This window comes from Pollicipes pollicipes, unplaced genomic scaffold (assembly GCF_011947565.3).
Source record: "Pollicipes pollicipes isolate AB1234 unplaced genomic scaffold, Ppol_2.1 Scaffold_5724;HRSCAF=6776_pilon_pilon_pilon, whole genome shotgun sequence".
Taxonomy (NCBI): Eukaryota; Metazoa; Arthropoda; class Thecostraca; order Pollicipedomorpha; family Pollicipedidae; genus Pollicipes; species Pollicipes pollicipes.
Window position 1 is genome coordinate 33,526,288 of NW_023596746.1, and position 69,155 is coordinate 33,595,442.

General features: G+C 52.7%; 6 protein-coding genes across 8 annotated transcripts in view; 5 read left to right on the forward strand and 1 right to left on the reverse strand.

Annotated features, from left to right (window-relative positions):
* Nucleotides 1-3,091: 3,091 nt before the first annotated feature.
* Nucleotides 3,092-12,063, forward strand: LOC119103586 (uncharacterized). The gene is made up of 5 exons (XM_037227173.1): nt 3,092-3,466; nt 6,765-6,928; nt 9,867-10,080; nt 10,468-10,575; nt 11,070-12,063. The coding sequence occupies exons 1-5, from the start codon at nt 3,372-3,374 to the stop codon at nt 11,206-11,208; spliced, it is 720 nt and encodes a 239-aa protein (XP_037083068.1). The 5' UTR covers nt 3,092-3,371; the 3' UTR covers nt 11,209-12,063.
* Nucleotides 12,064-17,119: 5,056 nt separating this feature from the next.
* Nucleotides 17,120-30,051, forward strand: LOC119102962 (outer dense fiber protein 2). The gene is made up of 17 exons (XM_037226412.1): nt 17,120-17,199; nt 18,736-18,943; nt 19,246-19,416; nt 19,791-19,844; nt 20,276-20,467; nt 21,853-21,886; nt 21,995-22,200; nt 22,986-23,138; nt 23,673-23,906; nt 24,428-24,520; nt 25,974-26,103; nt 26,629-26,753; nt 27,133-27,273; nt 27,937-28,016; nt 28,335-28,404; nt 29,323-29,403; nt 29,860-30,051. Exons 2-17 carry the CDS (start codon nt 18,836-18,838, stop codon nt 30,049-30,051), a joined length of 2,064 nt encoding a protein of 687 aa, XP_037082307.1. The 5' UTR covers nt 17,120-17,199; nt 18,736-18,835.
* A 2,960-nt stretch (nt 30,052-33,011) lies between these two features.
* Nucleotides 33,012-37,003, forward strand: eIF6 (eukaryotic translation initiation factor 6). The gene is made up of 2 exons (XM_037227027.1): nt 33,012-33,286; nt 35,789-37,003. The coding sequence occupies exon 2, from the start codon at nt 35,790-35,792 to the stop codon at nt 36,525-36,527; it is 738 nt and encodes a 245-aa protein (XP_037082922.1). The 5' UTR covers nt 33,012-33,286; nt 35,789; the 3' UTR covers nt 36,528-37,003.
* A 738-nt stretch (nt 37,004-37,741) lies between these two features.
* Nucleotides 37,742-40,222, forward strand: LOC119102963 (suppressor protein SRP40). The gene is made up of 3 exons (XM_037226413.1): nt 37,742-37,820; nt 38,357-39,979; nt 40,127-40,222. Exons 2-3 carry the CDS (start codon nt 38,510-38,512, stop codon nt 40,220-40,222), a joined length of 1,566 nt encoding a protein of 521 aa, XP_037082308.1. The 5' UTR covers nt 37,742-37,820; nt 38,357-38,509.
* Nucleotides 40,223-53,141: 12,919 nt separating this feature from the next.
* Nucleotides 53,142-54,597, reverse strand: LOC119102964 (uncharacterized). The gene is made up of 2 exons (XM_037226414.1): nt 53,708-54,597; nt 53,142-53,184 (listed from the first exon to the last, which is right to left on the reverse strand). The coding sequence occupies exons 1-2, from the start codon at nt 54,595-54,597 to the stop codon at nt 53,142-53,144; spliced, it is 933 nt and encodes a 310-aa protein (XP_037082309.1).
* A 4,445-nt stretch (nt 54,598-59,042) lies between these two features.
* Nucleotides 59,043-69,155, forward strand: part of LOC119103670 (cytochrome P450 2F3) — a 13,369-nt gene continuing 3,256 nt past the window's right edge. For 2 of the 3 annotated variants that reach the window (XR_005094798.1, XM_037227288.1), the window contains exons 1-3: nt 59,043-59,118; nt 62,643-62,731; nt 68,510-68,696. Coding sequence is in view for 2 of the 3 variants with exons in the window: in XM_037227288.1 (XP_037083183.1) it covers nt 68,612-68,696 (85 nt within the window). In the remaining variant the exon portion in view is untranslated. Of the gene's footprint in view, nt 59,119-60,474; nt 60,694-62,642; nt 62,732-68,509; nt 68,697-69,155 lie in introns of those variants that run through there. The other variant, XM_037227289.1, reaches the window with a different exon arrangement.

Below are 69,155 nucleotides of genomic sequence, written 5' to 3' on the forward strand. Positions count from 1 at the left end.
ATTCATCATTTCCCATGGATAAATTTCGGCTTCTGCTGATGCCCCAGCCTGTGTGTGCCAATGGTTTTCTCTGAAGCACTCGATGTTTATGATGCGATTTGAATGTTGTTTCACTTCTGCCCGTCTGCAGCCTATATGCAACCCCATCGTCAGGGTTGGGCTGGCATGGTTCCGAAGTTGGTGTCTATCTGCATGCCAAATGTGGTGTACCGACGTGCCAGTTTCATTTCTCTCTCTCTCTCTCTCTCTCCTCTCTCTCTCTCTCTCTCTCTCTCTCTCTCTCTCTCTCTCTCTCTCTCTCTCTCTCTCTCTCTCTCTCTCTCTCTCCTCTCTCTCTCTCTCCTCTCTCTCTCTCTCTCTCTCCTCTCTCTCTCTCTCTCTCTCTCTCTCTCTCTCGTCTCTCGGCTCTGGCTCCGGCTCCGGCTCCGGCTCGGCTCCGGCTCCGGCTCCGGCTCGCTCCGGCTCCGGCTCCGGCTCCGGCGCTCCGGCCTTCCGGCTCCGGCTCCGGCTCCGGCTCCGGCTCCGGCTCCGGCTCCGGCTCCGGCTCCGGCTCCGGCTCCGGCTCCGGCTCCGGCTCCGGCTCCGGCTCCGGCTCCGGCTCCGGCTCCGGCTCCGGCTGTGGTGACGGGAACAGGTGGAGGAGTTGGGATGGGCCCTAACTTTGAACGCGGCGCCGCTTGGGGCATTTTGTCGCCTTCAACCGCATGTGGGGATTGAAGTGAGCTTTTTAGATAAGAGTTGTATGGTAATGATATCAAGATCTTCATTTCGAGGGAGCCCAACGTGAAAATCAAACCCTAAAACGTCGGTCAGTGTACCTCTCAAAGCGACGGGGGGGGGGGGGGGGCTGGGACTGTGAGAGCCTACTTGTTCGTCAGCTGACTGAGATCACCAATAAAGAACAGCTGTCTCCGTGTCGGTCTGGACTGCGGACAGGGGACGAGTCGGGGCCTGCCAATGTCAATCAGAATGCAGGCCTCTGGCATTGCTCAGAGCCCTTAAAACAGCAAAGGGACCCCGTGCCGGTCAGAACCCCCAATGCCTATCATGGGACCTTGTGGCGGCAATGGGCCCAAGTTAGCAAGGGGTGCATAAGCTGAACAAGGACAGGTACGGAACTCCGAATGTCAAAAGGCTTCTTGAGTTGGCGGGACCCTTTTGACAATGAAAGGATATATGAGAAGCGATGATGCGAGAGTTCACATTCACAGTTGGATAGGGAACAAGCTCTTTGCTAGTCAGAGGCCACAGCACCGAACGAGCGACATCTGAACAGTTTTAACCAGCGGCCGATGGGCCGAACTGATGTCTCGGCGCCAATTGTTCGACCCTCTGCGCCAGTAAATGATCATTTTGCGCCAGTGAGGGCCGCTGAGCGGATCCGGCGCCAGATATCCGTATCAGAGAGCCTGAAGCATCTCACGCGCTGCTGACGTCACATTCCTCACTCCAAATTGTACCCACTTCTTACTTATTCATGATATTCTAAACTTGTTCAAGATTTCCTTATTTCCGTGGTTACGGCACAGGAAATGGTACATATTTCAGTCAGCTGGCCGGACATTTTTCTACCAGAAAGTATATCGGGTCAAAGTTCTGCGAATTTCACTGGCTTCGCCACCTTCTGTTGCAACCACAAACATTTCAACATTCGTGCCATGCGATGCCATTTGAGACACTGCGATTTACAATGCATGGACAAGCTATAGGTTTCGCCTTTAATCGTTCTCTTCACGGGCAGGGACCCACAAAATGCAACTTTCTGTCGGTTTCGAAAGTAACGTTGCTTGTCGGAGCCGACTTCAGCTCGTTTTGTTACATCGCCTCAGAAAATTTTAGCTCAAAATGGTAAGATCCAATTGCCACTGGAACAAACGCGTGCAATGTATACGTATACTTACAACGTCTAGTCTTCTACGATGCGCAGAGAACGGCAGTCTCCCAATACACAATGAGAATCTGAAATCTAAGGTGGCCGAAATCCGGTGACCTTTTCGTGAGGATAGGAAGGGGGACACCAAAAACCTGAGCCGCAGTGCAGTGTGGCCCCTCCTTCGACGAAATTCTGGATGCATCCCTTGGATGCCTTTGGTACACGTGTACTCGTGCAGTTGCTTACATATGTACACACAGCCCTTGAGTTGATTTTTATTATTATTTCAGTAACCTATGCATGTCATCTTAATCTGTGCCGCTACGATTCGTATCGTTGGTGACAGCTTATGAATGAAGTCAAATGAACACACAGGGAACAATGCCTACATTTTGTTCTATGCCAAAATGATTGTATTTGCTCCATGGTTACCGAATATGGTGTCACCTTGGCTAAATCGGCCTACCGGGATCATTCGCAAATCCGAAAAAAACTCCGACACAAATGATGCAGCTCAGAACACAATGCCAGATAGATGAACATCAGAACAAATTCACGCGAATGACGACCATAGCTAGTGACACTTTTACTGATAGCATCATCCACCAGGGTCGCTCTCTTGACTTCAAGTCACAAAGCGTCAGGACGGCACCGGCCATATCGAGATGCATTGTATGGCTGGCAGCACATGAATTATCTTACGACCTGATCTCCAGAGATCCACAACACACAATCGTGTGACGTCAGGTCACGAAAGCGCGTATAACTGTAATGCTAATTAACATGTACACACGATCGTCTGATATCCCGTGATCTCCCCGATGCAGCCCCACCCTAACCTTCATACAAGAAATACAATCCCAGCGATACGGAGTTCTGTGACGGCAATCGATGGCGGTCGTAATGGATGCCGTGAAATCCGCATCCTCCTCGCTACGCCGCAAATGTCACTGCGTCTCGGAGACGGCGCAGCGTGCGCACGTGTGCCGCGGGGCGGGAGATGGGTGGGCGGGTGTCGCGCGGCGCGGGGGGTCGGCTAATGACCGTGCCGCTGCCGCTCGGACGCCGCCGCACACGGCGTCGATGACGGATGGCGGCGCGCGGCGTCTCGATACGCATCGGCCGGCTGGTGAGCGGCCGCCGGCGCTCGGCTGACCCGCTTCACCGGCCACTGGTGACGCGGGTAGCGGCCGGACGGTGGCAGTCTCCGCCCGACGACAGTCCCCGCAGCCGGTCCTGCTCCAGCAGCCGCCGCTGCCGCTCCCGGTGCAGCCACCCCCCGGCGCGGTCAGCTCCGGTGAAGTCAGTCCCTGGCGCGATCAGCTCCGGTGCAGTCAGTCCCGGCGCGGTCGGCTCCGGTGCGATCAGCCCCCGGTGCAGTCAGCTCCCGGTGCAGTCAGCTCCGGTGCAGTCAGCTCCCGGTGCAGTCAGCCCCGGTGCAGTCAGCTCCGGTGCAGTCAGCTCCCAGGACAGCAGCAGGTGCCTCCAGCTGACCGTGATGTGGAGTCGCGCGCGACCGCAACGCTGGCTGCCGGCGACCGTCGTGCTGTGCGCCGCTCTCGGCGTCGCCAGCGCGCTGGAGAGGAACTTTTGGTGAGGAGATCGCTTGAGGCGTTCGATGCTGTTTGCACGGTCTGGTGATCAGTTTGGAATCCAGATGCGGGTGCGGCTCCCTCGAAGACGTCTACCGCATAGATCAGGTGTCGCAAAGATCATCCTTCATGAAAGTGCTTGGATGCTTTTACCAGGCCGTGAGATGAAGTTTACAATTACAGAGCTTTGGTATAGACAAGGCAAGTTCCTGATCGCAGGGATATCTGCAAATTAGTGTTATGTCCAGAGGCGCACACGAGACTTCACAAATCATCTCTCTTTTTTGACAACTTGGTATGAAGAGCTACTTTGCACGTTAAATGCAGCTAGCAATCAGCCCTGTCTGACCTACGGGTCACGATAGACATAGCCCGAGGCTTTTCGTGGGGCTTCTCCCGCTTTCTTCTCAAAGTTTGGGGCTGAGGATCCTTTCCCTCAACTTCCAACTGAAAAGAGAACGGTGTATAGAGAAGTAGCATGTCCACCCCTACTCGCGGGTGGGCATGCTACTGACGGCACGAATGAGTCAACTTACGCAGTATGTGTACCTATTTAGTTTTTAGGATGCTCGGCGAACAGTTTGCCTGGTCGTAGTTAAATCTGGGCCAGTGCAGTCAGAAACACTTTATACTCTATATGTTCGCTGCGTTCACGTAGCATCTAAGGTTCTCGAAAAACGACCTCGCAATCAAAGCAATGGACCACGAAAATATAAAACTGAATTATCGGCAGCTTACTTATCGTAACAGTCGTCATGTCCCGTAACCGTGGAAACGTGCAATTATGATATATTGAACGGCATCAATGCCAGCGACTTTTGCAAGGTTCCCTAAATTTCAAGGTCACCTTGCGTCAAATTTGAGCTGCTTGTCAATATCGTTAAGGGCAGCAATGCAATGATCAAAAAGGAGTGATATTTGCGGGAGGTGACGTAAGGCCTGCTGAACGTCAAGGTTTTAAGCCCAGTCAATTATTTTTTCATCCTGTGAAGCAATGTCAATGCAAGCTTTGCTGTACGTCCATGTCATGGTTTGCAGTCATGTATATGCATAGTTCTGACCTTTGATAGCCTCGCATTACTAACAGTGAACAAATGTTAGCCTATCCAGACAACCGGCTTAATTTTACGAACCTTAAGTAGTCTCAAAGAGGCGTCACTGAACCTAAGGTGCATCATTGGACGACTCTACAGGTCAATAAGAAAGGTTCCGACAGCGTAGTGGTGAAGGTGCGCGTCTGAGAAGCCAGTGGTACGGGCTACGATTCCCCGCGGTATCCACCGTTCCTGCCACGGTGAGAGGCAGGCGACGCCACATACAGCTTCAGTAGCTGACTGCGTCGTAAAGCCCCGATGACAACAACATACAGATCAACCATAGAGCGTAGCATGATGTTCCTCTTCACAAAAGTTGTGCAAGACCTGTGGCATGCTATTCAGTAGGCCCAAGATGGATAAACTGAGAGAGATAGGTTAAATTTGGTCGATGAAACAAGTCAAACATTGCAAACATACCATTCGGTTATTCAATATTTTTGTAACGCATGACGTGGTGAATCGATTGCTAATGAACCTTCCTTAACGTTTTGAAAACAACAGCAAGCAGTGATCTATTTTGCGCTAGTTTGCAGTGGTGATACTCAGTGATGCGCTTTATTCTTGTGAGAAACCTGATCCCAAACAATGGAAAGAAACGATCAAAGCATGCAAAGCATATTGTCAGCATTCAGCATTTCCTGATGGCCTCACGAAGACCAGATAGTTAAGGGTATTGCAATTTCCGCACCTTCCTCTGAAGTAATTCTCATATTTTTAAATATCTAATGCTGTTTTGCGTATTGGAGGTCCGTTATTGTCACTCGTTGCTGAATGGACCGCTTATTGCTGTATGGTGCGGAAAATAGCAAGTCTAAGACCTGTCATAATAACGTCGCATAGACGCACCTGCGGGTACAAATGAGCTGACGGCTCATATGAGCTCCAGTTCTTGTCGTAAGGGAGTATATGCGTTCTACATTATCGGGACCCTCGCTTAGATCAATTCCTCAGTCGGATGCCCATGCCAGAATAATGGCAGCTCGTTCCCGAGATTTCTCCTTATGGCAGGTGTGAGCGTCTATCTTTTGTCCATATGGGTCAGTTAGCACAAGAATGATAACGAGCCATTTCAGGCACGACTTGCCGTAGCCTACCTGTACCCACATCTTTGATCTTAAATGATCGCCGAAGCGTCCGGTCGGTAAGCCTGGGCGTCCAACGCGCTCCACCCACACAACGTGACTTCAACCGCATCCCGGAAGCTCCCCATTCGATACAATTCCAAATGCAGATGCGTCCATGCCTAACGCGTTTAAACATGACACCTGATAACAGCTTGAAATTTGATTTATTTATGAGCCTTGACCCGGTCGGACCCTTAGTCAGCACTTTGGTGGAATGTCACTCTGTATCTATGTGGGACAAGATCTACATAGGCATAAGACGGTCGGGTCAGCATGGTGCTCATCCCCGGTGCTGGGATGTGCTGCCAGGACGTATTTGTCCTACGTCGTCCGATTTCGGAAAAGTTTCGAACAATGCCTCATCATAATTCAGGTTTGAAACATGACTGGCGAAAACAATGTTATTTGGATGACGTCTGGCTTCGAACGCCGACAGCGTTTGTTGTTCAAGCATGGGACTACTGAACACGGGAGACATCCGTCAAACCGCTGATTAAATCCGTCGCGCCCAAGATGCCGATCGGCGGTTCATTCATCGACGACAGCGGCGCGTGGCGACTGGGCCCAGCCTGCAACATGCAGCGTGTTCGGCCCGCAGTGTTCTGCCTGCCTCAGAGTCCAGTCTGTCCCGTCCAGTGTTCAGCCTGCCGTGTCCTATCTGCATCAGAGTCTAGCCTGTCTCGTCCAGTGTCCAGCCCGCCGTGTCCTGCCTGCCTCAGAGTCTAGTCTGTTCCGTCCAGTGTTCAGCCCGCAGTGTCCTGCCTGCCTCAGGGTCTAGTCTGTCCCGTCCACGTAAACCGTCCACCGTCCCTGCTACGCTGTGGTCTTCCTGCCGTGGTTTCTTTCAGGTGATCTCACGGCTGTAATCTCTGCCTTGATCCCCCTCCCCCTGCTATGTCATGATCGCGTTGTGACACCGTAAATTGTGATCTCTCTGTTGCGTCCTCCCTGCTGAAGCCCCTGTCACGGCTTGACCTCCCTGTCGCACCGTAACTTCCTTGCCATGTCGTGACCTCCCACCGTAACCTTCCTGCCGTGACCTGCCCGCCAGACAGTGACCTCTGCGCCGTCGTCACAGGGACCCGGAGCCGGGCTACATGCCAGTGCGGGCCGCCACCAACACCAGCCGCGCAGCACGCGCTCGTCGCCAGGCTGACCTGGCGCTGGCCATCCCGGACGGGGCAGTCATCGGCATTCTGCCAAAGTTCGGCTGGCTCCTGTACGAGGGTTCCAGCCACGAGGGTGAGTGGAGGAGGGCGGGGGGGGGGGGGGAGGGAGGTGGAGAGGGAGAGATCGGGGGATTGTTGAAGACTGTATCTCAGGCCTCTTGTGGCGGAGCAGGGTCGCCAGCCTAGTTGGGTTCGAAATATGCAAAATGCGCCATGTACCTAACGCCCACTAAAGAGGTTCTGTCTCCATGGAACCGTTAGGGGGGGGGGGGGGGTGGAGTGAGCGGGAGCCACGCCCGTGGGAGCAGCTTGTGCTCGCCGGTGATAGGTTCAACGTTGGCTGGGCAAGGGACTCGCGGATTTGGAGGTTTCATTCCGGACGGCGTCCATTTCGGTCGACTTCCGATAGCTGGTTGTTGGAGACGAGCGATACAAAATTGCACGGCCGGCAGGTCGGCAGGTATGAACCAGAGATGGCAAGTTATCTCGCACCCCGAGTGCGTACTTAAGTCGTCCAGCTGTCTCACAGGCGACATGATGCAAAACAGCCGCCATGTATCACATTCTCGGAAAATAAATTCCTTCTCACTGTGGGAAGTCCAGTTATCAAACAGTTACGATTCTTTGTTAACTATGCTATCAAAAAATAATCAATTTTAGTGACCAATATCTGAGAGGTCAATGGTGTCTCATTTCTGGAGGCCTTGACCCGATATGTGAGGATTGGTTTTCACCGTACGATAGCCACGCTCGCTCCGACGTGGAATGCTCGTCCTCCCGGCGCGTTCCCACAGAGCCAATGGAATTTCCTTCGTTAGTTTTACTCAAATGGAGGTGACCTGGCACGACGGCTTGTCTTCGATATTATCTGAGGCCGGGCGTGGCTGCCCAGCGTGCCCTGGTCGGGTGGAGGGGGCGTGGGGACAGGATGGCCGACCGGTGAGCCGGGTCAGCTGCTGGCATCAGTGTGCTTAGACTTAGCCTTCCTTTTCGGAAATAACCCATTTCAACGACAGTTTCAGGCTCCCGCTTTTGAACCCATCGTTATTCCGGTGTTCCACCCATGGATAGATTGAATTTCCGCTGATTTCGGTCTCCCACCGGCCTTCGGCAAAGGCGACGCAGCCTCCATAGCATCTTTTGCTGAGGCAATTTTGACGCACTGCCACCAAAAGCGGCCGGGACGGTCAGCGCCGGTCTGCTAAGCGTCGGTTTATGGCGGCGAGAGGTCGCTTTCGAGCCGGGATCGGAGCGGCCCAGGCCGTCATGATTTACAAGCGCCAGCCAGGAAATGAAACCTGCTCGACGCCTGTTTTGGAGCATCTCAGATAGTGTGCTCCAATTTACAAGTACCGGCTCTGGGTTCCGCCGGCTTTCCCCGCTATTAGACACAGTCAACTGTGTGTCACACTTGGGGCATCCGACTCGGTGGAGCAATGCGATACGGCGTGAGCGTAAATACAAGGAAGATGATGACACAGAAAATTCGGAAGTTTAGACTTTCATTGTTGCAATCATGCTGCGTGCAATAGCGAGTGCTGTTTACTTTCAAAACGCATGTTAGAGATTTTGCTTGCGCGGGCTGTGATAGTCATGGTTATATTTTTAATATGGGCTGTTTTTCGTAGCCTTATCATTCGCCGAGTTCGTCAGCTCTGCAACTAGGCTGCAAGTAGGCATGTGACGGAACCGGTTTCAGCTTCGACCTTGGTTTCGGCTTTGGCTTTGAGAAGCCGCAGTTTTCTTTCAAGGACTGTGGTTTCGACCTCGGTTTTATGCCATTTTTGACGGTTGGCCTTTGTTTCGGCTTTTGTTTTGTGCTATTTATTATTATTAACAGCTGTCCTTGGCCTTAGCTTCGAACATTTTCCTTATGACTCAGGTTTTGGCCGCGGCCGATATTGAACTACTCGCCTTAATTTTGAACTATAGTTGCAACTTTACTGTAAAGGTACAGTCATGCTGTCCTGTCACTCCCTGCTCACCAAAACCATTTTTCGAGGTTGCTAGCGTCCTTAGCTGAAAGCTAAAAGACGGCCGATCATTCTCAGTGCCACTCCTGACGACGGCCGGAGGCCGGGCATCTGAAACAATGTGTATGTGCTAGCATACAAGACGAGAAAAAAGTACCAAAAAGAGCAACCCATCCGCACTGATTACATCTCGTCTCAGCAAAGCCACAAAGCCCTGTTAATACTTTCCTACCTCACTCACGTTTCGCAGACGCGAAAATTATTTTGGTCTCGCACAAATACGTTGCACATCGGATTTCGCTTCGACTTCAATCTCGCGATTTTAAACTGATGGGTTTGGCCTTAGCTTCTTGTTTTCGAAGTTCGAGCCCATTGGCTTGGGATTCGGTTTCACATTTTGAAGATCAAAAGACATTAGCCCAATCCCTAGCTCCAAAGCCACTAGTTTCGGCTTCGACTTCGGTTTCATGTAATTGCATGTAATCGGTTTGTAAATGCATGAAACTGCTTTGGCTCTGGATTCTGCTTTGAAGCCGGCCACTTAGCTTCGTCCCCAGGCCCGGTGGTGACGAAACGACAGGCGACCCAATTTCACGCAACGCATGCACCTGTCAGCGATATTATTCACAGCAAAGGAGATTATGTGGTCTACAAATGCTCCCCATCAGCAAACATGTACCAATCCCCAAACCATATGCAGCCTTTGGTTGCGTGGGCACATGTTATCAAACGTATCATGTTCAAGCAGTCTATCGTGCATATGTCATAATACGCCGCGCGATATATCGCGCACTTCAGCACAGCGCTGCATAGCGGCGATAGCGTATCGCAGTCATCCGTTGTTCAACTTGTCGGTGAATTTTCATCGAGCTTTTTTTAGGTCTTGCTTCCGTTTCTCTCCTTATCAAATGCATGTCACCGGCATGCGCATTTAGAGCAGACATAGATATGGTCTGATGTAAATGCGACAGATATGGTATGTTTGATGGTGATATGCGTGTTAAGCGCGCGCCTACGACCTACAACATGGCATTCCAGAGCTGGACTTTCGACTGGAGACCGAGTTTCTGTACCGGTTCCCTCGGTCGCGCCCCTCCCAGGTGGGTCTGGAGCGCACCGACGAGGCGCACGCCACTGGTAACTATTGGGAGGCGCCGCACATCCTGGAGAGGAAGCGGCGTGAGGTGCGCGACAGCCGGATCGTGCGCGACAAGAAAATGATCTACAAGGGCCTGACGAGCATGTTCAGGAGGTGAGAGCACTTCTAATGTCCGCCTCACGTGGGCCCCTCCCTCTTTCCATCCCTCCCCCTCCCTGTCTCTCCCTCTTCCCATTCCGACGGTCGCTTAGGCGTTTATCTCTGTGTTTCCTGTTCAGATGCTATCATCTAAAGCAGTGTTGTGTCTGTTACCAGCTGGAAAGTTGTTTAAGTGTTAAACCGGTTTAATTATAACAGAAAAACTGTGTAACCGTTTGTGTCTTTGTTCATCGTAGAAATGCTCTTGCCTGTCCAGGCTTTTTTTGGTGGCGTTATACAGCGTTGCGCTTTTCGTTTAAAGAACTCAAACAAATCGATCTGTCGCCGTACACTCCTAGTTCGTGCGCCAAGCATCGCTCCACAAGCCGTCTCTCGCCGCAGGTTTGGCATGGAGGGCAAAACCTGTCTGATGAAGACTATATGCGAAATATCGTCATCACCGCTTCTTTTTGACGGACTGGTGGGGGAGCTTCTCAACATCGCACTTATGTGAGCAAATGCTTGTGTTATTCTGAAAAATTTCATCTATCGACGCTCATTTAAAACCATGTAAAACCTGAGTTGTTGCGCACGTATGTGCTTGCAATTCCGAACCCCGTATTGTGGTGCGTCCATTTACGTTCTTGTGAGGTGTGCCGTGCGAATATGGCCAGGCCGTGGGAACACCCCAGAAAATATGATTCCCAGATGGTCAGAACGTCCCAAAAGGTGAACTTTCATTCGAATTTTCGACTTAGCACTTAGGGTTAATACCAAACTCTCACAAAAAGTACAGAATGAGCCCTCTTCAATCCCGGTCACTACGTTTATGATTAGAGCCATTCATTCTTGTGCAAATGTGCTCTCGGTGACCTATCACCGCAGATCACCAGAGATCACACTGACGCAGCCTTCAACCTCTGCACTAAGCGAGACGCTGGGTATCCCAACACCCGATGGCATCCCCGGCGCTGATGTTTGACGCGCGCTGTGTGGCCGCGCAGACCGAGCCACAAGCTGGGCGACGGACCGGGCCTGGACGAGTACCGTGACGCCGAGAAGCACGGCCTGGCCGGCGGAGACTGCGAGGCCGCCTTCCCCGCCTGCCCCATCTCCATGTTCCGCAGCAGGAAGCTGGTGTAGGCGGCCGCAGCGCGAGCCCAGTGCCAACGCGGCGCAGCCGGCCCCGCCGCCTCGCCGCGGCTTGTGGCGTTCCTGGCGCAGCTCGGTGTGCACTGCCCACGTTGTGCGCCCGCTGGCCCGTGTGAGCCGCCGAACGGTCGCTCTGCTGAGCGTTGGCGTGCGTGTTTATCAGCATTATTCATCGTTGTTATCTATGTTTAAGCTACTGCATAATGGCATATTTGTTATGAGGTGTAGTGTTCGAGGCATGCTGCGGTGGAACGAGCCCAACTGTTTTGGAGTTGTCCATTCCCATTCCATGATGTCATCCCATTTCCCCCGTAAACCCATGTTCCGTTCTGTCCCATGTCATGTCATATCGCATGATAGCACTGCCCCCACAATGAACCGAAAGCGTCTCAGCAACCCTGGAAATAGCAAGGCCTTGTTATTGCATAAGTTACTTTGCAAGCCTCTGATTGTCGCGATAACACTGGGAGCAGTCCTGAAGGTCATGCCGTTGTTATCTCGTTCGTTTCGTGTATTGTTGTTAACATGACTTTCTTCGGGATATGAGCTTCTTGACGCTTTTAGCTGGAATCTGAAACAGTTAGATCCCAGCATTGCGACCTACTTGCCGTTGACAGTGATGTGATATTGCAATTACGTATGGTACACTCTTGGATGCTCCGTCGCGCGTGCTTCGGTGCAGCCTTCGCTCTTGCCGGGCACCTCCCCCCCCCCCCCCGGCCCCACCCTCAGTCCGCCCTCTCGCATAGTTTAGATTAGTCGCTCGAGCATTTAATCATTTTGAAGTTATCGCAAGTATGTGTGTTACTACCCTACTAGCTTCGAATAAATCTCGGAGACACTGAGTTCAGCAAAGTATAAGAATGTCGTTATCACACGCACCCAGAGTTAATACAAGAAGGATATGCCACTTGCAACACTGGTTACATGTTAGTGAGGCTCCGAAGACGCAAGACTCAAATAGTTAGCATTTCAAAACATAGACCAGCGATTAGTGTTGATGGAATACACGCATGAAAGCTAGAATAGCGCGCAAATGGCCGTGCCTTAACAAAAAGGGCCTCGAATATGTGGCGACATTTTTTCTGATATGATCACTAACGGCTTATTACCCGAATTTTTCGGAGGATGCAGGTTACCTTCAGGTGGAGCGGTACGTAGGGGAGGGCTTGGGAACTAGATAAAAATAGAACAAGAGAGAGGGAGAAAGAAAGAGAGCGAGAGAGAGAGAGAGAGAGAGAGAGAGGAGAAGAGAGAGAGAGAGAGAGAGAGAGAGAGAGAGAGAGAGGAGAGAGAGAGGAGAGAGAGAGAGAGAGAGAGAGAGAGGAGATGAGAGATGAGAGAGGAGAGAGAGAGAGAGAGAAGAGAGAGAGAGGAGAGAGAGAGGAGAGAGAGAGAGAGAGAGAGAGAGACAGAGAGACAGAGAGGCGGAGAGAGGGAGACTTTTGATTAGATTTGAATTGTGCTGTGCATAGGGGGGACTTTTGGACAGTCGAATCTCTTTACAAGCGCGTGTGGATACAAGCGGGAGATGTCACTAAAAGAAGGACGCCCAAAACGCGTTTGGTATCCACAGTGTACCAATTTCTTGCCACTCGGCGTCGTAAGCTAATGATACATTTTCAACGCACCACGCCTTCAGGCGGGCTTTGTCGTCAGAGTGGCGGACGAGTTCAAACAAATGGAAACGATTCAATTTCAAAACTGAAATTCAAATTCAAACATTGAAACTGATTCGTAATTTGTAAGCCGTCCATGGGACCATGTCACATCCTTTCCTTACGCGTCGTCATCGAGATGTCTGCTGATTGCGCAGACGCATTCAATCAGCAAAGCTCATCGCGCCATCTCGCATCGATCACTCTGACACACTGGTAGATGGGTTTCGGACGGTCTTCGGCATGGGTCAGCAGATTTCTGGCGAGACGTGCCCGACGCAGGGGCCCCAGAGCCGGAGCAGGGCTGCCATGGGCCCGCGGCCTTCACGCCCATCACCCTAGCCGGGCCGATCCGGTCTTTCATCGGTAGACAGCGGGGTGGCACGCGGTCAATGGGCGGTGCCAAAAACGAATCTGGCTCGGTGTGATTATGCGACCCCAGTGAACAACTTGCTCGGGTCCTGACAGAGTTGTCAGCTTGAGCTGGGGCACGGCTGGTGACCGCCAACGCTCCCAGTATTCTGGGAGATGGCTTTTGACTTTGCGGCAGCCATGGAGAGGAAAATAGAGCGGTGGGTACATACTGCGCATTCGGAATGAAAGCTGGCATTCCGAGAACTGATTTTAAGACGTTTTGAGTTGATGTGCCATGTTGGGATGTCTGTGTCTTCGGGGCACGGGCGCAGCTACCACTGGTGTCGGTGCGGTCCGGACATTTTTCAGCGGACTGGAAAATGCTTGGTGTTTTGACAAGATAAAATGATACCAAAACCGACAACGTTCATAATGTTGGACTCTGTAGGCTGCTACAATGCTTCCTTCCCCTCAAAGCAGAGTTCACATCAACGAAAAAGCGCAAAGGATCACTGGAGGGGGCTACTGCAAATGTATACCAGAGCAAAGTCAGGACAACATCCGGACGACGGCTTCCATGAATATTATGCGGCTTTGTCTATGTTTGCTGACTTACTGGAGACTTTGCTTCCGAGGTCTTGCACTAAAAGACTTCATGTGCTAGATGAACCCATAAGTACCCATAAGGAATGTATGACGGCATGTTCAGGGTATGAATATTTTAGAAACTGACCATTATTGGACTTGGACGGGTATATACGGAAAATTATGTGTAATATAGGTAGTGTGTACAAAAGTCTGGCAAATACATAGACACGTCCTTCGAAACGCTATTACTTGCGCGTATTCTTTTAATAGTATAGTTCCATTCACGCTGCTTTTGCAGTCACCAACGCAAAAGGGGGAGTTTGTGTGGAAATTTACCGGAACTTGTTTCGTAATTGTAACTAGAATGCTGCAAAAATGCAAACGGGTACGAAACGTGTGGGTACAACTGATGACTAATGGGTAATGGGTGGGTTTGGGCACAGCCCATGGGTACAGGATAGATTGGGTGACGTCTGTTTTCCGCGACGCGAAGGCCTCCTCTATGCGTGTTTGTTAAGAAGGCACCAGATTTTTCCGAGTTCATCAAAAATTTCTAAGACTGCCAGAGCTCCACAGTAGCACAGTTCCGTAATGTCCATAGTCGTAGGGACGCTTCAAAGGTGGGAGGGGCAGCCTCGTGTCAAACTTAGGAACATTTCCTGGAAGGCAAGCCCTGTCGCGGCCGGGGAAGGGAGGGGATGAAGGACTTAATGCGCTCTCAATTTATCATTACAAATTTTGGTGTTATGTTAATGTCCTGTTGTTTTGCCATACACACACCTACAGCTGTATTTAGCTGGAACACCTTTTACGTACTTGACTTATCCACACGAATCGGCAAGCATGGTTACCCGATTTATCATTCTTCTGTCTCAGCATAAATCCCACTGGGAAAGCCAAAGTCCATGAACGGGGAAGCATGTTTGATCATTAGAAAGAAATCTGCCTTCGTAGTTTGCGAGTCAAAATAAGCGTAAAGCACAGACTAACGGTGGCGAATACAGGATTTCGTTAAAGGGGTGGGTATTACTTTATGGGGGTCCTCTGGCGTTTTGGGGACCCTACAGAAAAAAACATCCTTGTATTCTGGCCATTGTATTCAAACGCTTTTTCGCATGTTATTTGTTATATGTATAAGTCACGAACCCACGGCAATGACATATACAATGTCGGCGGCGCGTACAAATATATTCGGCAATTGCGCGTAAAAATACCGTAGCATATCCGACAGCTGCCTTGAGGCTAGCGCCAAAAGGGAAATAGTCATCATGTAGATCTCGGACTTGTGTGCATCTATCAATTAAGCCAGGCCCGTACACGTGGCAGACGAAACAACCCGGCGCCCGCAAGTACGTGTGGGGCTTTTGGCGACAAAGATCCCTCTGATTTCATCGGAAGAGCCCCCGACTAATGTGGAGGGCCCGGAGAGATCGAGAGTGCCCCGACAGACGAACATCTAGGCCTTCCGTCAACGGCGTGGACCTTTTTGTAAAATAGGAAACTCTAAGATTAAAAGGAACGGCACCTGAGTGATCAAGGGTGGCCAACAAAGAGGCTCCCGTCATCAGCGTGGGGTTTTTAGAGCCAGGGGTAAAGCTTAAGTCTTGGCAAGGGAGCACCAGGTCAACAAAGGAGACTGATGACGAAAGCCCCTCTCCCCTACAAAACAGTTGCCGGATAGGGCTTACTTGTCAATGAGGGGCGCAGGTTTCTTTGTTTTATTATTGCTGGTAGGCCCTTTGACTGGAACAAACGTCAGAAGCTACCATGAGATAAATTCAGTTTGAGCTTGAAGTTCATAAGAATACTGAAGAACTCACCTGTTAAACAACTACATGTAAATTTCCTCCGCTCTTCATTTTACGGCGATTCAGTGGAATCTTTCCAAACCGATAGAACTCGGGAGATTTGCCAAAATTTTGATCTAGGTTCTACAGAGATATTGAAGCCTCGTGAACGCAGTTTGTCGATCGAAATTGGTCAAAATTTTACCAACATGGCCAACTCATATTCGTCTGTAAATCTGTAACATTCAGGCAGAACCGGTAAGTGATAGAAATCCAGTCACACAGTTCTGAAGATGCGGGCTCGCAAATCTTAGCAACAAAAATATCGACGTCCGGCGTTGCGGTCTCCATAGGCTGCGCGGCGTCGGCCCGCGGCTGATCCCTATCAAGCGGTGGCCAGTGGGAGGATGACAATGATAACGCATCCGAAAGAATACCCTTTGAACGGTACTGGACATCAATTCGCGCATTCTAAAGGCAGACCGGAGTATGTCTCACTTATATGATATTTAGATTGATAATAATGACATATAAGCCTTTACAACACCGCATAGGGGTGGTGAATCTTTTGGTGGAGCTGGTAAAGCAAAGGTAGAATCTCTATTTTTCGTGTCACTGTAGGTAAATGGTGATCAGTACGTGTATCACGACCTCAAACGCGTAAAAGGAAGCGTCCCAGTCTTAACTAGAATGGGACCTATTGATCTTGAAGTATTAAATGAATGTAGTGTAAAAGCTGAACATTATGTCATGACGGCCGTTCTGACGTGCACGGCGCCCGCCGCCTGGCGCTACGTCCAGTGGCCAACACCGAGACTGAAACCCCGGCTACCACTGCCCTCGCTCATGAAATTGCGGGCGTGCAGGCCCAGAACCCTTTCATGTAACTTGTTTCGCTGGTCGATTCCGCACAAGAATGGATGTTCCAAGGTAAACATGAGTTGACCTTTTCAATTTTTGAACACATGTCGACCCACTCTTTTCAAAATCAATGAGACCGTTTACTTTTTGCTGGACGTGGGGCCCGTGAGTAATCGCTCCCGGGAAAGGACTGAAGGGCTATTTCGTCCCACGTGGCTTCGGCTGCGAGGTGACTTCGGCTACCACTCTCGCGACACGGGGGCGTGGTCTCATGGTCGAGCCGTAGGCCCTCTGATTAATACATACATCGGTTGCCTTCCTGACGGGATAGGACCTCTGACCGAGGTTGTTAGCCCGGAGCGACGCATGGGCACTCATCGACGCAAAAAGATCCATTTCCAGTACAAGAGTCTCATGAATGGGACAGCGACCCCAGTTCGCCTTCTTGGTCCCCTGGCTGAGGTGATGCACGCTTACTGAAATCGCAGAATTTCCTAAGGTAACAGAATAACATGGTGGAATCAATGCAGCCATGGAATATTCGAGTAAAGTCAATTAGCGAGCCGTCCAGAATACTTTTATTTGGAAGTTATTTGGAAGTGCACTGTTGGAGGCAAATGTGGAATGTTGTTCTTTGTGGCGCTCAGCGGTATTCGCGTCGCGGCTCTCCTCCCCAGGCTCCCCTTAACGCGGTGTCGCTGCGTTCGGGTTCCTCCCGGGACCGGGTGTGTTGGGTGCGTTATTGAGAAATATAGCTTTAAATGATTCGAATGTTCTCAGTGACAACAGAGGTTGTCATGAAATGATGCCCGCCTCATTGCTTTAAACCAGTTCAGACGAATGTGAATGTCAACCTTGGTGTGGCCTGTGTGTGCTCTGTGCCAATGTTCCAGCAAGCGTGCTTTAGGTGAATTTTGGTCGTTTTTGAGACCAAGACTGAGTGATAGAGGATATGCAATACTTTTTTGAAGCTGGAACCATGGGGAAGCATCAGTCTATTGACACCTTGGGAGCACAGTTAGGAGGTGCTTAATCCACTGAGGTTAATCAACAATGTGGGCCTTCTTTGTGACAGGCTTGAATGATCTTCTCGCAGCATCTGCATTTTTGTAACTGAACATCTGATTCACTCACATTTTTCCACTCTCCGTATTGCTTTTGTTTTATAACAAAGGCCAACAAAGAGCATTTGCAGCTCCTATGCCCAGAGATGCAATTGAATTGTTTTGATCTGCTGATAAGTGAAGTGATTACATGAATGGGAAGCATGGGGAATACTAAGGAGACAAAGTTGGGGATGGGATGGATGCTTTCTCATGTTTTTGCATGCAGGTCTTCTAAACTAAAGATGTCTTAACAATACTTGTAAGTCTTTGTTAGCATTGAGGGTATAAGGTAACTGTGAGCAAGCATATTGTCTTAGGTCAGGCAAGGTGAAATTAGGTCATACTAAGCTGGATCATGTAAGATCAGGTCAATTCAGGTCAGGTATAGGCCAGGCTAAGCCAGGCAAAGCCAAGCTAGGCTATATTAGGTTAGGTTATGTGGGTTAGGTACAGACAGTTCACATTACACTGCACCTCAGAAGCAAATGGTTACATGCTCTAACAAAAACTGGCTGAACCTTGTGGGCATGTTTAAAGTTACACTGATTCAGAAGAATATGATATGATTTTTTATTACCTTGATAGGTAAGTTGTGAGTGATGCCCTGAAGTAGGAAAATTTGTGCACATACAGGATTATTGGCTATCTTTGGCTTTCACTTTATAGCTTCAGTTTTCCTTTTACACATCAGGTGTGAAATTATTTTAAGGTCACATCAATGCTGTAGAATGTGGACAAGCTGTGAAATGTAGGGTCATGTGGGGTAGGGTCATGCCACCCCTCTCTTAATTTTGCACTAGTGCACTAGTTGATGAACCATGAAAGTTCAATATATGAAGCTCCTCATTTTGCAATGAAACCTGACCTGTCATATCCTCTGAATCAAGTGGTGGAACTGTAACTGTGCTTCTTTTGTGACAGCTTCGTTGGGGCTGTGACTTTTGTGGTTCCAGCAGCTCTGGTGGAGCTGTGGCCACTGCTGTTGTAGTAGCACTGGTGGGACTCTGACTGTGCTGCTGCTCTGGCAGTGCTGGTGGAGTTGTGGCCATGCTGCTGTTCCAGCAGCTCTGGTGGAGCTGTGACTGCTGCGTTTCCGGCAGCTCTGGTGGAGCTGTGAGGGCTGCTTTTCCGGCGGCTCTGATGGAGCTTTGGCTGTTTTGGCAGCTCCGGGCCCAGCTGGGCCGCCTCGGACTGCTGGAGCTGAACGGACTCAGTGGGCTGGTCGGCGTGGCCACCCGCTGTGCTGGGGCGTGTTTGGCTGCGCATGCTCCGACCAGAGCTGGACGCGCGCGTGCGCGAGTCACCGCTCAGGGGGCCGTGGGTGCCGCCGCCAGCTAGAACGGCCCCCTCCGACCGGCTCGGCGACAAAACGGCAAGTGACTGGCTGAGTGGCCTGCAATCGGTGTTTAGACAATGACGGTGATGTGTATAGATAATGCTAACATTTATAATGTACATGCAACACAGAATTATGTCGTGTGCAGTGGCCCTGTGCGCACCAAACGAGCCGGTGAAGCGCACTGCTAACTAAAATTGTAGAGTTGAGAGTGAATTGTGTATTTCCGAGTCACGTCATTGGTCTTGCCTTGCTGCTGCCATGTTGTGGTAGTGGTGGTCGCAGACCGACCGGGCGCATGCGGCCGTTGTGTCACCGCGCTCGCCGCGTGTCGCCAGTCGCTGCGGTCGCGCCTGGCCGAGATGGAGGCGCTGGCCTACGTGTGGCCGGGCTCGGAGCTGTCGCTGGGCGCGCAGAGCAGCTCTGACACGCGGCCCGAGCTCACGACCGTCCTCAAGGCGCGCGACGCCGATAGGAGGGCGACCAAGGCGCGTCGCAAGCAGAGCAAGGTCAGCAGGGGCTCCCGTGCGCCGCCAGCCACTGATGGGACTGCGCTGTAGCCGAGCTATTGACCGGTGATGGTGCTGTGCTGAGTGACGACATCGGATTGGGCGTGTGTGTTTGATGAGTTTGTTGTTTATCTCGTACGAGTTTGTGGACAGATATTTGTGTGGGGATTTGTTTGTGACATGATCAGTGTTACTTTGTGCTACTTTACGTGCAAGGCGGAGGCACACGCCCCGTGGTGACACTGATACTATAAACAGGCACGACCAACCCTCATTGTGCCCATTTGTGAACCTCTGGTGGCTCCACGGGCACTTCGCATGGCTGTCCAGACACCCTTTTCCATTTGAGAACCGCTGGCGGCTCCACGCCGCAGATCGCGCCGGCACAGAAGTCACGCCGCGCCGCGCTCGGCGAGGATTCGCAACGCGCGCGCCGCAGACTGTCCCGCGAGCCGGCCGCCGAGCCGCTCCGCGCGGTGGCGCCACCGTCGGATCGCCAGGCGGCGCTGGGGCGGCCGGCGCCGGCCGGCTCCGGCGAGAGCGCGGCGGAGCAGAGCAGCGCCGGAGGGGAGCCGCCGCCAGCGCCGAGCGGCCTGGTACCCGGTGGCCGGCAGGAGGATGTTGGCGTGGCCGTCGTGCAGGTGAGCCCGCTGACGGGTGGCCCTGTGTGGAAGGTGCTCAGCATAGTGTTGGGGGACTGGACTGTGATACAGTGAGTGTTGCAAACGTAACCAGCGTTTATCGAGATGCAAGACAACGGTGTGAGGTGTACATTCCTCACCACTTCTGGGAGAGCATCACTCAATGGCCCAGTCATTTCAGACATGTATAAAACTCAGAGCTGTTGTATGTCCAACAGCTGGTGCAGCAGCAGCTGCCTGTCGCAGCCAGCCCGGACCTGGCCGGACTGGTGGCTCCGGAGGGTGGCACTGCCGGCGGCGCTGACACCCTGCAGGAGGTGCTGCAGAAGTTTATGTGGGCCAAACAGCAGGCCAGCGCCGCCGCTGACCTGATGTCCAGCCTCCGCCAGGTGGTGGAGCAGATGGATCAGGTTTGTTGTCCAGCCTCCAACAGGTGGTGGAGCGGATGGATCAGGTTCGTTGTCCAGCCTCTGACAGGTGGTGGAGCGGATGGATCAGGTTCGGTGTCCAGCCTCTGACAGGTCGTGGAGCGGACGGATCAGGTTCGTGGTCCAGCCTCCAACAGGTGGTGGAGCGGATGGATCAGGTTTGTTGTCCAGCCTCCAACAGGTGGTGGAGCAGATGGATCAGGTTTGTTGTCCAGCCTCCAACAGGTGGTGGAGCGGATGGATCAGGTTCGGTGTCCAGCCTCTGACAGGTGGTGGAGCGGATGGATCAGGTTCGGTGTCCAGCCTCTGACAGGTAGTGGAGCAGATGGATCAGGTTCATTGTCCAGCCTCTGACAGGTCGTGGAGCGGATGGATCAGGTTCGGTGTCCAGCCTCTGACAGGTAGTGGAGCAGATGGATCAGGTTTGTTGTCCAGCCTCTGAGAGGTGGTGGAGCAAATGGATCAGGTTCGTGGTCCAGCCTCCAACAGGTGGTGGAGTGGATGGATCAGGTTCGTTGTCCAGCGTCTGACAGGTGGTGGAGTGGATGGATCAGGTTCGGTGTCCAGCCTCTGACAGGTCGTGGAGCGGACGGATCGGGTTCGTGGTCCAGCCTCCAACAGGTGGTGGGGCAGATGGATCAGGTTCGGTGTCCAGCCTCTGACAGGTCGTGGAGCGGACGGATCAGGTTCGTGGTCCAGCCTCCAACAGGTGGTGGAGCGGATGGATCAGGTTTGTTGTCCAACCCCCAACAGGTGGTGGAGTGGATGGATCAGGTTTGTGGTCCAGCCTCTGCCAAACGGTGGGCAGGTGGAACAGTTTCGTGGCGCGAAGCTAACCACTTGGCGACAGTGCTGTGGAGAAGGCAGGTGTTGGAAAGGTGGCTTTACACCAGGTATCAACAGAGGCTATGTATATTTAATGTTGTGAAAATTGCCAAGCACATGGTTAACAGAGCCAAAGTGGTTTAACTTAAGTGGCTAAGCTGTTGAAGGTTATGTGGAGATAACTGTTTGTTCTACACTACTGCAGCTATGAAATGGAAAAAACCTCCTATTTGGTATGGTTTTAAGTACCAAAACAGCACTCTGTGTATGTACGCATTTGTTACAGAGCTTTTCTCGGAACCGAATTAATACACATAAATCGATTTGAAGGTCATCCGTAATATTTTACTTACTATCAAAAAATAATGATGAAGTGATAAAAGATTATTTCGAGTTGGGTCAGTGCATATCCTGGTGCTGATCAAGGACAGTCATGTTGTGCCCTGCGAATGTCACACTGTCGCATACGTTCGGAGCGCCCTACCATTGTGCGTCGCGCTTCTCGCCGTGCTGTCTGTATCAACATCGCGTGCCTCTCCCAGGCCGAGTCGTCCGACCCGCCGCCGACGGCGTCAGGCCCCGGGTTCGTTCCCCGGGCGGCGTCCGCCGTCGCGGCTCGTCCCCCGCCGCTGCCGCCTCCGCCGCCGGCGCCGCCGCCGCCGCCGCCGTTGGGCCGTCTGCCAGACACGCGGAGCTCGCTGCTGGCCACGGCGTCGTCGCTGGCGGCGCGCACTGGCAGCGAGCCGACGTCGGGCGGCTGTCGGGCGCGCTCCACGCGCTCGGCGGCCAGCGCCAGCTCGTCCGAGACGACGTCCGTGCTGCCGGACGAGTCTCGCTCCCAGCTGCACACGGCCACAGAGTCGAAGCCGTCCCAGTGCGAGGGCCGCGAGGTGAGGACGCTCAGCCGTCCCCGGTGTGGAAGACTGGTGGGCTGTCCTAGTGTGAATACAGCAAGGTGGGCGTCACAAACCGGCTGTGGATGTCGTGTTATGCATGTAGTGGTGTGCGGCGAGATACATTTGCGAGCCATCTGCAGTAGATGTGTGTGGTGGAAGGCCTCTGAGGTTTGGGTTACGGCGCGTCAGCATGAGCTAAAATCTCAGCCACCTATTTACAAGTCATTGCACATCTGCTGAATGTGTGCTGTCGGCTGATGCCTGGTTCTCACCTGTCTCGGTCACTCCAAGGGACAGCCTGACATTGGTCTCGTTACCGGACAGTGCTCGGACACCTGACAATTTTCCCGCCGCCGGGCAGGGCTTGGACACCTGACTCCTGTCACGCCGCCCGGCAGGGCTTGGGCACTTGATTCCTGTCCCGCCGCCGGGCAGGGCTCAGGCACCTGACCCCTGTCCCGCCTCCGTGCAGGGCTGGAGCACTTGACCCCTGTCCCGCCCCAGGGCAGGGCTGGGACACCTGACTCCCGTCCCTCCGCCGGGCAGGGCTGGGACACCTGACTCCCGTCCCTCCGCCGGGCAGGGCTGGGACACTTGACTTCTGTCACGCCGCCGGGCAGGGCTCAGGCACCTGACCCCTGTGCCGCCGCCGGGCAGGGCTGGGACACTTGACCCCTGTCCCGCCCCAGGGCAGGGCTGGAACACCTGACCCCTGTCCCGCCGCCGGGCACGGCTAGGACGCTTGACCCCTGACCCGCCGTCGCTGGCGCCGTCGCCAGGACTCGGATACCGGCTCACGGTTCCGTTCGGCCAGCGAGGCGGCGCTGGCGCTGGGGTCGGCAGCGCCGGTCCAGCAGCGCCAGGTGGAGCAGCTCCGTCTCCAGTTCCAGCGACAGCAGGACCGCCTCCGCCATCTTGAGCACACCAACTACGTAAGCACGGCTTGTGACGCCGGCGCTGGCGGCGGAGCCTTGCTACGCACTGTGGAGTGCGGCTGGAGGTACTGTTTATTCAGAAGTTAATGTAAGTTCCGAAATAAACGCCGCAGTCGGACAACAGTAGCGCCACTGGCCGACCACTGGAAACAGGTACACATTGATCCGTCTTGTGCTGTCTTTATTTTATTAAACAAGGATTCGAAGTGGTGTTTCTGTTGCTGCGCTTGCACACAAATCAGCATGAATGTTGCCGGCTCAAAGTTACGACAACATAGTGTTCGTTGTGATCGGAGGCCCTGAACGGACATAGCATGAGCTAATCCATTCCCTGGGTCTGTAGTCTGATTGCTGTGGTACCAGGCGGCCAGTATCGCCAAATATTTGTGGGATCACCGGTGTCGTCCCAGCCCATCCGCCGTCCTGTTTTCCCCTGTGGAACGTCTGTCCGCTTCCACCGCAGCCGTTCAGTGCGGCCGCCAGCGCGTGTCGCCCGCGGTCGCCCCGAGCTGACGGCCGGCCCGGCTCCAGGTGCTGAACCTGGCCGTGGATGGCCAGGAGAAGACGGTCCGCACGCTCACCACCCAGCTGGCCGACACCAAGGAGGCCCTGCTGCAGGAGATCAGCCAGCAGGCGGCGGGCGCCGGCCCGTCGCGGCGCCAGCACCGCGCCGAGGCCCACCCCAGCCTGCACTCGGTGGCCGTCGGGCCGGACAGTCCTGACTCAGACCGGGACGGGGCGCAGGCGGACAGCAGCGCGGAGTCGGCCGGCGCGGCGCGGCAGCGGGGCCCCGCGTCGGCCGCCAGCCCGACGGCCGACGGCCGGGAGGAGGCCGCCGCGCCGCCGCCGGTCGCCACGCCGCCGGCGCCGGGGGTGAGTGGACGGGTCGATGACGGCATCACAGCGTGGGGCCCCGGCGGGGTGTGATGCTATGCTCGGGGAAGGACCGCGGTCTGCACGCCTTCACGTGTGCGGTAGAGATGATGGCTGGTGAATGCTATGTCTTGCTCAGTGGAGGTGGAATGCCAAATGAGTCGTGGGGAGGGGGAGGGGCTAAGGTTAGTTGGAGCAGTTGCCCCTCCTTTAATTATTAAAGCCAGTTTTTATAGGTTTTGACACAGGATCGAATGCGGTCTCGCCCTCAATAGCCATCAAGTATCACCACTGTTATTACGTGGCGTTCGGTAGCAAGACTCGGTGACATTGAGCGGGCGGGGTCAGTGACCCGATCCACCGTGTGTCGGCGGTGCTCTGCTCGCGCTGACGCTCGAGTGACGGTGCGACAGGTGGCGGCGCCAGTCGGTCCGCCGGCCCTGGAGACGGGACACGACAGGAACCGGCGCGAGGTGGCGCGGCTGAGCGCCGCTCTCGAGACCAAGGTCAGTGGCGCCCGCCCCGCGGCCCGACTGCGTACCGTCGTTTTACCAGTACTTTCTGGCATGAAGTTAATAACTTAGTGTAACGACTCTGAACTCGTAACGCTGTTGTTTTGTTCATTCCTACCAATAACTTCGCTTAGGACGGTTTCAAATGCACAACGCATCCCTTATGGTCTTTTCCTTGGAGCGTAGGCATTAAAACGTACCAAAGCAGTCGTCAAAGCCAAAATATTCGCTCCCGCCAGGAACGGGAGCTTGCAATGCTTCGAATGGATAAGTTACACACTCAAGAGAAAAGCTTCGCTGAAGATGCTAAAGCATTCTCGACTCCGATCAACACAAGTAACTACCCAAGACAGGTATGGATCGTTTTGCTTTATGTTCGTTAATTGACACTGGCTTTATGCTGTTTTTTTTAGTCTTTATCTAGTTAAATTCGGACTCTGTGCAGGGTTGTGTTTGTAAGACGGACTGCCGTACCGACCCTTCATTACCCCTCACGATTCGCCACCGAATGATCTGGAAGCACTCTGAAACTGACCATACCGATCCAAACCAGCCGGTGGAACAGCTGCGCATCCAGCGCTGCTTTGAAGAGCGCGCCCGCTCACTCGTGCCGCGTGGGCCACGACACGACTGGTGGCGGCTGCCACCTGGCCGGGGGGGGGGGGGGGGGGGGGGGGGCTCTCTCGTGGTGCCGGCTGTCCGGCGCGCCTGAGCGGTCCGACTGCGCCCTCAGGCGGCGTCGGACGGAGCCCGCGCCCGCTCCATGGAGGTGTTCGGTGGCGGTGGGCCGGCACTGGCCGACGGGCCGCCGCGCCGCCACAGCTTCACAGCCTCGCCGACGGTCAGTGGGGGCGCCACGCGCTGCTGCGGGCCATCGCAGGGCCGGGGAGACAGTCCTGCACCTCAGCGTCACTGATGGCCAGCACAGGCTCTTAAGCCGTGGTAGTTCTCATGGTGCCGGGGAACATCGGTGAACCCTGTTTGGGTTACATGCCTCAGATGCGCCCATTCAGTGACATGTTCTGGTGCGCGGATGTGTGCACACCAGGCTGCCTCCTGCGTGCCGCGACGTCATTTTGACTTGGGGGTCACCTCCTCACGTATGAGTCCATAACGCATTTTAATATTATGTGTCAAGAAATTCGGTCTTTTTATCGTCATAAACGGGTCGCAAAAATAGCCAGAACTGTGGTTCAATGCCGGTCAGGCCTCACACAAAGTGTCTGTCTGTCTCTAATTTTGTCTATACGTGAGTGTACCTCTGATCCAGTCAGCTTAATGTGTGGCGCAATGTTGTGCAGACCTCGCGCACCCGGTCTTCATTACATGCATGCGTGGGTGCGTTTGTGATCCGATAGACAGATCCCTACCGTGTATACGACGCTCCTGCAGTAGCCAGCGCCCGTTCACGGTCACCGCCCCCTGACCGCCCTCGCCTTGCCTGCAGCACCGGCGGATGGGGGACGAGTGGCGGCAGCCGGGCCGGCCGCGCCGCGCGCAGAGGTCGCTGCTGGCCGAATTTGAGCGTGAGAGCGCGTCGCGCGCTACTGCCCCGGCGAACGCCGACAGGACGACAGGTGACCAGCCCCGCCCAGCCCCGCCCCGCCCCGTCCGTCCAGGGGGCGGCAGCGCCGTGTGGTGTCCAGAGTGGCGCCTGTCTCAGTTTCAGGCTAACCCGGCCAGGCGCGGAGTGACACTGTCTGTTGGGTTATTTATTGCGGGTGGTTACTCATGACTTGTGGTTGTTCGGTTTGTGATCTACTCTCAGGAAATTGTACTAGACATGAGTAATTACGCGAGGCCGATATTCGTATCGAGTCGTCCTGATCGGTCCTGCCCGTTCCCTCTGCCCCTTTCTAAGGCCTGACTGGGCCAAACTGTGGTGACCTCAGACCAAAAGTGTGGGCGTGGCTGTATCGCTATAGGAGGTCCACACGCGACTGTGGCAGTTGTGTGTAGCTATCACACGCGGGAGCTGTGCGCCACACGTGAGATGTGGACTGCTCGGTCCCGGGCGGTGCGGCTTTGCCACTGGCGCTGGCTGCTTCTGGCGCTGAGCGGTCGGTCCCGACTCTTCTGGTGACGCAGAGCCTGGGCTGCAGACTTTGAGGAGCAGTGCGAGGAGCTGCAGCGAGCCGTGAATGAGGGCAGGACCCAAATCAGGAGACTGGAACAGGAGATCTTCGAACTGAAGTGTAGCGGTGGAAAGAACCGGGACAATTTTGGCGTGAGTTGTACCCTGCCCTCAAGCGCTAGTGGCATCTAACTGTTGCTGCTGGTCAACATGCGCCAAGGGACAAACTTATCGAAGGCTGCATGCACTAAATTTCTGTACTTTCCTTGCGTTTGCCTGTTAGCTATATTGTCTGTCTAGGCTGGCTTTGGGGAGCGAAAGGTACAAGTACCTGTCCACTCCAGATCCTCGACCTATCGCAAGCTTGCACAAGGCCGTTCTCGTCGTTTCCTACCAGCGTGTCATCCTGGCCGTTCCTGTCCCCATTCCCCTCCCCTTCTCCACACCTCCCGGCCGGACCGCCTGTCCCCAGTCACCGCCGCCGGCCGCCGCCGACCCGTCGGGCTGGGAAGCCGCCGGCGGTGCCGGCCAGGGGCGACCTGCGCTCGCCAACCCCTTCCCCAACATAGTCCGCCTTACCGAGGTCAAGCTGCAGGAGGCCTACCAGCTGCTGTTGACCGAGAGGCACCGCAGCAAGCTGCTCAGCAAGCAGGCTAAGGAGGCGGTCCACAGGGTTCGTCGCGATCTGGACACACGTGCTCGGGAGGAACCGTGTTATTTCGCTTGCCATCAATCCGAATGTAGGGCTTGCACTGCTCGTGGTGCCAAGGCATTTTGTTCGACCCAAGATTCGCGTATTTTAGCGAGTGCACGTGTGTGCTACCCCCTTGTTCGTCCGTTTCTTGTCATGAACATTTATGCACTTGGGTGTTATGGTATTTTAAGAGAAAAAATACATCGCTATTTCGTCCAGCACGCATGTAGCACACGTTCCGTCGCGCGTCCCCTGCGGCCTTCTGAGTGTTGACCGCTGCCGCGGCGCGACGGCAGCTGAGCAGCGGCGCGCCCTGACGACCGGCCGGGCTCGTTCCAGTTGGAGCAGCTGACGGCCGGCACCGATCTGCTGAAGCAGCAGCTGACGCGCTCGGTGGAGGAGCGCCAGAGCCTGCAGACGGAGCTGACGGCCGCGCAGGCCGCCGCCGCTCGGCTCGAGCCGCAGCTACAGCAGCTCAGGTGGGCGGCGGCCGGCGCCGAGGCCCGTCTCGCGGGCCCGGTCGGGCCGCGCCGTGGGCCAGCGAGCGTGCGGGCTCTGGTCCCGCAAGTCTTGGTGCCGTGGGCGCCGGTCCCGTGGGTCCCGGTCCGCCCACGCCACCAGACAGCGGCATTACCACCCTAGGCCGTGCTGCGCCACGTTTGTTTCGTGTCGGTCCTCTCGTGGGATGAGGCCCCAGCCGTGCCAGTACCTCCTGCTGCCGGGTCTGTGTTACGCCTGGTCAGCACGGTTACATTACCAATGGCTGGTGTCGTCGGGGCAGCTTCTGCTTGGCATCTATCGGTGCTTCAGTATCATAAGTCCGCTACACAGGTTTCGGTTCAAGCTAGAGGATGTAATGGAATATGCGGGATGTGGTTATTGCGCAATGCCTTTTGTCCGCTTCACTCATTGCGAGCTGGGTGCCCCCCCCCCCCCCCCCCCGTGTCCCGTGCTGTCGGTGAGCATCCTCAAGCCTCTATCATCTCTGCAAACAAACTGAGTATGCGCCCCTGTTGCCGGCCTGTGCGTGCGCCGTGCAGTGAGCAGCTGCAGCAGAAGGAGGCTCTGCTGGGCCAGACGTCCCTGCACCTGGAGGAGCGGATTGGTCAGGTCAGCTGTGCTGGGGCGTCAGCTTCTGTGCGCCTCTGCATTTACCCGCCCGCTTATCCATTGCTCAGCTGCTTTCTGTAGGGGACCTGTGCTAGCTGTAAATGGACGGCGAGCTTGCGATGATAAAGCTGTGTGTTCCATCGTAAGATACATTACGTACTAGGATGTAAATGACCGGAAAGCCTAGCATATGTTTCCGAGTGTCTCAATTTTTGTTATCTGAGTGGTGCTCCACGCGTGATCTCTATAGTGTGCGTGCCTCAGTTAGATGGGGAAGCAATGTTACAGATGGTTTTCGCTAGGGTTTGGCGCGGCGCTGAATGTTTTCCATTTTCCCACGATTTTGACACCCCTGTTTTCCATTTTCCCACGATTTTGACACCCCTGCTCTTGTCACATTCAGTTGTGTGCGCTTTATTGGCTCGTTGAGATGCGTTATAAAAATTGACAATTCGGGTATACCTAAATCGAAGTATGTAGGAAAGGATTAATAAGTTGTGTTTATTATAAATCATCCGTACATCGATGCATTTGTACCAAATTATACTAGTCAATTCACATTAGTTATGATGAAGCTGGTGGTCTCGTTGTGTTTTTGCACGTCGTAGAAGCGTTTGCGGAATCAAGGCAGCCTGCTTTGCCTCTAACACAGGTCACCTGCTGCCCGTCAGGTGGCAGCACCGAGCCGGCAGCCGGAGTCAGCCTACTACGTCTCTGACACAGTTCGCCCATTTCCCACCAGGTGACTGTACCGACCCGGGAGCTGGAGGCAGTCTGCCTGGCTTCTGACACAGTTCATTTGTCGCTCGCCAGGTGGCCGCGCTGAGCCGGGAACTGGAGGCAGCACGCGCCGAGGCGGCGCGGGAGGAGCGGCGCGCCTCTGAACGGCTGGAGGAGCAGCTGGCGCGCGCTGCCCAGCTGGAGGAAGCGACCGGCGCGCTCCAGCTGGAGAACAAACGGCTCCGGCAGACGGAGGCAGAAGCCAGCCAGATTGCTGCCGTGAGTGGTCGCATGCGGGGATGCGGGACGCTGAGAAGAGCCCTCGCCGGCGTCCTGGTCCAAGGGCTCACAGAGGCATGTGTCCACACTCATTGTGTCTTGATGTGAAAACGGACCTGTTTGTATGAATGTTGCGGGGGATACGGTAGGGTTTCTACTTTCTACCCGAAATCTCCGGTGTGTTCCACGTCGTAAGATACTCCACATGAGTCTGGTCTGATGATAGGCAGCTGGGCAGGTTGTAACCTTCGAAGCATGACGCAGACATTGCTGTGCGAGTCCATGTGACGACACAACTGGGAGCGTCTGCAGCAGCTGACGGTGTAGCGCACCCTGAGCTGGGGTCGTCGGCGCGTGTCGTCCCGTGTCGGACGCGTGCCTGTTTAGTGTTGGCGACTTCCGCGGCGTTCCTTAGCTCATCCCCCCCCCCCGCAGAATGAACGCCGACTGCGCCAGCGCGCGGTGGAGCTGCAGGAGAGGCTGGACCAGAGTAATGCCACGGCGAAAATGCTGGAGAACTACGTCCACTTCCTGAAGTCATCGTACAACAGCATGTTCGGTGCGCCGTCAGCGACTTCGCCCACGCCTGTGTCGTTTGACGAGCACGGTGCATTCAAGAGTGTGTACAACTCGGCTGCGAGCAAGTAGGATTGTGTCTTCCTAGGAAGCAGTAGGTTGCGCACCTTCATATCGCTGATGAGAGGGAAGGTGGGGCGATTACGTGAGAAAGGAGATTTTGTGTGCCATGGACGAATGAAATACCATAGATTTGTTGGTGCGGGCAATGCGCGATAAGACGGTTTCGTTCTCGCCTCATTGTGTGCGTGGCGTCGAGCAAGTGATGGCCATAAGTGCTGGAGTCCCGGACTGTTGTGTTTACTGCGTCATGTGAGGACATTCTGAATTGTCTGGTGGTAGCCTGCCAGGGCTTCAACACAAGCTGTGGCGACAAAGCACGACCATGGCGCCTGCTTCTGCTGATGGGAAGAGCCGTCATGTCTTGCCGTGTTTTAAATGTGACGCTCGACATACATGTATCCTGTATGTCACGCCGTAGAAGCACGGTTTGCGCGGCGTAAGAACTTCGTGTTATCGTTCTTCGATGTTCTGCACCGTCGGAATGTTTGGGGCCAGTGGCGGCTGCTTGTTATCAGTAAACGGTCCATGGCTTGTAGAATAATGGGAAGATGTGATATTTTTGCCGTTCTAGTCATTAGTTCTTGTCAGCATTGTGTTCTGAATACACGTATTCTTGTAATTCGCTATAGAGGTGGGAGCGTAGCAAGCGCACGCGGTTGGTAGCAAACCTAAACGTTTGGCAGATTTGTAGGCGTTTGCGATTGTACACATTGCAATATTCACCTCAGTGCAACGGAAGTGCTAAAAAATTATACACGCTTGTATGTGCGTGCATGCCAGTGCCTGGAATGGCCACCTTAAAGCAGTTAGTAATCGTTGACGGGAACACTATAGCCAACTGTGGCAATTTTTCGTGACGCCCGGTGTTTCCTGATCGAGTGCCTGGTGACTTACCTTACTTTTACCAACTGTACCGTGCCATACCTTGCCTTACCTTACCTTACCTTACCTTACCTTACCTTACCCCACCCGGTCTGACCCTTCCGTACTCTAGCTTGCCTTACATTATCTTAGCTTAGCTTACCTCACCTTATCTTACCTTACATTATCATATCATACCATACCATAGCATACCGTACCGTACCATATCAATTACATACCATACCATGCCATACCACACACCACACCATACCACACCACACCGCATCATACCATACCATGCCATATCTTACAATGATTGGGAACCTGAAAGCCCACTTGACTTGTCGATCCCGGTCTCTTCGAGCTCCCGTTCAGGTAACGGAACAGTCAAATTAAGGATGTGGTCGGCGTGGCGCGGCCTACGTGTTGTCAGCTCAGCGTAAATCGGGCCTGGATTTTAACCGCTCAACTGAGGTTGACGATGCCACGGCTGGTGGAGGAGCGTTCCAGTCATATACGGCCGGCATGCTGAGCGAGTTTCGACGAACGGAAGTCCCAGCGCGGGGTTTTCCCAGCTTCCACTGGTGTTTTGTCACCTTCGGGTTGTGTCTTGCCAGGCACACCTCCATCGACAGCGACATGCCTCTGTGAAACATTTGTGACGCTGGAGCCATGTCTCTCCCGCGACGACGGTAGTTCAGCGAGGGCAGCTGTAGGAGTCGGAGCATCTCAGGATATGGCGGTGCCTCGCCTCTTGGACAAGACAAGTAGCTCGTCGTTGAACCCGCTCCGGCCGCTCCTGGTCCAGTTTTTGGAACGAACTCCAGGTGATGCCATGCTAAAAAAACATGGTCTCATACTCCCAAATCATGGCGTACCTTGGCCTTGTGCCGCCGTGGCGGCGTGTAAACGCCGATGCTGGCTAATGACCACTCCGCGACGCCATCATCTGGTTGGCCATCAAAATCCCCTCCGCCGTATGCATAAGGAACCTTAGGTTCCATAACCCGACGTTCAGTTCTCGATGGGCTCGACCGCGACTTCGGCGCCATGCATGAAGTAAGTTAGTCTCGGGTTGCAGTTCTTGTAGATGTGCATTACTCTGCACTTGATGTTCTGAAAGGGTGGCTAACCCTCTGACCACTTGACCAGGCTATTGGGGGCCCGCCTGCAGAAGGGACGCAGTCAGGGGCCTCGGAACACGACGATATGCCTAGTGTTATCCGCGGACATCTTAGCCGCGCTTCGTGCATGATCTGGTCAAAGGAGATGATGTATGGCGTCGGTCCCAGCATCCTTGAGGGATGTCGCTGGCGACGTCGATCCAGTTCAACTTTGAGTTCCGGACCGGCACTCTGCAACCGGTGAGTTAGGAAGGCCCTGATCCAGCGCAGCAAGTTACCTCGCACGCCGCAAGCATGGAGCTTCGAGACCAGACGGTCGTGAGGTATATAATCGAAGGCTTGAGGCATGGAATCGAGGTAACCTGCGTCCACCAGCTTCCCATGATCTACCGCTGCGCTCCAATTTTCGGAACTTGGTCAGCTTTATTTGTGTCCGCAGAACTTTTCAGGTGGACACGCATGAAGTGTGCGATACACTTACGGAGTTAGAGTAACAAGCCTTTCCGGAGAAACAGAGTGGGTAGCTTGGTTCCGTACGGAGGGCAGAAGCCCCGTTACTGATCTGATATTAGTGTCATCATTGTACTGTCATTGCCTAACTTTCTGAATGATAAAGTTCCAAGATACGCCGCGGCACTAGCCGCTTTGTTCACAGTCCGCGCATTATGGAGGCGTCCTATGATGTAATCAAGCGATAACGCAGGGAGAAATGCATTTATCAAATGCTCAAACTGTGTCGTTGATATTAGCTTTCCCTGAAAAACTTGCTAATAGTAACAATTAGATTTTTCTGTCTTGTCTGGCATTCGGTTCAACTTTTTTGATCGGGAAACTCTGGATGCAGTAGCAGGACTCATTTCTGTAAGCTGTACCACTTCTGTGAATATCATCGCCGCTGCTTCGCGCTGCTTACGTCACAGGAGAGCAAAGCACGCGGCGCTTGCGCCATGATATGAAACATCGTGCCATCGCTTGCGCGACGACGCGGACGCCGCACCGGGGGCGCGGTATTAAGTGGTGTGTGGGGCGACTCGTGGTCTTTGGACTCGGGGGCGCTGCTGAGAGCGGGAGGGGCCGAGGTGGCGCTCACGTTATAAGCGTTAGTACTTTGCCTACGGTACCAGCGTTCCATATCTTTCTGTCCAATCAGTGTCAATACCTTTGCACGGCATTAGTGTGCTGAAACCTTGGCACTTTCAAGTTGTGAAGCACCCGGCCCACTGGCGAATCGGATCTTCAAAGGAGAGCTACATTAACATGTAAGTGGTTATCTCTGTAGTTACGGTACATCATTGTAAGTACTTTTGGGAAGTTTGTGATTTACAGGTGTTTGTTGTGTCATGTGAGGTGTGCAGAAAGTTTTGAAGAGGAGCAACTGCAGGCTATGTCATACAAATATATGTTATGCAGAAGCATAAAGCATGTTGGCATTATTTGGTCCTGCATTGGGATTTGATTGCACCACAGTGCTACCTGAACACAGTCATGTTTGAAGTGCACTCCAATATAAATATGTTTGGACAAGTTCTCAACAAGTATATATTTATGTATATATGCATATACAATTATGGTGTGTGCACTGTCCTGTCCACCACATGCTCAGCTTATGGTGCCTGATTTTCCCAAGACATTGCAAATGATCATGGCAGAATGAAATTTGCACTCCATATGGCAACTAACAAGATGTTTCATTAATGTAGCACTCAATGTTTTGGCAGGTTTCATGATGGAATGGAGTTGGAGTGTAAAATATCACTTGGCCTGTCATTCCCAGTCTATGAGCTTCTTCAGATTACCAGTTTCAAAAAAGGGATGGATATGATAGGTATGGGATGTTATGCATGATATCAGCCCATTTCAATGAGCATAGGTTTTGGGTGCTCAATCGAGGTTGATGATGCCACTGCAGGTGGGAGGGCCTATTAATCATTTGCTGAGCTATTTTTGATGAGCATAACTCAAGGTGCCAGCTCAAGGTTTCTTCAGCTTCCATTGTTGTCTTCTTGCTACCTCTGAGTTATGTCTTGTGAGGCACCCCTTCACCATCAATGGCATGCCTCCCAGAAACACATGAAACCCTGCAGCTGTGTCTGCTCTGTGACAACCAGTGATTGTAGTTGTGCCAAGAGTAGGATGAGAAGAAAGAACCTCTCAGTAAATGTAGAGGAGTGAGGACCTCTCACTAAATGTGGATGAGTGAAAGCCTCTCAAGATATGTGGAGAACTGGCAGCCTCTCAGGATATGCCTGGTGCTATAACAAGTATATGGGCTAGCCTGTGCTTGTTCCAATGGCAAATGATAATGGTTATATATATATATATATATATATATATATATATATCATGATAAATAGCAGATGAAGATGGGCCTTGCAGTTGGGTTCTGTGGTTTTTGTCAGATTGAATCCAACTTCAGTGTTACCTAACTGAAGCTAACCTGACATTTTTCTTGGTGTTAAGGTTGGTGTTATGTATTCTTTGGAATAACTGTACTTTGAAGGTCATTTAAGACCAATTCCAAGACTACATATTTTAAGGCAAAAATAATTCAAACATGCAGCATAATTTGCCTGGCATAGGTTAGATGTGCATGTTAACCAGGCTCAGCTCACTGATGTTATGTTGGTGTCCAGTACTGCAGATAAATTTTTTGCCGTACTGGAGCCCATCTAATGTGTGCAACAACAACTAAATGTTTAACTGAAACAAAAATAGCAGAAACATTTCTGTCTTGGACAGATTTGTATCAGGCCATCTCACCACACCAAAGACTCAAAAATGCATGTTATATGGGGTATATTTGGCATAGCAGTGCATCCTGCAGAAAAATGGGGAGCATTTATGGCAAAAACCTGAGTGCCCAGAGGTTGTTGCAGGGCTGCCACCAATTTTGCCCCCCCCCCCCTCCCCCCATAGACAGCCAATGTTTCAGGAATCATGGTGTTTTATTAAAGGAAGTTTTCTGACACAAGTAGTCCAAAAATGTTTGTCACATAAGTACTTTAAAAGTTGAGGGTGCTTTAGCTGGGCCTGAGTTCAGTACATGCAAGCTTGAGATTTGGCATGCCAGTGTTTGTAGTTATGCAGTGCAGAATATGTGTCATGATTTTATTGTCACTACTGATTTTTAAATATCTTCAGCTGCATTCCCACTTAGTGTGAGTGAAAATACCAAATATTGAAAATCTATTGCCTGTACATAAAAAATATTTGTCAGTTGCAGACATTGCAACACTTTTTGCTGCATCGCTGAATGAAAGGAGGATGCAGCTGTTTTGAGGAAATCCTGGAATGATGCTTTGCAAGCTGGGACAAGGCAGCACAACCAGCACCTAAAGGATTGCATTTGTTCACATGATAATAAAGAGAGAAAGTGGCATAGTTCAAGACAGTGGCCATGATAGACATATCTGGTTTCTCAAATAGTTCAGTTGTTCATAAGCTGCATTTATGCACCCATTTAGCCGTAGGTGTTAGAAAAGGGGAAAGGTGTGTGGTGTGTGGTGATCAGATTATGAACATCTAGTTTTTGGTCTGTAAAAGTGATGCATGTATTGTGTCATCTTGAATCATATGATGCCATCCTTCACATCAGAAAGTCAAGACAACACAAGGCATGTGTTTAAGGTTCTTGCTCTTTAGTGGTTAGAGGTAGCAGCCCTCATGCAACTGAGACATGACATGACGTCCTCAGTATGCAGACTCGTCGCTGACGCCCTGAGCCGGCCGTCGTAAGTGCCACGCCTCTCCTTGCCTTGCAGAATGGCGGTGCGCACGCAATTCGAGGGTAACAACGAGATTGGCGTGTTTTCCAACCTGACCAACGCCTACTGCCTGGTGGGCATTGGCGGCTCGGAGAACTTTTACAGCCTTTTCGAGTCGGAGCTGGCCGACACGATCCCGGTGGTGCACGCTTCCATCGCTGGCTGCCGCATCGTCGGCAACCTGAGCGTCGGCAATCGGCACGGCCTGCTGGTGCCGAGCACGACCACCGACCAGGAGCTGCAGCACCTGCGCAACGCGCTGCCCGACTCGGTGCAGATCCGGCGCATCGAGGAGCGGCTGTCGGCGCTCGGCAACGTGATCGTGTGCAACGACTACGTGTCGCTGGTGCACCCGGACCTGGACCGGGAGACGGAGGACATCCTGGCCGACACGCTGCGCGTCGAGGTGTTCCGGCACACGCTGGCCGACAACCTGCTGGTGGGCTCGTACAGCTGCCTGAGCAACCAGGGCGGCCTGGTGCACCCGAAGACGTCCAGCCAGGACCTGGACGAGCTGTCGTCGCTGCTGCAGGTGCCGCTCGTCGCCGGCACCGTCAACCGCGGCTCGGACGTCATCGGCGCTGGCATGGTCGTCAACGACTGGTGCGCCTTCGCCGGCCTCGACACCACCTCCACCGAACTCAACGTCATCGAGAGCATATTCAAGCTGCGCGACGATGCCGCCGCGCCCACTATGAGCGCCATGCGCGACACGCTGATCGAGAGTACCACGTAAAGTGGCGGGGCGGGACGGGCGGCCCGCGCGAACGGCCGGCCGCCGTGGTGGGCTTGCCCGGTGGCAATCGGCGTGGTCCGTCTGCCGACGTGTCGGTTGTGTGGGCCAGGCCACGCGTGTGCCACGTGTGGGTGTTTGAGTGTGAGTGGAGCGCGTTTTCGAGGCGTTTCGGCGTGAGCGCGTAAGGCGTTTTCCGGCGACTGATGTGAATCCCGACGAGAGGTTGTTCCGAGAGAAGTTCTGTTAATGACGGGTTTTCAGGGGAAGCGTGCTAAGCCATTTGTGTAACGTCCGACATGGGGTGAAATGCCGGCTGATTATGCGTGGTCATTTTATTCCTTTTTAGACACTTCTCTGCATTAGAACCTCTTTGACATGACATGTGTACACTCATTATTTCGCCTGGCATGAGAATGTCTGGAAATACAAAAGTAATGCTATTTTTGGCCATTGGAAATGAATAAATAGGTAAACGATCCAATCTTTCAGGCCCGGAGACTTCCAAAACCACGACGGATGTCCGTTATGAATGACAACGGATCGCATGCGAGCCTTTTGTCACGACATCCTTCCATTACACCTGATGTGATTAAGAATGGGCTCATCCTACTGAATACTCATGACGACATTCGACATATAACAGCAGCATGCCGTGACCATCGAAATAGCCTTGGTCTAGATGCACGCCATGAAGCACTCGTTGCACCCGTCGCGAGATTGACCTCCGCTCCTCTGTCTTTGCCCGAGATCGGCGGACCGCCGCGCCAACCGGCCCTCCGCGCCGACCCTGTCCGGGCAGCTGGCCGTCTGCGCTGTTGCAGGTCGACGTCGCGGAGCCGCGAGCAGCTGTTGGCGCGGCTGGCCACCTTCTCGCCGGCGCGCTGGCCGGGCGAGCCGCTGAGCGCGCTGGAGTGCGCGCGCCGCGGCTGGCTGCTGGAGCCGGGACCCCGGCTACGCTGCGGCGCATGCCAGGCGGCCGTGTCAGCGCGTCTGCCCAGCCGCGGTCGGCCGCGCCAGCACGCAGCCGGCGTGGCGCGCCTGCGCCGCCTGGTGGCGGCCGGGCACCGGCCCGGCTGCCGCTGGACGGCCGCCGCGCTGCCGGCCGCCGCGTTGCGCCCGCCGCTGCCCGACACGGCCGCCGGCCGCGACCGCCTGCTGCGCCAGCTGCGGCTGCTGGCGCGCGCGGAGCTGCCGCTGCCGGCCGCCGCCGAGCCGCTGGTGGCGGCGGCGCCGGCCGCCGCGCTCCTGGCCGAGGCGTGTGGTGCCGATCTGCCGAGTTCCCAGCGGGCCGAGGTGAGCACTGCCGGCCAACGCCAGCAGCCGGAACAGATGGGGCTTCGGATGTCCATTCGCATGTTGTCTAACTAGCGCTCTGTTGTCCTCGTCCCCGAGTGGTCCGTGAGGAATCTATAGGACTGTGCACGTAAGGCAAGCTGCCGGCTCCCGGTACGTTCGTAGATATCATTAAACAAGAGAATCGATGTGATCGCATGTGACGTCTCGACCGGCGAACATTGTTGCTAGGCGTGCTGCGTTGGGGTAAATCGATGGTGTGGTCGAAGAGCATTTGTCCAGAGCGATTGAATTGCATAATGACGCAAAAGAAGGTTGCATTTGTCCAGGAGGGCTGCGGAGCTTATGGGCGTCGCACATACCGGCATGCGTTTCGCCGCCTACCCCGTTCAAAACTGCAGGGACTGAATTGCTGCCTGTTGGCTGCCTCCAACCCACATTATGGCCCTATATGATCGCGCAGTCGAAGAGCCCGAAAGCCCCAATGGCTACTACTACCACGACGACTGTCTCCAACCGAGTCTACTCTATTTCAGGTGGCTGTCAAGTATGTGCTGTCCGGTTGGGATCTTCTTGACAATGGGAAATACCTGCGCTGCAGTTTTGGCTGCCGCGTGTGGGACCCTTCTCACATTTATTCCGCACCAGCCGCCTGTGAAGACGTAAAGACGGTGGAAGAGAAAGCGAGCATGGCTGCCGATGCGACCGACTGTGACATGGATACGACACCGGAGCGGGCGCGGCAGACCACAGCCCGCGATCATCGCCCGCAAGGCGAGGACCAGGGCGACTGCGCGGGCGTCCCGGCACCTCAGCCTGACGGGGGAGCTTCAGTCGCGTGTGCCAAGTCACCCGATGGGCGGGGAGCCGGGCAAGGACGAGGAGATGGGGAGGAGCACGCGAGCTCCGATGCCTCCGTGGTGAGTGGAGGCCAGGTGCCCTCTCCTGAGAGGCCGAGCAGCGAGCATCGCGACGCCGCGCCTGACGTTCCCTCCGCTGCGGTGTCGCAAGACGAGCCTGCGGATCCAGTCCTGTCTCCTGAATCACCGCTCCGTGAGAAAGAGCCAGCGCTTGCAGCACGGGGGCCGGAGCTAGCGTCGAGTTCGTCGGAGGGAGAAGCAGAGCACCCATCTGTGGACGAGGACGCATGTAAGGTACGGGGCGACGGACCCCAGTCCACGAGTGTACTCTGTGAAGCTTCTGATGCCGGCCAAGATACGCCCATGCCGCAATCCGGTGACGCGGACGAAGTCAGGAGTCATCGGGACGGCTCACAGGGACCGGACGAGCCATCCGAAAAGGCGTCTTACAAATCAGGCGACGCCAGTCAGGAGCGGAGCGCACTCAGCCCGTCGTCAGATCCCGGACCGCCCGAGCAAGGCTCTGACGTCGGCGCGGCCGGCGACGCCTCCGCTCTCGCTAGCGGTGCCGCGCCGCCTACGTCGGCCGAGCCCGCCGTGCGGTCGGGCGATGATGACTCCGGCGCCGCAACGTCGTCCAGCGAGGAGGACGACACTGATGGCTCGGCGTCAGACGTGGATGGCGACACGCGCACGTCGGCCTCTGAGAACGGTGACGGCGATGTGCGCGGGACCGAGGACGGCGACGCTGCTGCGATCACCGCGACAGCCGCCGACGGCTCCGACGGTTCCGGCACGCCCTCTCCGGACGGGTCTCGCGCGCCACCGGCCGGCAAGCCTCGCACGTCATGCGCTGACGCGTCTCGGACGTCATCTCCGGGCGGTGCGCGTGACCGCTCATCATCTAGTGAGGCGGACGTCGGTGACGGCTCGGAGACACACGACCAGAACGGCAACCACGCGCTGTCGCCGTCCGCCAGCGATGATGATGAAAACGGTGCGCAGGCGCCTCCCGCCGAGGAGAGCAGCAGCACGACCTCGTCATCGGACGACAGCGACGGTGGCGATGCGTCCGCGGGGTCTGACGCCGCCGCCGGCGCCGGCGCGCCATCTGAAGCGTCCGTCGCCACCACTAGCACCGAGGCGCGGTCGCCAACTCCAGATGGCGGTGACGAGGGTGGCGAGGGTGACGCCGCGAGTGGCGGCGTGGACGGATGCGAGCCGGACGCCGACACCGCGGAGGCCGGCGCCTCCAAGCGGCCGCGGGAGGGCGAAGTCGGCGCGCCTGAAGCGAAGCGGGCGCGCGGCGCGCGGCGCGGCCCGCTGGAGGCCCACCGCGGCTGGTGCCCGTGGGTGGCGGCCGTGGACGGCGGCGAGCCGGGCTGGCGCCGGGCGCTGGCCGCCGTGGAGGCGCCACGCGACGGAGCCCGTCTCGGCGGCGGCGAGTGGGCCGACGCCGACGCGCTCGAGACCATGACGAAGGTGTGGAGTACCCTGGACCTGTGGACGTCCCCGGTGGCCAAGCCCGTGTCCAGGGCGTGAGCGTCTCAACGTGCGACCGAGATGAAGTCTGTACAGACGTACTGTTGTAGTTCGCGCTGTGTGGATTAGAGGCCGCCGTTGGTCGCTGGAATGCTGGCGAAGTGAAAGCTGGTTGAACAAAGGACTGGTGCGCAGGGCGGCCGGTAGATGGGACACCGTCGTGTATTGCATAACGCACTCCCATTCGTTTGCGGAAAAGCTGGAACGACTCGGAACGGCCATATTGTTCATGCTACGGTATGCCCAGCTTGGGCTGCCCCGCCTGTACATCTGCACGTCCTTGAATACATTCGCGGATATTTAAGGAAGTTGCGCATTCCTCTTTCGTGATTTCCTTCACCGTTCAACGTAGCGTCTTCCAAAAAAATAGGAACCCACGGTTATCGTTCAATGTCAGATGACGAGGAAGCGTGGTTAAGGAAGCCTGTAGCTAAATAAAAAGGAATCACTGGGTGGAGGTGAGCAGTGCAAATAACATCATACCCCAAGAACACCAGCAAACGGGCTTCTGGGATTGGGCCCACTTTTTCTAGAAGATTGGGATTACCCCCTTCCTCGAGCTGATCAGCAAATTATACCCCTGTTCGCAGAACAACCAAGCATGTGTCAGTTCCTCGACAGGAATCCTAGGATGGGATCCCTGAGTCCTGGATCTTAGATCTACGACGTCCACGTCTGTTAAGATGCGATTTACTTGGCGACGACTCGATTTCGATGAAAACCATCCGGTGATATATGACAGCGAGGTAACACCGAATCCGACGCGTTTTTTTTTTCTTCAACTTCACGTGATCTTTAAGGTCAAATGGCGAGGAGCCTCAAATCATCCAAAACGTGCTCGTCGTTTTCTGATTTCCAAGCACCAGAATCATCGGCAGCAAACACAATAACATCCGTTTGGAGGTCCTGACTTCTCAATGCACCCTTCAAGGTCAGATCAAGATCGAATGACTGGAAACTGCGCGTCACTCAAATGCTGCCGGCCGGCTTCCGATTTGTATCAGGATATCTCGTTGCATGAACTTGCATCCGTCATCTAGAAGTCCTCGCCTGTTAAACGGCGTGTCCCACCTCCGGGTGCATTTCAAGAACATACCCGTGTGAAACATCAGGACTGGTCACGTCTAATAACAGCACTGGGTAGTGCCACTGCAGCGCCGTCGAGCTTGATAAGGATATCAATGTTAATTATTTTTTCTAGTCACAATTACGCTGTCAACTATTTACAACAGCACTACACTTTTCTGTGCAGTCGCGACCACCAACATCATTGCAACGACCGCTCGCACATCTATCGGTGCAATTAAAAGACGTTTGTGATTGGCCCAGCGGGCAAGGGCCTGTTACCGAGAAGTTGGATGGTCGAATTTGAGCAAGGGCGTCACGTGGATCATGTGATATCCACATGCCCAAAGCAAAAGTGCGCATCGAAAGGGCTACCGATCTAAACGCCTCAGGGGAGAGGCAAAATCCATAGGATAACGTTTCGTTGAATTCGCGGGATAATAGCGTCATGTTCGCAGATCTTTTGTCTGAACAGACTGCTTCTAGCTTTCGTAGCGTTATTGCCTACTCAAACACGGTGACACAACAGTGTGTTGCAAACATAACAGAACACACGTTGAAAAAACTGGCAAATGAAATGCATTACTTTTACAGTGGTGAGCAGGGAATCAACTGAGATTTTCCCCACAGGGTTGGCTACATTAAATCAACATTCTGGACAATTCAGAAGGATTTCAAGAAAACTGATATTGGTGATCAATTCGTACGGGTTTGAGGTAACATTAAGTGAGAGGAACAAAAAGTGGGGGATTCAAAAACAAAAAATGCACAATGCACAAAAACACCACCTTTAACGTCAAAATCAAGGCAAATGACGGGGACTTCGTATCACTCAAAATTTACCAGCCATTTTGGATTTATCAATAATGGAATATTCTTTAATGCATAGACTTCCCAATTGGCCGGTAACTTTCGGTCGATGTCGAGTTTCCCGTCATTTTACATTTGAAGAGTGACGTTGAGAGATCAGGACTTCTTGACGGACGCCAGTTTATTCGCTGAACACAACAATAAAGCTTGCAAATTCCAGATCCGATGATCGATGGACACTGTCAGTTTTGGTTGATATGAAGCACATGTGTGCTTAGAACCCCCAAAAGAATCACAGGATCCACCCTTAGGATCCAGGTGCATATTTGAATTAAGAAGTTCCCCGTCAATTGATCTTGGAGTATGTCCAAATGATCATTATGAATGAGAAATATGACCATCGTATCTAGAGCATGTCCAAATGCACTAGCAGTTACGTTAATGAAGGTTTCATATTTCGATGCATTTCTCATGATGTATATGACATTAGTTGAAGATATTCTATTCATGGAGGGCTGGGCTGAGAATTTTACCAAGTGTATGCGTGGTTCTTGCCTTGCGATGAATTCCTAGAAATCGTTCAGCTCACTGCTGGATGGTTAATGCAGAAAGCAATGCAGCAACATACAACATATTAAAACAGCATAGCCTTAGCAAGGTTACCCGTATAAATTGGATGGTCCGTTTAAAAAAGGATTGAGAACGTATGTCATGCCTTTAGTGCCGCAGGGAATTTTCATACGCTTCCGTGAGCTTCCTAACTCAATACCACCCACCTTGCCTCTTAGTGTGCTGCCTATGCCGTACACCAAGCGTCTGATTACTGAAGCTCCGCCGCGAAGTGCACATGTGAGCCCGACCAACACGCTAGAGAGACGGCAAATCCTGTGCGCTTCCCCTGGGTCGGTCATATCAAATATGAAATTAGCCCGGCAACCTGGCCGGTCGCGCCCCATCCCGCAGAATGGGGAAGTTCGTGCAACCCGCCCTGCTGACTCGATATCCAAACATCACGGTAGATTACGTGGATGCAGTGGACACAGAACAACGTGGCGGTAGCCCGTTCGTGACCTGGAACCCTCGTTGACATTGCTGGGCAGCATTTTTTATGGCTGACCTCAGTCGTGTAGGCACGCTTTGTGCACCCTTGCCGCCTTCCTTTAGCTTTAGATGCATCTGCAGAGCAGAGCGGCCATGCCTTTATCTAAGTGTCCAGCGCGAGGTGAAATCCCATGAAGGTATTTTATGATTTTCCATGGCTTTGACCCGGGTAGTAAGACACAGTTGGTCGCCGTGAAAGGCCTGCTTACGCTATTTTTGATTGTTCCAAAAGCATGGCCTGACATAGCTTCGTCCTTAAGTAAGTCTGGCACTGCTTGTTGTGTTTTTTCCTTTTTAACTGGTCAATGATGTATCAGAAACGTGTACGCTTAAAAACCGACTTTCAGTGGACCAAGAGGTCGCGGTTAAACGGAAATACCAAGCAAGCTTTGTGATCGTACGGGAATGCTGGACGTCTCAAAGCCGTATTAAGTATTCCCAAGACATTGTCGTAAAGACGTCAATCTCGCAAGGTTATTTGACTTAGCCTGTGACGTAACCTCGACTCGGCTTTACTTAGCACCGCTGTGACCTCGTTGGCCGTTGGGTTACTCTAGCTATGTCTGGGGATGTTTGCCGGCCTTGGAATATAATGATTCATAATCTTGTTCAAATTTGTGTCTTTCTTCCAAAAGTTAATCGTCCGTGGATTTAAAAGAACAGTGGTCAAGTACTTATATCAACCAATGTGCTGAAACTAGCAAGAGGCAACCGTCACTCATAACCATGCAAAGATGACCTAGCAAGTACTTTTGCCTGAACCTACACCTAGCAAAGATGGCACCCACTCGGCGCAGTGATGATTGTTCGTCTGCGCTCGAAGGACCAGTTGTGGACTGTTGTGGCCGAAAAAAACGGAAGACATCATACAAAAGAAAACGCTTAGGGAACGGCATTTGCCAATGCTTCAGAGGCTTGGAATGGACGCTGGTGACCAAGTACGTGCTATCAGAAGTGGGGATGATTGAGTGGATCGCCAGCTTCTGTTTTAACTCGCCGCCTGCATTCGCAATAGATCGATCCACTTACCGCCCAGTTTATCAAGTGCGCGAAAGGCTGATTGTTCCATACAGTCATTATTCGTCATTACCGTGCTTCAAGGCAGTTCGCCCAAAACAAACAGTCTTGACACATTAGGAGCTACCATCACTAATCGTATTAATGCGTGTACCTATTGTCATTCCCCCTCCCCCCCCCCACCCCACAGCACCGGTACTGGGCTCCAAACCTACCTTCCTGCAGGCGCGGCCGCTCGTGCACCCGGACACCGTCTCCCGCGGCTCTTGTGTAACACAGTTTACTTAAGGATGTGCTTTATTAGCGCCAGACGCATCAAGATCTGGGTGCAGTTAACACGATTAGTATAGAGCCTGCGGCAACATTCTCGACTGCTGTTGATTTGGAAGCATCCTTCGTAATTGTATTTCTTTGGCAAAGGAACTCTGGAATAATTGCTACGGTGTGCCGATAGTGTAGTAATTAAGCTGCGCGTCTGGGAAACCAGAGGTTCGCGGTTCGATTCCTCGCGGTGCCCGCCCTTCCTGCCAGGGTGAGAGGCAGGCGACGGCATATAGCCTCAGCAGCTGAGTGCGTCGTAAAACCCCCATGACGACGAAGCATTGCTATGGCAGCTGTTTGTGACCAGCTGGACACATATCCCCATCGCGATGGTATCCTCAGCCCTGCCCAACACGCTCACCGGCAAGGCCACTGCACGGAAGACGATCTGCCCGCCGCTGACAAGGAGCCGGCGAGGAACATTGACAGCGAAGACAGGTGCTTGGCAAACGCTTGTCGATATATGCAAGGCGTGCGACAGTGTTTTTCATGATTAGCTTGTGGCAAAGCTCCAATGTTACGGCGTGGTCTATAATTGGTTCAAAGCTTGTCTGACTGACCGGAAGTGAGTGGTGCGGTGGGACTGACGGCCCTGCCGGTAAATGATGGAGTGTCCCAGGGGTGCATAGCCCAACCATCCTTGTTTACCCTGCCTTGCAAACGACCTCTCCAGTCGTATGTACGCATTAATCGTCCCATAGACGCTTCATCTGTCACGCGGATGCCTTACCTTATATGCAGATGGCATCCAGCTCCTGGTCCTGGGCCATGTTCCCCCCAAGGAGCGCAGTCTTCGCACACTAAAAAGTCGTTTGAATGTCGGCTGGCGAACTTCAGGCGTGGTGCAAGCTCCAGGAATGAAAGGGCAGAAAGCTGATGTGCGGTCTTAGGCGTACCGCTTAAAGAAAATGTTAGTTTTACCAACAGATGTTCACGGCACACCAAATTCCTCTGCGTGATCGTGGACAAAACGGTTCCGTGGGAGAAGCGTGTCGTCAATGACATAGAAAACTGCGGGCCTGGGTTTTGGCCCCATGTGAATGTTTCCTCAGAAAGTACGGCCTGTGTTACAGCAAGCCCTGGTCCTGCACGGTATCACGTGTGGTGCCGTAACCCATATGTACTTTAAGCTTTTTTTCTTCCAAATGAGCACGTTAGTATCTGTGACATTCATCACATTTCGACTTCATACGGGTTGTAGTATCTTACGTCATTATGTTCGACGAACCAAGGCCTGAAAAGACAAGTGGGTGGACTTCTAGTCAATACAATGACTGACCCACACGATGTGTACTCAGTTGTCACCACATGTGGTAAAACGTGTTCGTTTTCTCTCGACTTAGAGCATCTGAAACTTCTGCTCCGCAAGTTTGTCATTGCGATCAAGCGTATCTTAAAAGGTGCTGCGTATCTGGCATGGATTCTGCGTGACGTGACATATATCCTTGTCCGACTGACTCCCAGCAAACGAAAAAAACATTCCAGACGCCATGGATTACACACGACGCCACGAAGATTCTATATTGCCCAGTCTGATCAAATGTACTCTTAGGCCCATGAGCGCCCTACCGCTTTGGTGACCTGTTGCCTGTTTTCATTTCGTTGCCAGTTTATAAGCAGCTATTTAAACAGACAATCGAACTGCTTCTCTCTGGAACAACAGTGAGCATCCATCCCTGGTTCACAATTCGAAATATATCAGGTAAAAGCTGAGGAGTAGCTTTGCAAAACAAGTTCGAGGATGAGCAGTGAAAATGGCGCAACCTACACCCAAAATTGACCAAGAAACGGGATTCTTTCCGGACTTGGCCACTTTCTACTCAAAGCTGGGGGTCTGGGGCGAGAATTAATGAGGTTAATCTCCTCCCTAACTGAATAGGATTCTACATCCTTGCGTAAAAGTGACAACCAACGTATTCGGCGACTGAAAAGTGGAGCTTGGGGCGGCGAAAGAAGTGGCCCCTGATTAGTTGTAATGCGGGTCTTTATAGCAGCTTGCTCATTCTTATCTGGTACCTTGAATAACGCGCGCTACCACTGGCTGAGTCACCAATTTTCCCCATATCCTACACAGCGTGGGTTCCCTGAATGAGAGCCCCCTCCCCCCCCCCCTCTACTCGAATGAGCATTACACAACGACTCCTTTAAATAATTACTTCTTCCTTTAAGCTCATAAAACCATTATTTGCTTAGATAGCTGTCCACCTTGTCAGGTGCTCTTTTAAAAATTTTAAATGAGGAGATTCAAAAATGCCGCCGGTGAACCCTATCGCACAAATTTGTTTTCAGTGCGCTCGAGAGGAGCAGCCACGCTCTAAGAAGACGCGCTACAGAGCAGCTCCTGCGGCTGCGTCAGCCAGTTCACTCAAATGATACAAATGAGGCTCACTTAGCGTGCGTGCGAGCTCGTATTTGGCGTTGCCCGTTCGAGGATAACAGGCGTCTCGCAGCGAATACTGGTGTTCAAGCGGCACGATATTCAGGCGTTAATTCACTGGACACCATGGTGGCAAAGTGAGCCAACGCCTCTGCTCAGAAGTGTAAGAAGCTCATTCACGTAGCGCATTAAACTTTTCCTTAAATGCTTTCCATGAAGCCCATGTAGTATTTAAAGAGGTGTTGAGTTTTATGTCTTTATTGTCAACAAGTAGCTTTTTTAGACAGCACGTTACCCATATATTTTGTGGTAGAATGCTCTCAATTCGTAAATACAATGCGCAACAGGGCACAGTACTTACCGTAACAAAGGGTTTTTGTCGGCTATTGCCCTAATAAAAAGGTTAAAAGTTGCAGTACAGGACGGAAAGATTTTACGCTCGGAACTAAATCGTGTGGGATAAATTTCCGACGGTAAAGATTTTAGTCTCCTCACGACAAGGAAAAATGCGAAGTACTTTCTTTCGCATTGCAGTAAAACATTTCAAACACTAGCTTTCACAGCCCTTGCGGAACTGAACGCTTTACCTTAAAGAATTTGCGCCAACTATTTCGAGTTTTTGTTTTTAGTGAGTTATATCGTGCACTGGTAGAACAGAGGCGACGCAAATGTCAGACATTAATCCAGGCATGGGGCGCAATCGGCGAATCTGCTAAAAATGGACGCGTCAGTCAATAGTCATACATGAATAAAATATGTTTGTTTACAGCAAATATTAGCAAATAGTTACAGCACTGCAGACAGCCGATTTGGGATGTGCTCGGATCCCTGTCACTAACCTTAGTCCGGCGCTATCTTTTTTAACAGTGACAATACTTTCCCTGCAAGCCTGCCCATCTGACACGACTTTACATGCAGTTACGGTGTCTCTACAGTGCTCTCGAGAACCAAGCTGGTGAGATGATATCGCGTGTGCATTTTGGGTGCCACTGTACACCAACTTCCATAGTTAGCCACCTGCAGCGCCTCGGACTACCACTAAACTTCATCGATGGTCCAGAGCAGGTGCCTGGCGCGTACTCCAAGCGGTACAGCACGAATATTAAGGAGCGGATGTGTTCAGCATATGAAATGCTTCTATGCGTCAGTCCAGGCGCGAGGGGGTACGGGGGCACGTGCCCCCTCCCCCTCTCCTGATGTTCCGAAGGGCCCTTTGAGGTCCTTGGGACCTACGATTGGGGGCCGATTGAGGGCCTGACTTGAGCGCCCGAAAAAGCCGAAAGGATGTCCGGAGGTTGTATTCAGGGGCCCCGGCCCGCAGGGCAGGGCGCTCCAATGCCAGCTAGAGGGCCCTGCGCGCTGATCAGGGGCCATGTGAGTAGATAAGGCCCTATATGTCCGTCAGACACCACTAGTGACGCAAAGCCGGCTCCATAATGGCATGGGCCTGAAGACCCATTTCCCAAGCAGGGACAAAGCCGGAGCCAGCGTTCCATTGGTCGGGATCCTAGTGTCTGCCAGAGCCCACAGTGCCTAACGAGGGCCCTGTGTTAGAAGGGGACCGAGTCGGCCAGAGGCAGTGTTCGAGGAGGCCCGGAGAGGCTGGAGAACCCCCGGGTCTGACCATGAATGGCCCGATTGTAGGGTCTAACGGCACGAAGGCCTGGCCGGAGTCTTATCCAGCGGCCCGGCCTACGGGAGCGGGCCCTCAAATGACAGTCAGAGAGCCATTTGCCCCGATCGGGGACCCCTTAGTCGATATGGGCGTATATGTCGGTCAGGCACCACCAGCACCGCTCAGTCGGCTCCGTGTCGGCATGGGCCTGAGGGCCTGCTCCCCAATCAGCTAGAAGTCGGGGGCAGCGAGTTAACTCGTCGGGACCGTTGTATCTGTCAGGGGCCACAGTGCCTAACTCGTCGGGACCGTTGTATCTGTCAGGGGCCACAGTGCCTAACTCGTCGGGACCGTTGTATCTGTCAGGGGCCACAGTGCCTAACCCGTCGGGACCGCTGTATCTGTCAGGGGCCACAGTGCCTAACTCGTCGGGACCGTTGTATCTGTCAGGGGCCACAGTGCCTAACTCGTCGGGACCGTTGTATCTGTCAGGGGCCACAGTGCCTAACAGAGGGTCCTGCTTTTGCAAGGGGCCCCGAGCCGACCAAGGGAAGTGCTCGATGAGGCCCAAAGACGGGCCCGGGCGGCCCACCGGAACCGACGATCAATGGCCAAGTCAGAGGGCATAAGGGCCTGAAGAACTGGCTGTAGGTCGCGTAAATAATCGCGTCCCGTTGAGTCGTTACCTGAAATATCAGTCAGAGGTCCTTTTGTATCGTATTAGTATCCCCTGAGATAATGCGTGTGTCGAAGTCGGCCATAGACCACGAACACTGAACAGCTGGCTACCTGCCAACATGAACCCCTGGGGGCCCATTTCCTAACCAGGAACAAGTCAGCGGCCATGATTTGCATTGGTCTAAGTCCCAGAAACAATGGTTGGGATCCCTGTGTAGGTCAGAAGCCCACAGTACCCAACAGGCGTCATATGTCGGCTGGTGGCCTCGAGTCGGTCACGGACTTTGCTTTGGAAGGTCCGAAGGGCTGCGACCTTAAATGCAAGTCAGAGGGCCTCTTGCCTCAGTTGGGGGCTCCTGGGACCGTGTGTGCCTCTATTTCGGCCAGAGACTACCAACACCGGACAGTGTTGGTCTGGGCCCTTGGGGTCCATTTCCCAAGCATGGGCAAGGTCAGGCGCGCGATTTGCACTAGTTGGGTCGCTGAAACAATGAGGATATCGGTCAGGGGCCTACAGCATCTAACAGGGGGTCCTGTGTCGGCAAGTGACCCGAGTCTCCAGCAGCCGTGTTTACGGGGGTCCGAAGAGGATCCAGAAAGGCACGTAGTGCCGTGACCTACAATCTCAGTTAAAGGGCTTCTTTTATGGCCCTCTTATGAGGATTTCCTATCTCTATTATATAGAGCCTCGACACGGAGCCAAACAGTCGGCCAATGCAAGTCTGAACACTTGGGACACGTTTCCCAAGCAGGAACGAGGCCGGGCCCACGTTTTGCAATGTTCGGGGTTCCTGACACAATAAGGGGCTCCTGCGTCGGTCAGAAGCCGCAGTGCTCAACATGGATCCTGCGGCAGCAAGTGGCCCCTAGTCGGCCACGAGCCGTGTTTTAGGGGACTCGAAGAGGGACTTAAGCATCTCTCGAGACCAAAGATTAAGGGGCCCTACTGGAAGGCTGAAGGGCCAGAGGGGCAGGCTGTAGGTCACGATAAGGACCCCAGCTCGTAGGGCTGTGATCTAAAATGTCAGTTTGAGGGTCTCTTGCACCTGTTGGAAACCCCTGAGACAGACCGCTCCTTTATTTCGGCCGGAGGTCACCAACACTGAACAGTCGGCCCCGTGTAGGTCTGCGGTCTGGGGGCCCACTTCCCATGTAGGGACAAAGCCGGGCCCCGATTTACATGGGTCTGGCCCGTGAAACAATGCGGGGCTCCTTTATTGGTCAGAGGCTCACAATGTCTAACAGGATGTTCTGTGTCAACAAGGGGCCTCGAGTCGGTCAGGGGAACATTTACCCGATAGGAGCGGAGACGGGACCCCGAATGAGGGCTAAAGGGCTTTTTGTGTTGGTCTTGAATGGAAATGAAAGGAAACATGAAATATTATGATGAGTGTTCATTTTGAGACAATGTAAGGTTCTGTGCCAGTCAGGACCCCAGTATCGAACGATGGGCCCTCCAGTCCAATGCAAGCATGGTCCGCAAAGCCGAACTGGAGTCTATGTGCCAATTATTGGACCAGCTGCGGTGATAAGGGATGTTGTTGTATCGATGAGGCCTCATGTCGAGATTCGGGGCCAACTGCGCGGGTTAGAACGTCTCCCGCGTCAGGGAACCATTGCGATTTGATGCATCTCTCTAAGGGCCTCGGGATCGACCAGGGATCTCGCCCCGAGTCGCCAGAATGGCAGCCGGGGCCACACGGCAACGGGACAGAATGGCCCTTCGGCCCTTAACCAGGAACGACAATGTGTCCTGCAATGTTTTGCTCAAGGGGGCTCTATACCGGGAAATAAGGGTTCTCATTTGTTACGTATAGAGTGGATCGAAATGTGTTCAAAAAATGAACAAGGCCATCCCATGTTTGCCTGAGAACGCCTCTTTTTGCAAAATCGACTAGTGAAACAAACAACATCAAAATGTCTGACTCTGCGCGCCCGCAGTCCTAGAAGTAAGGACAGCGATGGTCTGGGTTGCAGCTTCCATAAACTGAACGACGTTTGCCTCTGTAGCTAACACCAGGCGGGGGGCGCCGTTTGCGCGAGAGTGACCGTCGTGAAATAATGGTTGCGAATGTTTTTCAAAGTCAGTTCGCACCATTCAAAGATTTGACTGGGCTTATCTTTCTTACAACTTTGAGGTTTTCCTCTGAACAGATTAACAGCTACAGAAACACGAAAAAATTGACCTTACTCTTCCAGTTCCACCACCAGATTCCAGCAGCGCTTCGTGGTGTTTTAAGGGCCAATCCGTTCAATTCATCAATATAAGAATTGCGCGCCTGAAATATTCGTCCAGACTACATTCGAAATGTTTGATTTGATATCCTAGGGTTCAAAGGTACTTGTTTTAGATATGCCATCGTTTTCACCACCCGTTGGCTTAATGTTAATCGTGAAGCAGACGTGTGAGCAATGGAGACTGCAACCCCCGGCGTCGACGCTTTTGCTGCCAAGATTTGCAAGCGCGCATGTTCAAAACCACGTTGCATAATTTGTATAACTAATCGATACTGAGATAACGTTGAACGCTTCCAGACAAACATGGCTTAGCCTTGTTAATACAAATTGCTGACCCAGTTCGATTTACAAGCTGCACTCACGGATTCCGTTACATCTCTGTAAGACCGAGATAAAAATTCTGAAAATCTATGAGTTTTATCGGTTTGAAAATAATCCACTAGACCATTGTCAAATGAGGAGAGCCGGTGGTTTATTTCATGCAGTCATTCAACGTATGATTTCTTCAGTTTAATGAGGATCGATTTCAGGCAGAATTGGTCTCGCGGTAGCTTCTGGCTTCTTTTCCTGTATAGATTGTGAAAATGAAAATATTAAAGTAAAACGCATGCTCTCATGAACGAATGGGACATATCCGGTGATTTCGTTTGGGGGGGGGGGCTGTCTGTCTTTGTCAATCCTGTACCCCCCCCCCCCCCGCCCCACCTGCCAAGGCTCTGGCTGCGCGCCCGGTTCCATGCGTTTCAAGACCAAGCTGTTAAACCTAGCAATGAGCAGATTTAGCCATCCCTCGCTTGGAATGAGATGAAAGGAGGCGGTCGCCCCGCTGCGCCCATGTTTTCTAGACCACCCGTAAGTTATCAGCTGGGACGCGCAGAGTTCCTTCACCGACATGGCTACTAGAACTACACTCACACCTCATATCTCTCAATAGGTGTTCTGTTTGTGGTATGCTCTGCAGTGATATTGCGACATATTTCGCCACCTTCTACAGCAAACCCATGTGTTTTGACTAGTGTCAGGTACCCACGTAGGTTCGGCGACTTTAGAGACGGTACTGGAAAGGCTTTCGTCACCCAGCCCTTCTGCGCAAACTTACATTTGTAGACATCTTGGTCGCTGTCCTTAGGAATGCTGTCGAATTTCGCTTACATAAAATGAGCCAACCACCATAATGTTCTGATCTATAAGCTAACGAGTTTATGGAAAGATCGGGCGATCGGGCGTGGATAGATTTTTAACGGAGACGCCATCTGGTGGTTGTAGCCCATGCACGACAAGATAAGGGTATGTGTGTCTTAGCTCGTCTGACATGTAAATGTCAATCCCACTCCAGGGGGGATTTGAAATTTCATGGTCGTCCCGCGATGCATATTAGATCTCTTGTGTTTCGTTGGCCAGCAGCCAACCAAAACAATCAAGGCGCGAGCAACAGCAACGTGCCAACATTAAAGGAACGGTGCTCACAGATTCGAAAAGGCTCAACACTGATCCTATAGTGATATGTGGCGATAACTTGGTTTGAAAGAGGTTTCGCACCCTTGCCTTGAATGTTAACTCCTGAAGCTAATATATATATATATATATATATATATATATATATATATATATATATATACTGGGGTGCAGGTGCATTTGACTTGCCCGATGACAGCTAGCTTCCCCAGGCTACACGCGCGTGAGCCGGTCATGACAGTTCAGGTCTGGTAAGCCGTGCCGGCCGGGACGGTCGGCTGACTCCTGCGGCGGGACGCATCGAGCTGGGGACGGCGTCTTACTCATTTCTCGCGAGCACGGGAGCGTATCAGCCGGCTGCAGTGACCTCTGGTCGCCTGATGGTGACCTCTGGCCGCCCGACGGTGACCTCTGGCCTCCTGGAGTTAACCTCTGGCCGTCCGACGGTGCCCCCTGGCCTCCTGACGGTGACCTCTGGCCGCCCAATGGTGACCTCTGGCCACCTGGCGGTGATCTGTGGCTTCCTGACGGTGACCTGGCCGGAGTCGGCGGCTCTTCCGCCAGAGTGCCGACGAGAGCCTCCATCCCGGCTGGCGACGCTGCGGCCGTGGAGGCCGAGAGGCGGCTGGCGCTGGTGCTGATGGTGGCCGGCGTGGAAAGCAGGCTACTGTCGGGCTGGTCGCGCCGCTTCAGACTGAGCAGGCCGGGCCGTCGTCGCCCTTCGCTGGAGCCGCGCTTCTCTGTCTGCCGCGAGCCCAGCGTGCGGCCGCGCACCGTCGTCGACTGCGCCTGCAGCAGCCGCCGTCGCCGCCGCAGCAGGAAGAACACGCCGAAGTTGAGCACGCCCCCGATGTTGCAGAAGGTGGTGGCGAACTGGTGCATGATGAGAGGCGGCGGCTCCAGCAGCTGCCACACGCCCCACACCACCGATGACCACCACTGCACGAAGAAGGCCGACACGAACAGCATGCTCGTGCGTGCCGCACGCGACGCCGAGCTCGCCGCCGTCGACGACGCCTGGCACAGCACCTGTGCGTGCTTCTTCTCCTCCTGGTAGATCTTGCGGTAGGTGAGGATGTACACGATGACGTTGGCGCTGAAGAAGATGACGAGCGGCGCAACCGAGAGGAGGATGTGGGCGAGGACGCCGCTCACCGGGTCGAAGTAGCAGAAGGAGCCGGTCGGGCCGTACGCCCCCACCGCTAGGCAGAGCACGTCCAGCACCAGCGAGCCGCCGAAAGTGTAGGCCAGGAGCTTCCAGTCGCACCGGCCGAAGCGGACCGTGCGCTCACGGTGGATGGTGACGCACGCGCTGACGGCGATCAGGTTGACCAATAGGTGCTGTGCGGCGATGAACTCGCTGATGACGAACGAGTAGAGCGAGCAGAGCCAGGCGGGCCGCACGTGGTCGGCGTACCACAGGTACTGCGCGTGGTCGAACAGGTGCACCAGGTTGAAGCCGCCGTCGCACACGGCCAGGTAGACGATGTTGCGCTCACCCTGCGTCCAGTGGAAGAAGCGCACGCGGCCGACCGTCCAGTTGCAGTGCACCGACCAGGCGATCGTGCAGACGACGCACACCAGGCTCAGCGCGATGCAGAACAGCGCCGGCACGTGTATGCTGTACAGAAGGCCCTCGGCCAGCCCATACACGGGCAGGTCGTAGCCCGACTGCGGCCTGGTCGCGTTGGTCGCCATAGCGGCCGGCTGGCGACGACCTTGCCGCCACCGGCCGGTGACCGGACGCGCCGGCCCCGGCCCGGGCGCCGCCGCGTGCTCGCGCCGCGCCGCCGACTGACCTGGCCGCTGCTCGACGCCGCCGACTGAGCAGGTCGGTGCTGAGGGCGCCGCGGACGGGCGCAGCGTCGATTCATTGATGTCGTTGGGTGACGCCCGTGGACGCGTCGCCGAGCCGGTCTGCGCTCCCGCACTCGCCTGACAGGCCCGGCAGCCCCGCCGGCTCCGGCGGGCCGCAGCTGTATTTGTGCAGGTTGGCGACCATGTTCGCGGCTGTCGGGCAGTTTGTCGGTATCAGCCGAAGTCAGAGAAAAAGTGGCTGTTGGATGGTAAGCGGCATGGAGAGGTACACACAATAACCTGCCCCAGTTTTTCTGTGGTACGATGCCAGTTGAAGACATCTGTTTGCAAATCGAGACAGCGTTGGAATGAGCCGCAGCTGAGAAATAAATACCTTCACGGCATGGATTAAGCCAGCTACATCTAACGTGTAATTTGTTCTAGAACAGGAGGCAGAATATATGACTCCAGAAAGCAGCTTTTCACCGCAGCAAATCTCGAACAACAGCTATTGTGATGTTTTCACTTTGCCTTCGGACGTGATTGGATCGGTTAAATTGCCGTTGCCATGAAAATACTACCACCACGCTTTGTCTCCCATAGAGCGCGTGCTAAGGTCGGAGCATGGCAAAGTGACTATCTGGTTGTCGCGTTGGGGAAAATGGGGCATTGTGTTACAAGGGTGTGTTGTTACAAAGTCGAGTGCCGCTGAACAGACGACGGGATGTCTCGCCAATCGATTAGGTGCATGTGTGTTGCCATAGCAACCTCCTCTTGCGCATTTCGGGGCAGTAGTCGAACAGATTTCTTTCTCTAGCACTGGTGTTGCCCCAATATGTCGTGAGATAAGACATAGGGTTTGGTACCAGCCATTTATGGTTGTGATGCGGTCGCTGAGCAAGCCTGTTCTCACCTTTCTCCGTGCACCCGCCTGCTTACGTTTGAACCGAACCGACGTGCTCACTGGCCGCAAGCCCGCTGCGCCGGTCACTCCTGCACTAAGACCTATGCCTTAATCACCGGGACTTTTGTTATGGCAAGCAAATGATACTTTATCGCGAAAAAATTTTAGAAACGAAAATAGTTACGATATTTATGACACATGTCATTTTATTCAACATTGCTGTGCGTGGTTAATCGCTGATAGAGTGATATTGGAACGGCTTCTGATAGATTTTGACAGCATCGGCCTCAGTCACGCAGGGTCATGTGTGGCGACAGACAAGCATAACATACGGGTTTGGACGATAGTGACCCTTCGAGGTAAGGCTGGCGGGTGAGACATTATTGAGAAGCAAGAGATGAAAGGAAAGCAAGGGGGATAACGACACAAGGTGGACAATAAGCGAATAATAGGGCATCGCGTACTTTTTCAACAATGCTCATCACTTACTTTTTGGACCAACTGGAACAACCTGACTCATAACCGTACATGCTTTCAAGCAGATGCTTGTTATCGATTAGTGTGATAATTCTACATTATTAGACATCTACTAATTGAAATAACGTGAAAGGTACACTTAGTAGCGCATTATTGAAATTCATCGATGTTGGTGCCGGTCGTCGAATAAGCATGGCTCCATTTGCTCACGTTTTGGGGGCCATCTGCGTAACAATACATGACTCTCACAGCTGCCGTCGCCTCACTCACCTCACCCTGCGTAAAGCGTCTTACCGGTGTTCCTTTGCGGCATCAGTTTTACTCGGCGGTTTCAGCGTAAGGCAGGGTAAGCGCAGCGTAACGTAATGTAAATTTATGCCAGGACATACATCGCGGAGTTTTTGTTGCCCAGCCTTAGCAACTCGCCCGTGCATTCTATGCTATTCCAGGCATGTTTCACGGCGCGTGCGGTGTATGTGCGGGAGCCACGCTGGTGCTGACGCACAGTGTACAGTGCTCCAGCATGGACTTCCTGTGAGCCCACGCCGTGTCACAGACGTAAAGCGTAAATCACCGTGCTAGTCACGACGACTGGGTCCGCATAGCGTGAGTGCTCGCTTACGCGCATGGCCTTCATTTGATATTCTTCAGCATGTTCTGTATCATTCATCGGTTTCGAGTCTACAGTAGTTACACGGTTGTTATGTCATTGATTGCATGTTTATGCTCCCAGCGCACCCGCCAAAAATACTATCTTTAGTGACTGGCCCGAAATTACAAGGAGGGGAAAAACAATGAGAGGAAAAGCCGTTGATGATATGACGGTGTTGACCGCCAGGTACACGACCTCTTCACCTGTCGGTGTAGGACTGCTTTTATTCAGCTTGCCTTGTTTTGGTTGGCCGTGATTACCTGGCCGCTTTGCAGCTCGGCGGTATTCTTTGCTAGATGGTGCATACAATTTCGATCCACCCGCCAGGACTCGAACCCGGCCCTTTGGACTGCAGAGATTCGGGTTCGAGTGCAAATGGCGGATCCAAGTCCTAGACATCATCTGGCGAAAAATATCGCCAAGTTGCAGAACGACCACCGACCTTAGGCCCACCGAATCTGGGGAAGATAAATAAAAATATATCACGTTACCATTGCGATTGGAGTTGCCATACCACAAGATTGCGGACGATTCCTTAGACTTGTTAAGCTTTACAATTACAGTCCAGCTTTTTCTAGAAAAACGCTCTCTCTATGTATTCATTAAGGTCTCGGCCACACATCGCAAATACGGCACCCCAACTAAGTAATTCTGCCAAAACATAGCTCAAGCGGATAGTGTCAGCCCTTTGATGACTGGTGCAAATACCATTTGAGCTGAAAAGCTGCGTAGTAAGCGGATCACATAGAAGCGACGATGAGTTACGGTGCGTCATAAATCATGCTTCTCGGGCGACCTCGCATAATGGGATGGCACGATAGCGAGCGCGGAGGGGTCAGATATCACGCACGATGGCGAGCGCGGAGGGGTCAGATATCACGCACGATAGCGAGCGCGGAGGGGTCAGATATCACACACGATAGCGAGCGCGGAGGGGTCAGATGTCACGCACGATAGCGAGCGCGGAGGGGTCAGATATCACGCACGATAGCGAGTGCGGAGGGGTCAGATGTCACGCACGATGGCGAGCGCGGAGGGGTCAGATATCACACACGATAGCGAGCGCGGAGGGGTCAGATGTCACGCACGATGGCGAGCGCGGAGGGGTCAGATATCACACACGATAGCGAGCGCGGAGGGGTCAGATGTCACGCACGATAGCGAGCGCGGAGGGGTCAGATGTCACGCACGATGGCGAGCGCGGAGGGGTCAGATGTCACGCACGATAGCGAGCGCGGAGGGGTCAGATATCACGCACGATAGCGAACGCGGAGGGGTCAGATATCACGCACGATAGCGAGCGCGGAGGGGTCAGATATCACTCACGATAGCGAGCGCGGAGGGGTCAGATATCACGCACTGGACAGCGTACAACACAATGAGGGTGAAAAGTTTTGGTGTGTTCATGTCCAGTGTTAATTTTGAGGAGAACCGACGAAGACAAATCCGAAATCATATTGTTTCATATGTAGGTGACTAGCGGTACCTATGGGGTGCGCGTTTGATGTTCACCATCAAGTCACGCTACGTGACGCTTGACTGAAGGCCTAGGAAGCAGGTTTTATTCTAGTTCACATCAAAGCGTCCATGTCGAGCTTGGGGGGTACGTAGAATGTTATCAGTGCTTGATCACACCTGTGGACAGTGGTCGAGGCTTTGTGCGCACGAACACCGGTTTTCGCCTGCGTCCCAGCACCGCGTACTCCGTTTGGACGAGCCTTATCCTGTACCCGCCACGTCCTCCGAACTTCCGGCCTCTGCTGATCCTCATGGGTCGTCTGGCGAGGAGCTCGACTCTCCTGTTGTATCCGCGGCTGGCCCCGCTGATGGCCCTATCCCTCCCGAAATATCGGATCCGGCCTCTCTGTCATGCCTTCCGGGGTCCCTGTTCTCTCTGCCCCCCCCCCCCCCCCTCCCCCTCCTAGGCCTCACGTCGTTCTCCACGTCATATCCGCCCGCCGCGTCGCTTGGATGATTTTCTGTTTCATTTCCGTTAAATGTGTCCACGTGCCGGGTTCATGTGCCTGTGTGCACGCCGCACAATGCTGGTGGATGCTTTTCGCATTTGTCGAAGAATCCCACTTGGGGTCGTTGCCCTGTCGTCGTTGCTTGCCGCCGCGGTTATATCATGCTAAAGGTCTGCTGCGTTGTGCACGGAAGGCCAAACAAGTAGTCAGCGCCAGTCCGGCCTCAGGATGGCTGAGGACCAGTTGCCACGTCACGGCTGATATGTTTGTTACTGTTTACATTCGCGTTGCTCGCGGTTGGCTGCTCATCGGGCGGTTTGGCTGGTTCAGCCGTGACAGGCTGCCTGCGCGTTGGCGTATTGCCAGCACAGGATCGCCGTGACCAAGCCGAGTCTCCGTCTCTTACTGGCGGTGCGCTCCACGTGAGTTTATCAGTAGGCTCTAGCCTACCTGCGCGTGTGAGGTGATCTTGTGTTTTTTTTCAAGATTTCATCTTTTTTTGTTGTTGAACGGATGGATTTCTGAGGTCAGAGCTTACGCTTAGCGGTGCCCATCGTTTGAGTCCTGACCCCTACAAACCAATCGTGCAGTGTCGGGTCATTGGCGGCATTTGGTGGCAAAACTTTAATGAGCGGCAATGCTCGGCACGGTCCTTTCTGCGCTCTGACGTCATCTGATATTGAGTGCACTCGATGCCAATGACCGCAGGTCAGCGCACTCAAGGGCAAATAGTGAGCATCTACAGCGACTCGAACCCACTTCGCCACGAGTAGGTGGGTTGAAAGGCAGGCATTCCAACCAGCTGAGCTGTCGCGACGGACGGGACCTGAACGTGACTTTATGGGGTGGTGAATTAGTGTGGCAGTGAAAGGCGGATAAACTCCTTTCAGTGAAGGACATCTGTTTAGCGGTCTGGTTTGGAATGGCTCATCAATACTTTGGTGCTGCTGTAGTGGGTTATGTGCACGTGGCGGGACCTGTTTCAAAAGTGACGCACATTGCAAGTTCTTTGAGCCCGAGATCTGACTGACCTTTGTGGTGTATTTGGTCTCATTTACATCTCATACAGCGTGCTATTCATCAGCGATGCTGCTTATTATGCTGAGCTTGCTGCTTATTCACATGAAACCTACTGAGCTATGGCATTAATTTGTGAAGATGTGTCATACCATGCTGCTTTGTTTTACCGTACATTGTGAGCCATCAGCCATTTGTAAAAAAGTACGTGCGTGGGTCGTAAGACCACCTGGATGCAGTTGAAGTTACTCAGTATCGCTCACTTCTACACATATTTTGCGAATTTTCATACGCTCCAATCCGAAATATTCCAAAATTATCGGGGCAAGAAATCTCAAAGATGTTACCAATAACCGACGAAAGACCAAATCGGCCTATATCCGTTGGATTACCAAAATATTGGGCCTCGGAATGGCATCTGCTTAGGCATGACATCATAGTGAGCACTCAAGTGTGCCATTGTTGCATACGCCTTGCATAAAAATGGCAGTCATTGTGCGACGTTGTAGCGGGACCTTAAATAGGTGCGAGGGCTTCAGGGAAACCTCAACGCAAAGGCTGCCGCCGTTCAAAATAAACTGGATTTTGGTATTAGGTCAGTATTACATGAGCAGAATTGCCTCGGAGAACATATCTGCGGAATTTTATCTCCACCAGAACCCCGCCCACTTAGGCTCAGAAAGAGGAACCAATAGCTGGGAGCACATGCGTTCGCAGAGACCAAAGTTATCAAGCAGAGCAGTCACCAATTGTCGATTTGTGACAGAATTGTGACAAATGTGACAGACATTGGTGACAGAAATTGCAGAAGGCAATCAGCATGGATGATGAAGATCGTTTCCATGTGAACAAGCCAAGCTATGCGCCAAATAAGTCATTCTGCTAGTGAGATTCCGGGAGGACGGACGAGCCACTACATAACAACGCTGCATTCGTAAAGGGAGCCCCATTGTGGCCGGTCTTATCACGCAGCGCTGAAGGTGGGCCATCTGCTAGCAACGGCTACCCATCCATGGGAGTGTAGAGCAACACTGATGATGCGGATGGGACGAGGCGACGTCTATCGCCTCGACGCAGTAGAGCCCTGCCTAGGGCCGATCTTTATAACTTGCGGAGGTAGAGGACCTGCAGTGAACATACATAAGTGCCCATATGTTTGCGTAATTTGCGCTACTTTTTTTAGATCACTCAAGATCATGCCAGGCTTGAGGCCACAAGATTAGAGCTGATCGCCTTTATTCCAGATGTTACAACATTGCAGAACATTTGGATTCTGGCCCATGTACCCAGAAAATTTGAAAAGTTAAGTGATACTGAATGTGCTTTGTAACACCAATTTTAACACAGATACAATGGAGGCTTTGGAATAGATTTACAGATACCTGTGACGTCTCATGGCCGGGAGCTCGGTTTCGTATTTAGGGTCCACTGAAATAGGAATCGAGTCCTAGGAACAGCAAACTGAGCCGCAACACCAGGACACCACTGGAAACTGGACCCTCAGGGGACCAAGAAAGAGCAAGGATGTACAGAACTTATCGCAACGTTAAAATTAAACGTATAATCCTATGCCTTCTATTCGTTTGAGCGGGAAGTGGTGTGTTTTTTACTACCTAAGCACCGTAAGTAGTTCTCGGCGGGACGCGATTTAAGTTGTCTTATTTACACAAGTAGCAAAATATGGCGGATTTCTATGGTGAACTTCGGCAGAGCGCTCTCTCTCTCTCTCTCTGTCTGTCTGTCTGTCTGTCTGTCTGTCTGTCTGTCTGTCTGTCTGTCTGTCTGTCTGTCTGTCTGTCTGTCTGTCTGTCTGTCTCTCTCTCTCTCTCTCTCTCTCTCTCTCTCTCTCTCTCTCTCTCTGTCTCTCTCTCTCTCTCTCTCTCTCTCTCTCTCTCTCTCTCTCTCTCTCTCTCTCTCTCTCTCTCTCTCTCTCTCTCTCTCTCTCTCTCTCTCCACAAAATTCCGAAAACGAACAAAATTCGCGATCATTCAGAATGGTCAGTTTTAACAGAATATTTAGCTTTGGTGGCGACACTGGCCTCCATCACCTCTTTTGTGAATATTCTACGGAAGTTTGACAACAAGATATCAAGTCTAGAGACCTCTCGTTATCGCAGGAAATGTGTGGAGGTGTCCAGATCACCACAGCTATAACGTTATCACCCGGCTCCTCGCAAAGGGCTTCGAGAGGGGATACAATATTGGAAATCAGGCATTCAAAACCTTCATGAACCAGAGCGTCATGAACGTTGCGCATACATGTGTGTCTATGCACGTGTGGGAGGCACGTATGGTGCTCACATGGCATGCTCATGTGAGGTGCTCATAGGCATGCTCACCGCGGGTAATATGTAGCTGACCATGTCCATACTTACTCACAAGCATGATAAAACATGCTTTTGTTCTGGCGCTGGTGCCACGCTCTAACAATCAAGCGGGGAACCCGACACGGAAAACTCCCTCCTAAGGCAAAACAACGCAGTGAAACAATGTCTACGCCGCATCATACAGAGCCAACTTCGGCGCCTCTCCAGAGGCGGCGGCCCGCCCCCCGCTGCCGGGGCCGGCTCTGGTGGGACGGGTCTGCGCGCAGGCAACCTCCAGGGGCCGGATATTGCTTGCCGGAGGGCACGGAGGCCAGCGGGGTCGCGGCGCGGGGGGCGCTGCTGGCTGGGCGGCTTGCTGCGGCGCTGTCTAATGAGAGCCGCCACGGGGCCCCGGTCCTGACCAGCGGCGCGCGGCACGTCCGCCGGTCCAACTCCGGCTTATTGGCGGTCCACGCCCACCACTGCAGCCGACTGCTATGTGATGCCAGGTTTCCAGCGTCGCCGGAATGCTCGTGCTACCGGATTACGATTGGAAAGCCACCCAAGTGTAACCAGAATGTCATGTCGAGCGAGACATGTCAACTTCGCCGTTGCTTCCGCAGACTGACCGCGTTACGGCGACACCGCTGAAGCAAAAGCGGAACGTGACTCTTCTCAAGCAGCTCCGTAAGAAAATATCCACTGATCCGAGGTATGGGCGCTGGCCATCGCCTCCTGTCCTCCACCGTTCCAGGACTGCGCTGTGCTCAGCTTCAGAGGCGTCACTTTGACGTTTGAGAGTCTCAGACTCCCGATGCTGACTTCAGACCCCCCCCCCCTTCCACGCTCCCCTGGGCCTCCTCGGTTCATATGAGCAAAGAGCGAGCACGGGCAAAAAAAAATCCAGAAAAAAATGATTGATTATCGGTATGCTAGACACCTAGACGCATCACTATTATTGTCATGCTCACTTCGTACTTAATAGTACCCTGTTGATGCATAAAGGTTTCGTCTTGCCAACTTCTTCATATGTTAGGCTAGTCTGGAAGTGTTTGACAAGACAACGGGTATTCACATTGGTAGTAGATCACCTGATGATACCTGCATTGGAGTAGAGAATAATTTGCTTATTGACAAGCTGCAGCTCTTTACTGCAATACGCGGCAAGGCTGGCTCAAAAAAGCTAACCCGCTGTTTCACTCAGATAACACAGCACCAATAGCCTTATTCCTCGGGGAATACCAAGGAGATGGAGATATAGATTATTTATGTGAATAATGTTATCTATGTGAATAATATTTTGAACTGTCCTATCTATGCGAATAATGCTCGTTCGCTAATGCACTGAACAACTTGCGCTGTTTCACCCAACACTGGCAAGTGTATCTGTTACACAATAGTGACTGGTGGTATTCGACTACCAGTCAAACGACGGAATACGTTTGGCGACAGCGGTAGTTACCAGTGATGCAATACCAGTCACATTGTCAACGGGACGATTTGAAGTGCGGTTCGGTGGCGTATCCTGCGCCTGGTTGTACCTACCACGAAAAAGGTGGCGAGAAGGGAAATTAACATGATTTCTGCGGTGCGTTCCAGAGTGAAATAAATGTTTGTTGGCATCATGTTAATGGCCTTTTGCCAAAAGATGTAACTATGAGCAGAACTTTGAACTGTCAAGTTTTCTCAATCTAACCGTTTTTTTATTGCTAGGTCGTTCAACTTTAGCCTTCTGATATACCGCAGGGCGATGATTTTCAACATGAAAACTTCCAACCATTCATCCTAAAACGCCCACATTTAAAGTCTTTCTTGCCTATATCAACTTCCAACACGTATCAAAACGCTAGTAACGCTATTGTTGCAGGGCGGCCACCCTGGAGGCCCATTCGGTCTTTATCTACTTTGATCTTCCAGTTATCGACATGTGTGTTGGGAATGTCGTGCAAGTTCAGTCTCGTTTTCCTCATATATTGTTACATTGTGGCAGTGTAATTGCTATTTTCTTATAGCTTCACGTCCATGCATGTTAGGCTACGCTGTTCTTCATCAAATCGCGTTTTACGTCTCAGGAAAACTACGATGAATGATTACCGTCGTCCATTTTCGTTGATTACGGGAGAAAAAATTACTGAAACGTTTTTCTTTGAATTGCACCCCATTTTAAGCATTTAGAAACACAATTTCTCATCGCCTTGAATTTGGAAGTCATTCCTCCACAGTGAAACAATTTTTGAATCCACGAACTGTATTAAACAATTGTATTCTGTTTTGAATTGAATGCTCCGCAAGTGAAGATATTCAGGCAAACACCAGATGTGATGAAATAAGCTCACTTGTAAATATTGGCATGCCTATAAGTTAAACAGACTGCTTTAGAGAACAGAATTCCACTATTTAAGAAATATGCGCCCCAATACGTTATCGTTTAGTCGTATCATGGGACGTTTCTATCACGCCAGAGTGGCTACCAAGGTGGCTGTCCGAAACTTGTCATCGTAGCGGATGGGCTGAAATCATATGTAGTAGTGTATCTCGTTGAGAGGTGTGGTGCTAATTGGTGCGTTGTTCACAGAACCCAAACATCCCTACGTACGTGTGTTTTGGCATTATCTCGTGAATAATATTGTTTACTTGCATTCATACGCTCGTTTGTCGCGCTCCCTCTTAAGTCATTCGATTCACATAATTATTTCCGTCGTGACTTGTACCTCTGCCCAAATTTCTGTATGATATCGCACAAAACGTGATTCGTGATATAAATTTCTCAGCCAAAACCATATACAAATGCGGAAGACGTCCTGTAAGCAGCGAGGACCTAAATTATATGAGAATGTGTCAATTTCAAGACGTTCATGACGTTATTATGGCGCCATAGATGCCTGGGTGACCAGGAAATGGTCTCCCCAAAATAGTCCGCACATTTTCGCGGGCGCATATCTTAGAAACTAGATGGGCCTAGCTCTTAAGAAGGGCAGGGCTGTGAGCTGCACCAAACGATCTTCAAAATGGCTAATTCAATTCGAAACCCCATATGTATGTGGAACACTCTCTTAAAAGTAGCCGGAATCCGGGGAGGAATCAGGTTTTGCGGGCAGGCTATGTGGACCTTATCCCTCAGACGGATGTTGAAAGGCGACACTCCTGGTAAGGATGGTCAGTTTACCCATGTTTACGGAGCTATACACGACACTTGTAAGTCATCAGTTACTAAGCCATTGCCAGTGGCGCGCCACTTATCTGCAAATCATGATCACTGTCCTAGAGCAGCGGTATTACGCGCTCGGCGGGACCGGGTGAAACGGGTTACGGTACGGTATTAGCCCACCGATTTGTGTCTGAATGCGTGTCATATAGAAAACTGGGCTCCTTACCCTTGATTTTTGAAAACGTTTTGCCAGGCGTGCAACCCGTTTGACAAGTTTTGGCTTCAACATGCGATGAACGGGAGAGCATTCTGTCGTTCAGAAGACTTTTCCGTTGGGATTAATGCCTTTAGGCCTCGCTTGGTCACTACATCTGGAAAAGTGTATTGCGGTGCTCCCATCGTGCAACAGCCATTTAACTCATAAAAATCCAGCTTAACTGTCTTCGTTTGCGTCGGGATGTAGCGGGACTGATTTGGCACTGGAAAGAGCCGTGCCGCGTTGTTGGCAGGGAGCGTAATTAGTGTTTGGATGCGATGAACCGGTGAGGACTGCAGAGCGTGATCGTGTTGTAACAGGCATCTATCTATCTATCTATCTATCTATCTATCTATCTATCTATCTATATATATATATATATATATATATATATATATATATATATATATATATCCCCCGTGAGACCCCGGAACCGACAAAACTACAGACACCAAGTGAAGAGGCCTGTTGGCCTGTACCTGAACTCACTTAGCTCAAAGTCTGAGGTTCCTAGGCCGTGACTTTCGTATTAAATAAGGTCAAACAATGTCCATCTCCAGATTGGTCTCCAGAGTGCCCTCAGAACCTAGATACCTGTTCTAAAAAAGTCCACATTCTCATTTAAGGTCAGCGACTTTGCTTCACCTTTCGAAGGCCATGGTGACCAAAATTATGTAAGACCGTTTTGAATCTTGCCTTTGAATAAGCGGCAAGGATTACGTTAGACACAATGTTCCTAAAAGAAAAATGTTGACCTGAGTCATTTTATGTTAGCGATCTATTTTGACCTTTAAAGATTTCATGAAAGATGCACAATGCGGCTCATTTCATCAATAAATTCGAAATGTGCACCACAAACTGCTGCATACAGTAAACCATTGAGTAATAAAACAGATTTGCTTTGACCTTGCTCTGACCATCAACGCTGACCTTAAGTCGCTGGAATTTCTTCATTCAACTGTTGCGCTGCTTAAGAATTATCTCAGAGATATATATCTAACTTCGTCCTCGTCTAAGATTCTAAGCCTCTAAAAGATGTATGTCTATGGCCTCGTCTAACACTCCGTTGTTGCATCAGATTAAACGATTCCCGAAAAAATTACTCCGCGGAATCCATGGCCTGAATTTGACCTGCTGTAAGTCAGCGACCCTACAGGGTACATCTAAATTTTTTGATATCGAACAATCCGCTATTCAATTTTCCACAGCTATGCAAAATTTGGCGCGGCTGCGCCGCGCCGTTCGGAAAGCATTCTGGAAAAACCCTGGAGGGGTCAATTTGACCCCACCTAAATGCGTGATAATTGGGGAGGGAATAATCCCCAACGGTGACTGCAAAATTCCTCTCCCTAAAGTCAACCACAAACTCCCTTCCCTCCTTCCTCCCCTCCCCTCCCCAGTGAAAACCTTGGTTTGCCGGCAGCTCACACCCGATCAGTCCTTTGAAACAGTCCAGGCAGAGATCTGTGTCACGGTGGATGCATGCGTTATATATGGGGCCTTGCGTTCTATAGTGAGGCGGCTGTTCTTAACTAAGCAAAGAATAAAACCAAAAATGAGCGAGAAGACTCTTTGGAGATGTCAGACAGTTTTGCGTCACACAAGCCAGACAGGGTAGGTCAAACAGACAGCCAGTGGTGGGTGCCACATGTCTTGCGTATTGTAAAATATCAACACATGCTCTCAATCTTATAAATACGTGTCCACGTCTGTCAGCTGGAATTTGATTGCCGTAGATGCATGCCAAAATTGAGCTTACTACATGGCCAACAGGTGCAAGTCACACCTGTGACAGTTCTGCAAGACTATGCTCTGACTGCTTCAATTTCATAGATAGCTACGACCGCACCTCAGATGCGCTAGATCGCGTAAAAACGCGGCAAATCTCGCTGACGGGTCAATGCAAAATGCATTGCTCCGGGCATGTCGAAGGTGACGTCACGCAAGTAAGATCCTCGCTGGCGGGACAATTCAAAATGCATTGCTCTGAGCATGTTGAACGTCACGTCACGTAGGCGACATGCTCGCTGGCGAGACAATGCAACATGCATTGCTCTGAACATTTCGAACGTGACGTCACGCAGGTGAAATTCTCGCTGACGGGAAAATTCAAAATGTATAGCTACAAACATGCCGAACGTGACGTCATGCAGGTGAGATCCTCACTGGCGGGTCAATTCAAAATGCATAGCTCCAAACACGTTGAACGTGACGTCACACAGGTAACATCCAACTGCACGTGGGACCTGTCCTTTTACCCCGGAGTCTGTGGGCTCTGTAGCAAATTGATTCCGGTAGAGACATTCTCTGAAGGGTTTTGGAGACAAATGCAATTTATCCTTCGGTTCTTTTCATGTAGGATCATAATGTTTATGTTGCATTTTTCGGACTTGGGCTATAGATGACCACTCTTACGGTACTCACTCAGCATCTATTACTGCAGTTTTCCGGGGAGGGGGGAGAAGAAAAAAATAGGGAGAGCTTTTCATGTACCGCTCCTTCGCTGCCATCGCCCGTGTCTGCTTCCTTCACCTGTATGGGTTGTCAAACAAACAATTTTACAGCGTAGCGTACTATGATCCATACAAAACATCGCCCATGCCAGTCATTGTTTACCTATCAGTATCAAAACACGGAGAATCAGCTGATGTTTGGGTCTCATTAGACGTGCATATGCACCGAAATAACTGCTGTAAAGTTGCCTTGCACTCCTACGCACCGGCTGCATGAGACAACGCAGCCATGCCACCCCGATTTTTACGATGACTGTAAATATACGTGTCACTTCACTGCGTCCCAAGCGGGGGGGGGGGGGGGCCATGACTAAAAAATGTTCCTAAAAAACCGAAAAACCTGCCATGCCGATCCCCAGTCACCGCTGGCTTCAAATGAGCACTTTCGCGGCAGCCGGTGGGCGCGTATACGGTGATAACCTGCAGCTCTTCTTCGCCTCCAGATAGCAAGGGTGCAAACAGCTTCATGCTGTTGATACTAGAAGCCACCCCTTAGCCGACCAAGGTCAGAGACGGTGCATGAGGACGGCAGAGACGGCCGCTGACGCGCCTGGTCTGGGGCTACTGCTGCAGACGCTCGTCGCGGGCTCCAGCCGGCGGATCGCCCGACACAGCCCGAAAGTGACCTGGTCGCTCTCACTGCACTGAAGGCTGCCGTGGACACAGGACTTCAGCATGCTGATCGCGCTTCTCGTCTGTATGCTGGCGCTGGTAGCTTTCGTGGTCATACGCAGAGGCAAAGAGAAAAACCACCCGCCAGGTAAGTGGTCCATTATTTGTAATAGCTGGTCCTGAGGTCAGTGGCCGCGTCGTTGCCATGGTGCGGGGGGGGGGGGGACGCTGCCACACGTGAGATCGATTTGCCCGACCTGTCGATCCCTCCTTGAGAGCGATCGATGCTTTGCGATTCCAGATAGAACTGCCATTAGTACCAGCAAAATCGCTGCCAATCGCTGTGTTAGCTGTGCTGTTGAACGGTTCAGTGGGCTTGTCATCAAGCAAATCACGCGCGATCCAGTACGTCGAAGGATCTCGCCCTTCCGGGCATAGCGTTAAGGATGGATGTCAGATCTCAGCAACCAAAGAAGAGAAACACGTGAAACCAACTCCACGGTGAAGGCGCGTGCCCCATCTGAAAATCACGTAGCCACAATGCTCAACAATGCTAAACTGCTGGCCGGCGCGTGCGCCGCTGTACGACCGGGAACCAGCCAGTGGT

Excerpts from the sequence above, each read along its gene's own strand:
- LOC119102963 (XM_037226413.1), top strand. The coding sequence starts at position 38,510 with ATGGCTGCCGATGCGACCGACTGTGACATGGATACGACACCGGAGCGG. Across the intron at positions 39,980-40,126 it reads GCGCGCCTGAAGCGAAGCGG|TGGGCCGACGCCGACGCGCT; the intron begins GCGCGCGGCGCG and ends GGCGGCGGCGAG.
- eIF6 (XM_037227027.1), top strand. The coding sequence starts at position 35,790 with ATGGCGGTGCGCACGCAATTCGAGGGTAACAACGAGATTGGCGTGTTT.
- LOC119102964 (XM_037226414.1), bottom strand. The coding sequence starts at position 54,597 with ATGGCGACCAACGCGACCAGGCCGCAGTCGGGCTACGACCTGCCCGTG. Across the intron at positions 53,185-53,707 it reads GTGTTCTTCCTGCTGCGGCG|GAGTCAGCCGACCGTCCCGG; the intron begins GCGACGGCGGCT and ends GTCCCGCCGCAG.
- LOC119103586 (XM_037227173.1), top strand. The coding sequence starts at position 3,372 with ATGTGGAGTCGCGCGCGACCGCAACGCTGGCTGCCGGCGACCGTCGTG. Across the intron at positions 3,467-6,764 it reads GCGCTGGAGAGGAACTTTTG|GGACCCGGAGCCGGGCTACA; the intron begins GTGAGGAGATCG and ends CCGTCGTCACAG. Across the intron at positions 10,576-11,069 it reads CTTCTCAACATCGCACTTAT|ACCGAGCCACAAGCTGGGCG; the intron begins GTGAGCAAATGC and ends GTGGCCGCGCAG.
- LOC119102962 (XM_037226412.1), top strand. The coding sequence starts at position 18,836 with ATGCTCCGACCAGAGCTGGACGCGCGCGTGCGCGAGTCACCGCTCAGG. Across the intron at positions 24,521-25,973 it reads GCGCCGCTCTCGAGACCAAG|CACCGGCGGATGGGGGACGA; the intron begins GTCAGTGGCGCC and ends CCTTGCCTGCAG. Across the intron at positions 27,274-27,936 it reads CTAAGGAGGCGGTCCACAGG|GCCGTGCTGCGCCACGTTTG; the intron begins GTTCGTCGCGAT and ends TTACCACCCTAG.